This window comes from Dermacentor andersoni, chromosome 10 (genome assembly GCF_023375885.2).
Source record: "Dermacentor andersoni chromosome 10, qqDerAnde1_hic_scaffold, whole genome shotgun sequence".
Classification (NCBI taxonomy): Eukaryota; Metazoa; Arthropoda; class Arachnida; order Ixodida; family Ixodidae; genus Dermacentor; species Dermacentor andersoni.
In genome coordinates, this window is record NC_092823.1 from 15,940,387 (window position 1) to 15,996,032 (window position 55,646).

A 55,646-nucleotide genomic window follows, 5' to 3' on the forward strand; every position below is an offset into this window, starting at 1 on the left:
CGCTAGGCTACTCACAAGTATGCGGTTACCGAGCAGACAGATAGAAAGCCTTATAAATAGTCTAAAGTTGTGTGCATATTGTCACGTGGCAGTGACTTTAAAGAACACAGTAGCAATACTGTGAAAGACAAAACTAACTTTTATTGGGAGAACCTGTGCCCACAAAACCGGCTACACTTAAAGCACAACGAGAACGGCGAACACAGTAGGCGATCGTCGAAAATCTGATGAGCGAGTCAAGCGCGTCGGCTTTTTAGATCAGTCGTCGAACGTTCCAGAGTAATCGCTGGGACCCGCGTGCCTTCCACAAAGTTATACCATAGAATAACATTGTATACGACAAGAGCGCACACTAACATAGGCGCCTGCGGCAGACTTTGGCTCTCAGAGCACCTAGCGGAATCGGCGAAACGCACCAGCCTCGAAGATGGTCGCGCACGCTGCCGAATCTCGGAGGCTCCAATTTCAGTTTCGTCTCGTGCGTTTTTTTTGTGACCCATACCCTTGCTTAAATCGCGCGATTTTATGCAGGCGCTTGTGCCGCTGATTATATATTGTGACGACGAGCGCGCAAAGGTGTTTGACTCATGTTAGTTTCATTTAAATTCATGTTTGCTGCTTCAAGCTGTAACTTCGCGCAACAATCATGCCAACTATTGGGGAAGTAGAACTTTATCGCTTATGATATTGTACGTCTAGTAACTCACGCCAAAAGATGTGTTTAAAGAAATGTGCCATGTTCCTTAAATATAAATGAACTTGCTGCAGAGTCAAGAACACGAAAATTGCAGAGAACAATTTATTGCAGCAAGATTGTAAGAGGCAGATACATGAAAACGGGAAGAAACAGCGAAATGCAAATAATACGGGTGTCACACGGCGCACTTTTAAACGCTATCAAGCCCAATCCGATTTGAATTTCACAGTCACGATTGCTTCTTTTACGCAAGCTGCGCGATGGCGCCAATATCAGTCGCGAATTTCAATCCGGATCGCATTTGTTCGCGATCGCAAGTGGTCGTGTGACACCGGTATAATGGAGAATAGTTGAAAATCAATGGCGTGATGGCAATAACTTTGCACAAGCAAAACACATAGAAGACGTGTTGCAACTATCCAGATAATGAAAAAGAAAACTGCAAATGCGCGACAGCAATTAATTTGCTTAAAATGGGGTTGTTCTAGAAGGAAAAAAATATGACGTTTTTCTTGTACTTCTGCGAAGGAAGGTGAATTAGGGCAGCAAAAATATGTGAATCGTAGCATGCCAAAAAAAATGGCTGCAAAAATAATTGAGCTCGCGCCAACATCTTCATCTCGAATGTCTAAGCCAGTGTCCGTCATTAAAGAGCTGCAATTAAGCACTTTGTGTTGGCGGTCTGCACCTGCTGTCTTCGAAGCCTTCCAATCGTCTTTTCATACTTGGAATTTTGCCCTTGAGTTTGCGTGATGTCCTTTGGCTGTGCAGTGTATTTTGAGGGAATGGTGGAGATTCCTGCAGACAGACAGAAGGTAAGCAATACTGGAGGCTTCAAAGCTATGAATGTAGACGCTACGTTCCTTCGTATAAGCAATATTAGAGCCTGCAAAGCTTTATAATGGAGATGCTGCGTTCGTTCATACAACGCGTATGTTATTTTATTTTATTTTCGTTAAGGAAGCACTGTTATAAATGCTAAGAAACAAGGAACTTCATACGGTAACGCCTCCATACATAATCAAAACATGAGAACACGTATTTTCAGCCCAATGCAGAACAGCTAACAATGCTCGAGTGCACATAGCCTGCTACAGAGGTTGGGAGAGAGCCAATTATTACCATACTCTAAATATTGCACGTACACCGCTTAAAAATAACTACAATTCTTTTGCAGAAGTAGAGCACCATACTTTTTCAGCAGTCGCCGCGCGTATCGTAACGCTCTCTGCCCCGAACGGCATGTGTTCATAGGCCACATTTCTTAACGAACCATTTAATTTTATTTTATAACTGCGTCATTGTATCGAACGTGCATCGCAGCTCGGACGCTGCCGCATCGCTGTTTTCGGTAGCATCACCGCTCATTGCTGCGCATAAAAAAAAGAACACGAAATGAAAGTCAGCGTAGCAAATGGGCAGCAGCTGTTCACGGCTGCAAGGCCGTCGTCACTCGTTCATGCGGCTAACAGTGACATAACGAAATGAGAAGAGAATAAATCCTTAAGAACGCGCAAAAGAACTTGCTGTGGCTTTACCATGAAACGGCGACGAAGCAGTCGCTGGCACAAGAACCCAACAACGATGCGCAGGTGCATTTTACAGAAAGAGCCCGGCAGAGTGGTCTGACAAGGCTTCGCACATGTTGGGTCGTGTCCAGTGGTCGTGCCGCCTGTCAAGCTGCTAGCCGCAGCCGCAGCCACAGCTGCATTTTTCTTGATAGGCTCTGCCACCTAGCGGAATCGGTGAAGCTGCATAGCTCGGCCGCAACACGGCTCGAGTGTCCGCTCTTGTCGTATACTATGTTACTCTATGGTTCTGCGCCATTCGTGCCGCACATGCATGCAATCAGATTACACGAGTTTCGGCGGCAACAGACAGCGGATAGAAGCATCGATAACGTTCTAGAAACTTCCGATACATGTAGGCGCGTCCTGCGCTGTGCGATAACATTTGTTAGGCGGTGAAACGTGTCGCCCGATAAGGACCAACAAGTACACGTGTCAATACCCACCCTCTCAAAAGGCATCATCCCGATGCTCCAAACCTAACAGGAGAGTAAAACACAAAATAACACTTGTTAAACAAAGTAACAACAAAGAAACAAAGCCCAAGGTGACACAGTCCAAAAAAAGGGAATCAGAAGTTCAGCTATGCGACGTCCCTAAAGTTCATTAGCGCTGGTGAAACGGCTTAAGACGCACAACCTGACCTACTTCAGGTCGTGAGCGGCGCCGCTGTGAATGCGAAATGCCGTCTGTCACGACCTCATAGTCCAGTTCGCCAACACGTCGGGTGACCTTGTAGGGTCCGAAACAGCGTCACAATAGTTTCTCACTGAGTACCCGTCGGCGTATTGGGGTCCAAACCCGAACACGGTCGCCAGGCTGGAACTGGACGTAGCGTCGCCGGAGGTTGTAGTGTCGGCTGTCGGTACGCTACTGGTTTTGATCCGTAGGCGGGCGAGCTGTCAGGCTTCTTCGGCGCGCTGGAGATAGGCAGCGACGTCAAGATTCTCTTCGTCGATCACGTGCGGCTGCATGGAGTCGAGAGTCGTCGTCGGGTTCCTGCAGTAAACCAGCTTGAACGGCGTGATCTGTGTTGTTTCTTGCACCGCCGTGTTGTAAGCGAAGGTCGCGTACGGTGGGACGGCATCCCACGTCTTGTGCTCGACGTCGACGTACATTGCTAGCATGTCGGCGACGGTCTTGCTCATGCGCTCCGTGAGACCATTCGTCTGCAGGTGGTAGGCAGTTGGCCTCCTGTGGCTTCTCTGGCTGTATTGCAGAATGGCTTGGGTGAGCTCTGCTGTAAAAGCCCTTCCTCTGTCGGTAATCAGGACTTCTGGAGCACCATGTCGCAGCTGAATGTTTTCGACGAAAGATTTCGCCGCTTCGGCTGCGCTGCCTTTCGGCAGTGCTTTATTTTCAGCGAAGCGGGTGAGGTAGTCCGTCGCCACGACGATTCACTTATTTCCGGTTGTTGACGTCGGAAAGGGTTCTAACAAGTCCATCTCGATTTGCTGGAATGGTCGGCAAGGAGGATCGATTGGCTGTAGTAATGCGGCTGGCCTTGTCGGCGGTGTCTTGCGTCGCTGACAGTCTCGGCATGTTCTGACATAACGGGCGACGTCGGCGGTCAGGCGCGGCCAATAATACCTTTCCTGTATCCTCCATAGTCTCCGGGTAAATCTGAGGTGTCCAGCGGTCGGATCGTCATGTAGGGCGTGCAATGCTTTTGGACGCAGTCCTGACGGGACAACAAGAAGGTAGTTGGCGTGCACTGGTGAGAAGTTCTTCTTTACGAGTAGGTTGTTTTGAAGCGAGAACGAAGACAATCCTCGCTTAAATGCCCTAGGGACAACGTCGGTGTGCCCTTCCAAATACTCCATGAGGTTTTTCAACTCCGGGTCTACTCGCTGCTGTTCAGCGAAGTCTTCCGCTCTTAAAACGCTAAGGAAGGCGTCGTCATCTTCGTCATCTTGCGGCGGCGAGTCAATGGGGGCGCGTGATAGGCAATCGGCATCAGAGTGCTTTCGCGTGGACTTACAGGTTGCAGTGATATCATATCTTTGCAGTTTTAGGCGCCACCGCGCCAGCCCTCCTGAAGGATCCTTTAAATTCACTAGCCAACACAAGGCGTGATGGTCGCTGACGACTTTGAATGGCCTGCCTATAGGTAAGGGCGAAATTTCGCTGTAGCCCAAACGATGGCGCGGCATTCCTTTTCGGTTGTAGAATAGTTGCCTTCCGCTTTTGACGACAGGCTAGCGTAAGCTATCACGTGTTCATGTCCACCATTTCTCTGGACTAGGACGGCACCGAGGCCTAGGCTACTGGCGTCACTGTGGATTTCGGTATCGGCGTGCTCGTCGAAGTGCGCAAGTACGGGCGGCGACTGCAGGCGTCGCTTGAGTTCTGAAATGCGTCGGCCTGCGGCGTTTCCCACTTGAACTAGACGTCACATTTAGTTAGCTGTGTCAGCGGCTCAGCGATGCGTCAAAAGTCCTTGACAAATCGCCTGTAGTAGGCACCCATGCCAAGAAATCTACGCACTGCCTTCTTGTCGAAGGGCTGCGGGAACTTTGCGATGGCAGCCGTCTTCTGCGGATCAGGGCGGACTCCAGACTTGCTGATGACGTGGCCTAGGAACAGAAGCTCATGGCAAGCGAAGCGGCACTTTTCTGGCTTCAGAGTGAGCCCTGATGACTTGATGGCCTCTAGTATTGTCGCAAGCCACCTAAGGTGATCGTCGAAATCTTCGGCGCAGACGACGACGTCATCCAAGTAAACAAGACAGGTCTGCCACTTCAACCCTGCTAACACCGTGTCCATGACGCACTGGAACGTTGCACGCGCCGAGCAGAGTCCGAATGGCATGACCTTGAACTCGTAGAGGCCGTCTGGCGTGATGAAGGCAGTCTTTTCGCGATCTATTTCATGGACTTCTATTTGCCAGTAGCCAGACTTGAGATCCATCGACGAGAAGTATTTTGCGTTGCAGAGCCGATCTAATGCGTCGTCTATCCGTGGTAGGGGGTATACATCCTTTTTTGTTATTTTGTTCAGTCGACGATAATCGACGCAGAAACGTAAGGTACCGTCGTTTTTATTCACCAAGACAATAGGGGATGCCCACGGGCTTTTCGACGGCTGGATGATGTCGTCGCGCAGCATTTCGTCGACTTGTTGTCTTATAGCTTCACGTTCTCGCGGCGAAACTCGGTAAGGGCCCTGGCGGAGTGGTCGAGCGCAGTCCTCGGTGATTATGCGATGCTTGGCGACTGGTGTTTGTCGAATCCTCGATGACGTCGAAAAGCAGCCTTTGTATCGTTGCAGCAGACTTCTGAGCTGATTTTGCTTAATAACGGGGAGACTAGGATTATTGTCGTAATCTGGTTCGGGAATCATGGTCTTCGGGGTAGATGCGGCGGAATCCGAGAGGACAAACGCATTACTGGTTTCCAGAATTTCCTCGATGTACGCGATCCTCGTGCCCTTGTTGATGTGCTTGAACTCCTTGCTGAAGTTTGTCAGCAACAGTTCAGTTTTCCCTCCATGCAGTCGAGCGATCCGTCTTGCGACGCAAATTTGACGGCCTAGCAGTAGACTTTGGTCACTCTAAATGACGCCTTCTACGTCGGCAGGTGTTTTGGTGCCGACGGAAATGACAATGCTGGAGCGAGGCGGGATGTTGACTTGACTTTCGAGCACGCTTAAGGCATGGCGACTACGAGAGCTCTCCGACGGTATCACTTGATCTTCCGACAGCGTTATCGACTTCGACTTCAGGTCGATGATTGCTCCGTGTTGGTTCAGGAAGTCCATGCCGAGAATGACGTCTCGCGAACACGGTTGGAGGATAACGAAGGTGGCAGGGTAAGTCAGGTCATGAACGCTAATTCTTGCCGTGCAGATTCCAGTCGACGTGATGAGGTGTCTTCCAGCGGTCCGAATTTGAGCGCCTTCCCATGCAGTTTTAACTTTCTTCAACTGGGCAGCGATGTGTCCACTCATTACGGAGTAATCGGCCTCTGTGTCCACTAAGGCGGTAACTGCGTGGCCGTCGAGAAGCACGTCGAGGTCGGTGGTTCTTTGTCTGGCGTTGCAGTTAGGTCTTGGCGTCGGTTCACAGCTGCGTCGTGTTGAACTGAAGCTGGAACACCGCGTCGTCAAGTCGTCTTTCCTCGGTGTAGTCTTGGCTTCCTGACTTCGTCGAGACGGTGGCGTGTCGTTATATGTCGTCAGTGGGGGAGGATCTTCGTCAGTTCGACGAACAGCAACCGCACCTCCATCGGTTGCTGCTTTTAGTTTTCCGGATATGGGCTCGCAGACCGGCCCCGGCCTGGGCCAGTGTATGGTCGACGCTGCAGCGACCGGTAGCGGCCTGGTGACGGCAAACGGGACGGTCGTCGAGCGCTCCACTCAGTGGCGGCGAGGTAGTCGGCGATATGCGAGGTCGTTCACCAAGCTGTGGTCGCGGCGCATTAACGGCGAACCGTCGCTGTCCCATTTCCCGGTATGGGCATCGGCGGTAGACATGACCCGCTTCTCCGCAGTGGTAGCAGAGTGGACGGTGGTCAGGAGCGCGCCAAATGTCCGTCTTCCTCGCGTAGTGGCGCTGGGCGACGGGCGGGCGTGCTGGCGGCGGCGGCGGTGAACGGCGGAATTGTGGCGTTAAAGGTCCCTGGCGCGGTTTTGCAGAGGGGCCTTGGCGGTGGGCGACGGCAGCGTAGGTCATCGCTTCCGGCTGGGGCTGCGGTGATTCTGGTTGCATCTCAGGAACTCCAAGGGATCGCTCAAGCTCATCTTGGACGATTTCGGCGATTGAGGCTAGAGGCTGCGACCTAGGGTACAACTTCTGCAGCTCTTCCCGTACGACCGCTCTGGTAGTCTCGCGCTGATCGTCGGTGGCCAGCGATTGAATTTCTGTGTAGGTGGTAAAGTTCGTGCGGCGGTTGAATTGCCGGTTCCGCAAGTCGAGTGTCTTCTCGATGCTGGTAGCCTCGCGAAGAAACTCTTCTACGGTCTTCGGTGGGCTTCGTATTATTGTGCTGAAAACTCGTTCCTTTACACCACGCATGAGAAGGCGGATTTTCTTCTCCTCGGGTATATCCGGGTCGGCGTGGCGGAACAGACGGTTCATTTCTTCCATGAATATGGCAACGTTCTCCTTAGGTAGCTGCACTCGGGCGTCCAGCATGGCTTCGGCCCTTTCCTTGCGCACGACGCTCCTAAAGGTGCGTAAGAATCCGCTACGGAATAGGTCCGATGTTGTCATGGTCGACTCCCGGTTCTCAAACCATGTTCTGGCGGCGTCTTCTAAGGCGATGTATACATGCTGCAGCTTGTCGTCGGAGTCCCAGTTGCTGAAAGTCGCGATTCGTTCGTAAGTCTCCAGCCAGGATTCCGGGTCTTCAGTAGCTGCTTCGTGGAAGGTCGGTGGGTCCCGAGGTTGTTGCAGGATAACGGGGGACGCTGGAGCAGCCATTGGGGTTGTCTTGGCCACGATCTTTGTCGTCTCAGGTAGAAGTCCGCGCTCTGGGGGCAGTCCTTGCAGTCTGCGGCTAGCACGCGGGTCTTGGGCAATGTCGGTTTTGTCCTCGGGCTTCGGGCTTGGATTGCGGCTTTGCGGGGGCGTTCGGTACATGAACGCACAAGCACCTCCACCAGATGTCACGTGGTAGTGACTGTGAAGAAAGCATCCATACTGAGAAAGACGAAACTAGCGTTTTATTGGGCGAACTTGTGCCCTCAGAAACAGGCTACACTCAAAGGACGGTTACGGCGGCGAAGACAGTCGGCGATCGTTGAAAACGTGATCAGCGGGTCAAGCGCGTCGGCTTTTGTAGATCAGTCGTCGAATTTTCCAGATTAACCGCTGGGACCCGCGTGTCTTCCACAAAGTTCTACACTATTCACGTCGCGCATACATGCAATCAAATTACACAAGTTGCGGTGAAAGATAATGGACGGAACCATCGATAACATTCCAGAAACTTCTTTTACATGCAGGCGCGTCCTGCGCTGCGCGATAACATTTCTTAGGCAGCCAAACGGGGTCGCCCGATAAAGGTAAGTACACGTGTCAATATGTTCGTAAACTGTTAGAACTAATTTTTTAAAGGTTCTACTGGACTACGTGAGCGTGCCGTCACGTCAGCACACTTCGAGAAAATTTGCTTGCGCAACACCAGCTGACCGGTGTGATATCGGAGTACTGTGCAGGCCGCGCACCAGTTGCACCGCTTTATCCCGGCCTTAGGGCTGGCTGATTAAATGCCGATTTACGCTGGAGCCGTGACGCGTGCGGTCGTGCAGAAAACTGCACATTTCACGCACTGGTTCACAAATTTTGGTATACACTGGGCTCGCACATGCAGTGTAAACCGAAATGTGTGTACCAGTCTGCGAAATGTGCAAATTTTCACCGGACCACATGCTTGCGGGCAGGCGGGTGGTGTGGGGCTCGAGAGTAAATCGGCCCTTACCACGCACTGCTAGTGCAAGGCCACCAATTAGCTTTGGAACGAGATAATCAGGTCAGTGCACTCCGCGATGTAAATAGTACGCCCTAAGCTTGTACGTGTCAGCATAGTAGCGTCACCATATTTCTTAAAAAGAAAAAAAGGAGCCGAACTCAGGGTAACACGGCGCTGGAACGTTGGTGCTCAAATGTCCAAAAGGCTGCAAAATACAGCTGCTGCTGAGTGAGAGCGAGTCTTGACCTGAGAAGCGCACAGGTGGAATAGAAAGAAAAGCTGAACTCTTTGCAAGTAACACCTTTCTGTGAAAAAGGAATGAAATTACCCTTACTGTATAAAAATGTAGCTTTGTACGTGTCCCTATTCGCACGCTTTCATCCCTGCCTCATACCGACGGCTTCTGCACATTGAAGGAAACTAATAGGACGTTGCATCAAAGTGAAGGCGAAGTAGCTATGTCAACTGATCTGCTTTACGGCTATGGTAGCTTGCTGTATGTGGAAGCAGATTGAGAAGAAATAATTATGCACTCTTAATATTCAGTGATTTCGCTTCATAACACGGCGACAAAAGTTTGAGCTCCGACAAGGGGTCATCATGATATCCGTAATTATGGTATTCCGGATTCCAAGAGCCAGGATATCAAAGGCAATGCTTTTGCCGTGCCTCGGGCGTCTGAAAACCGCTAACTTCATAGCCGCCACGCTTTGTACGTGTATTTGACTATAAAAATACTATTACAATAGGCTTCAGTATTATTTTGCGTGGAGCGCCATGGATCAAATTTTTGTATTTGAAAGTGGCAAGTGCTAAAGGATGTTCTCGCGCAAAATATAACCACATAATTTACCCAGTATTATTTTATTTTTCTATGTTTATTACATTTGGTGAAAAAAGCCGGTTTTCAGAACAATAATTGTCTCGCAAGAGAAAACTATACAGCCCCTAAAGGCATAACAAAATTGAGCTGGCTGTCTTGTCAGTTTTTTTTTTTTTTCCCAACCTCGGCCATGAGGTACATTCCTCCCTCTAAGTGCAGTTCTCATAAAGGGGTGCGCACACCACAGCTTTCACCGAGAGGCGATGAATATCTAGGTGTCAGTAAACCATAGCAAGGTAGGGGGTGTGGAGGGGGTAGAGCATGTTTCAGCGTAAAGAGAGGCTTTAGTTCTGCGGCGGTCAAGGCGAAGCAGGTGGATGGAAAGAATGTCATTTGCCTATCTCGCGCATTCTCACAAATTTGACAATGGTCCGAGTCGAGGCAAAGAAGGAGACCATCCGAATCGCCATTAGTTCCTTTGTGACGCCGGCATGGTAAGGTCGGAGCGATGTAGGTGTTTAGTCGCGTATTGTAGCAGTAACCTAGCTATTTTTGCTGCTGTTTATGCTTATGTTGTGTTGTCGCTAATTCATCGATGCAAGCCAACCAGCAACGTGTTTGCGAAGCCCACGGCGCTTTCTTCGTTCCGTGATGTGAACGTTTCTGCAACTTCTCTGCCAGGTGCGATGCAGTGTCGTGTGAAGTGATTTAGTATTGGCACTTTCCGTGTTTGAAACTGCACAATAGCGAGAAGCTGTTCCTCAAGACAGCACTGCGCCGAAGCTTTGTCTGTCTCCAAATTATAATAAAAGGTATGTTCTTTTGCATCATTATTCATAAACATATTATTTTGATATTATTTTATTTCCGTTTCTTATGCCACATTTTGGCAGGTTATTATAGCGCGATCTGTAACGACGTGAAATGTTTTAAGAACGATTTTCTTACATTCTTGAACTATGCCATGTCATGTGGCTCGCTTGAAGTTGCTATAAAATGAAGTGTACAAATACTTCGTTTTCACAGCGTTCGCAATGACTTAATTTCTGGTAAATATTGCCTGAGCATGAACTCATTCGTTGCTCTTTCTTACTCTGGCTGTACAGGATGTGAGATAGTAAAATATCGCGCGTATAGTTTCATGGTTCACAATGACATATGTTTCACCGAACCGGTTCACAATGACATAGGTTGCACTGGTTAGGAAAGTGCGAATGCGGAAGAAAATCATTCGCACTTGTCTAACCACTGCAACCTATGTCATTGTGAACCAGTAGTTTTTGACACTTACCTTTTGTTTTCGAGCAAAAATTAACGGACACGTCAAATTACAGAAGCGTTCCATATAATAAGGCGTGCTCAAAAATGCATCAGTCAGCCATTGGTTGCTATCACTGACCACGGCCGGTCTCGAGGGGTGCGCACGCTTCTCTTCTTACGGCCTTCGCAATGGGGTCTGTTTCCGCCTCCCACCGCACAGCGGTGGGGTCGCCACTGTCCACTGCTCCGCCGCTGCGACCGCCGTTCACGCGGAAGGAGAACGCGCGCCGGCCCCAAGTCCGTCCCGCGTGATCTCAAGCGCTGCCGTTTTTGTTTTGCATGAAAGCGGATTTAGCATCAATTCATGACGCTGGACGGATTCGGAGAAACGAAAACAAATTTATTCACAGCTAAATTCAAGGTGTCCAATGCGGTGCGCTCAGATCCATAACTTCAATATGTTTTACGTTCACAACATATCAGTTGGCTGAAACACTACATATCTATAGCATCGCGACTGACGCACATCTATTGCAGATTCAGTCGCTTTAGTACATGAGTGATGTTTAGTACATGAGCGAGGCTTTTTCACACTGGGGACCAGGTAGCACGGGTACTCATCGAACACGGTTGGCACAGCACCATGCAAAAGTTTTCTGATGCAGCACCCTGAAACGTAGTCACTCGCGAGGAAATGCCGACTTATCGTTGAAGACGAAATTTTCTCTGGAGATGTTTTTGAGCCACTTTTCAAACAGTTCTGAATCACTCGGGAATTGATGAAAAGAAACGCCCTGAGTCTTACCCAACTGCGACTTGCAAAGCGGTACGCAGCAGTACACCATCGCCGCGTTGGATGATCAACGGCGGGCAATAAACACCGTCGCACAGCAAATAACTTAATCCGTGGAAGAAACGGGTAGAAACGTGCACCAGCGCTCACAACACTAAAGGCCACGCTGCCTGCCAGCACACCGTGCGATGAGAGCACTCCCCGTCCAAGAGAGAAATATGCGAGGCTCGGAAAAAAAAAAGCAAGCGCAGACCAACAGTGACGTTTGCGCTTCGCACATAAGAGGGAAGTCAAGTTGGCAGGCTTTTCTGCACATTGTTAAGATCGGCGAATTCGGACCTTGCGAGGATTCTTAGCAAACCACCGTAAAGGCGGATGAGTCGGAATGCGAGACATAATTCGACGCGCAGCTGCGAGGAATGCCGTTCGCGGAAGCAGCGGCGACAATGGTGTCGTCAGGTGGCCGAGTCAGGAGACGATACCCCCTATTCCTGACAATGTGGCGAGAAAAAGAAAGCAATAAATATGGCGGCATTGAAACTTATATGAATCCGCCGCGATGGCTCAGTGGTTGGAGTGCTAAGCTACTGAGCCATTTCTATGAAGGCGAAATTCTAGAGGCTCGTGTACTGTGCAGTGTCTGTGCAGTACACGGGCCTCTAGCAGTGTCTGTGCAGTAAAACTCCGTTCACGTGTGAACTTATTGGCTGACATGTAGATAAATCATTTGCTTTTTGTTTTCTTTCGTTTCGGTGAATCGTTGAACAAGAAGCAGCGGAAAAACAGCACGAAACCAGGCGATCACCGCCCGCCGCCGCAGAAGCAGGCGGGCAGAGAGCGGTCCCTATAGCAGTAGGGTCGTCGCGCCCCTGGCGGCGGCGAAAGGCGTAACTCTTGGAGAAAAACTCCCATTGCTTCCGCGACGAATGCGAAGGCCGTAAGAAGGAAAGCGCGCGCTCCCCTAGAGACCGGCCGTGTCGCAATGTACGGTGCTGCCCCGACACGTGGCGCGCCCCTCGCCCCATGATTACCCATGATTACCCATGATCGCGTCCGCCTTCTGGCGCGTCGGGGCCCAGTTATCTGTGCCGATCGCGACGTTTGGCTGGCGTAGCGCGTTTGGGGTGCGATAACGCTATCGCGTTCCACTCTTGATAGCGAAGCTTAAGCGTCCACAATTTTTTTTTATTTCTTTTCCCCAAACAGTATAGTTAAGATCAGTTGTTTGTGTACATTTTTTTACTGTGTCACTTGGCATTATTTTTTTTGTCTTGTTATGCGATTAAGCGGTCAATTATGGCCTCCCGGATTGGCACCCGCCAGCTTCGCACGCGAATCTTAGAGGCTATGGGACAACGCGTTAGGAAATTCCGTTCTTGTCGTTGTTAACGTTTCATCATCGCTTCTTCAACTGAGATAGAGGCGTAGTGTCCCTTTTCCAGGGGGTGGGGAGGGGGCGACCAAGACGGCATCAACAGCGAGGGCGGGGGAGTAGGTTGGTGTTGGTTGTTCTCGCGAAATTCGCAAACCCTGCGATTTTTTTATAACGTAAACATTTCTATACTTACCCAACAAGAAAAACCATCCGTCCGTTAGTCCGTACCGCACGATATCTTTCAAAATAGAACCCACAGCGGTGAGTGAATTCACCTTCGTGCTAGCTTTCGCTTTAACGCGACCGAAGCGGCGACAACATAGCGCTCACGAAGCTCTCAGCTCATGCCGCCCTATGCGCTTTTCGCAGATCACTTTCAAGATAGGTGTACGCGCGTCTGTTTTCGAAGCGAAGTAAACGGTGAGAACACAGCGCGTGAAGTTTTCAGCAGTGGGCACACGGTCCGCATTGCAGTTCGCTTTCAAGGTACGGTTCGCGCGGCCGTGCCACAAGCAGCCGCCGCCGGAGAACGGTTGATAATGGTTCGACGCGGATAAGAAGGGCTAAAGAGCGATAACGGCTCAACATGAACGGAACGCCACTAGCGCACCTGGCCTCGCCACCTGCAGTACTTTGCTTGCGCCATTCACTTGGCGCCGCCGACCACAACAGCTCGTGTCGCCGCAGCGCTGTCGCTTAAACACGTCGGATGAAGTTTCATAACATTGATAACGACATGGACTGCGTGTAGATGAGGAAGAGTCACAATGCTTACGCATACTCCGACAAATCCCAGAGGAGCTCGTGTGTGATTTTTTTTACCGGATATGTGCAGTCGGCGGTGACCCACAGTTGACGATGCATATAAGAAGGGTGCGAAGCTTTTCTTTTTATGAGAGTCTTGCCCAGCTCCCAAAGATCTGCTCAAGCTAAGACTTGCTGATGGCTGTATGTGGTTTTTTTATTGTCGCATGCCCTCGAACCGCCATGAATCCTTCTGTGTAATGACATTAAAGCAGTATTAACGTCCGAAAGTAAATGCAGCCGGTAATTGGGCTGCCTAAGCTCTGCGGCTTGGCGGCAGCTCCCCTCCCCCGTTTCCGTTAACAAGTTAGGGGGAGGGGTCTAGAGCAATCCTCACACCCCTCCCTACGGTGGCGTAGGCAGCAAATTTTTCGTGTGAGGGGAGAGGTCCCACTTGACTGTGGAGGGGGAAGGAGCGGGGCCATTGCCATAGTAACAAAATATTTACTTTTAGTGAGCGTTACAAGTGCCCGGCGTGCCCCCCTTGGCTACGCCGCTACTCACCCCCTCCCCTCCGCAATCGACGCAAATCGAGCTATCAGAACGTGCATGACGCGCATGCATGACATAACATGAATGACATGCCGCGACGCTGGCATGGATATCGTGACATCGTCATCACCATCATCAGCCTATTTTGATGTCCATCACAGGACGAAAGCTTCTCCAGCGATCTCCAATACCCCTGTCTTGTGCTAACTGGTTCCACGTGTCTTCAAATTTCCCAATTCCATCACGTCCACCTTATTCTCTGCCGTCCTCGACTGTGCTTCCCTTCCCTTAGCACCCATTCTGCAACTCCAATAGACCAGCAGTTCTTTCCCTTAGGAAAAAGAAGAAGGCGCTGACTAGTGCGGACGATGAAAGATCGGCTCCCGCTTTCGTAAATATTTTCGGTCTGCTTTTTTTGTCACCTACCGCTGTAATACACGCCATTCGACACGGTTTCTTCTGAGGACTTCCTTCGGTGAGTGGCCCTCGCGCGGAAATTGTGGAACTTTTTGTGTCGACCACGCCGCGGCGACGCTAGGCGCGGGTAGGCTTAGGCCTAACCCGACGAAGAGGGGCATTATGCCCGAAGTAGAAACGGTGGTAGGAGAGGAAATCTCCTCCGAAGAAGCCAACAGCCCAGGTTGGACGACAGCGTTGGGCAAGAACAAGAAAGCTCGGCAAGAAACACCAGTTTCAACGAGCAAGAAAACCCACGTGGGCTCGAAGGGTGGCTGCCGCACGGCTGCCCCGCAAGGCGGGCTGCAACGCCTCGTAGCCTCGTCGAGGCTCCCCAGACTACCTAGGGAGCACATACGAATTATGGTCCGCCGAAGCGGCGGGCTGGACGTCAGGAAGATAAGCCAAATCAAGCTGGCTCAAGCCTTGGCCATGGCGGCTCACTAGCCCCCACAGAAACTGAGGGCCACGTAATCTGCCCTAATTTTACTCAGAACGTTCTCGTCGTCTCCACCCCGGAGAAGAAGAACACCACCGCTTATGCAGGGATCCAGCAAATCCGCATAAGCGAAGGACTGTACAAAGTGGCCGCATACATCGCGGCGCCAGACAACACCTGCAAAGGGGTCATACGAGGTGTCGACGCCGACATCAGCGAGGCCCAACTCCAGCGCATGATCGTCAACCATCGTAACCCGAAGGCTCTGGAAGTCAAATAAATTAAGAACACCACCACAGTGGTCGTCTTCTTCGACGGCACGAAAGTGCCTAACTATGTCATGTGCGGTGTCAGCCTTCTGCGCTGCATGCACTACAAACGCCAAACTGAGGTGTGCTACGCGTGTGGCGGCTTGGGACATCGTGCGGACGTCTGCCCCGACCCCACCAATCAGAATTGCCGGGGCTGCGGACTAACCTCCCCGCCCGATGACCACCAGTGTTCGCCGAAGTGCGCCCTTTGCGGAGGCCCGCATCTTACGGCGGACAAAACGTGTAAGCAGCGCTTTCAAGTCCCGTGCGTCGTACGCATACGCCGACGGCGCCGTAAGCGCGCCAAGAACAAGCACCAGCAGCAACAGCTGGCCAAGGGGAACCGACGACGTGGCTCCAGCGCTGCGAGAGCCCCCAGGAAGGAACGCTCCGTCACGCCCTCTGGTCGACAACGCAGCCTCTCCACAGGGCGCTCTCGTTCCCGAGGGCGCTCTACCTCCCGGGTTCGGATCCAGGAAACGCCAACCTGGGGCGATCGTGTCAAGCCGAAGCAGACGACGCCGGCTTCAATGACAACGCAGGTAGCACTGCCGAAGCATAAAGTTGATCCCAGAGTCGCTCAACTCATGCAAGAGAACGCTCGACTCAAAGCAGAAATGCAGCAGATGAGGGCCGACTTTGAGTCGATCCGTAAGTCGTACCCCTCGCAAGTCGAGAAGCAACAGGTGCCCCCCTCAGGGGAGCACCTGAAGCCGCCGGTTACGTTGGCTGCGCCGGTGCGCCCGACTATAGAGCGGTCGTTTTCGCCGACGTGACGTAGCGTGGGCGTGCGCGTGCGTTACGTCGGACTTTAGACGGCCCTTTAGAGGCTAATGTGTAGGCTTCCCAACGTTAGTCAGTGGGTGATTGCTTCGCGCAACGATACAGTCGTCTTTTTTGTTGTTGAATAGTCGCTTTAAATGATTATTGTACTAAGCCGCACGCGGGTTGGATGTAATAGCACGGGTTGGGATGTGTGTATTGATTGAGCGATTTGCCTCTGCCGAAAACATATTCCAGTTTGACTGCACACTGAGATTTTGAAAATCACTCAAGAATATGTTAAGAAATAGACTCAGCTTATTATTTATTGCTTCAAAGTTAGCTCTCTTTTAGTCTCAAATTATTTGTCTGCTCTTCAGATGTTTCAGAGACGGAGTATTAAAGTGAATATCTAGCAATAAGTGGTCACTAATGCCGGTTAAGTAATGGATGGCAGAGGCATAATCGGGACGATTGGTTAGGATCAAACCAAGAATGTTTACGGAATTGCATGTTGTTCTTGTGGCTTGTGTAACTAATTGATTTAACGTAAGTGTAGTACAAATACCCAAGAAATCTTTTGAATCAGAAGAAGATGACAATAAGTTAGGTATATCGCTGTTCCAAACTATATTATAAAAATTGAAGTCACCAAATAAGATGTGTAGAAGAAAACTTTGTGTAATGCAATTCATTGGTAATTGCGGGTAACGAGGAAGGTGGACGATAGCAAACGCCTAAAATTGCCTTTTGATGGTTCAGAGTTGCTGTAGATCACACTGATTCCAGATTGGTGCTTATGTAAATGGGTGACGATGAGATGCGTTTCGAAATGGCAAGAAGTACGCCACCACCACGGCGCTGTGTTCGGTCACAGCGGTATGTCGAGAATTATTTGCTATCATCAAACAGTCCTAAGTCATGAATGCCATTCGAGAGCCATGTTTCAGTTAGAGCTATTATATTGGCTGAACACGTGCTAATTGCGGATGATAATGAGTCGCGGTTGTTCAGAACACTTCTGATGTTTGTATAAAGGATGCTGACTTGATTAGTTTGCGCATGCCCACCGGCCCTCATGTGTACCTAAGTAGGAACGTGTTGCGAGGCAGCCAAAACATGATTGAAGCCGACGTTGCCTCCTGGCGTCTCCTGAACACTATTTGAGTTAGAATCGTACATGTAGCATTAACTGTTTAGTAGCAGTTTCTTGTAGCTGAGTTTAAACTGCGGCGAGTCTGATTGTGATTTTACGTTTTTTACGTTGTGAATTAGTTTTTTACGGCTACGTCGAGTTGCGGGTGAAGAGCCCTCATTAACTGCGATGTTGCTAGGTCTTAACTGTGTGCTTTATGAAAGTACTGATCCTTTGGCTTTGTAGTTAATAGTCAGTTCTGAATCTGCCGAGCCCCTTGGCTCGCTGAATGGAATTGCTGGGAAAAGAGCCAAGAGCGGCGTTAAGAGCTGAGGTTAGTTTTTCTTCTGTCGGTTGCCAGGTTTCTTTGAGTCAGGTAGGCCATGGAATATTAATATATCGCAACGAGACCTGTCTTCCAGATCATCCAGATGCGATAATAAGGACCTGTTCTGAGCAGTGAGGCTGTCTACGTTGTCTTTCATGCGTGTTAGGTTAGTGTCGAAACGGTCATGGGACTTTGCTTTTTCTTCTATATCGGTAAGCCTTTTCCTGATACCTGCTAGCTCAGTCTGCGTATTTTTCTGTCTGTCTTTATGGTTTTGACATCCGATACAAGTTCAGTTTGACACTTCGAAGACTGTAGTGAACAAGAGCGTACGTCTTTAAACAGCTTAAACATGACCTTCATTTGGTCTGCGCGATCATCAGGCAAATCATCCAGTTCAGATAAAGCGACAGCACGTGAATTAGGTCCAGGATTAGATTCAATGTCACCAGCACATAACAATAAAACAGCCGTTGCGTAGCACTGTGACAACGACTCGTACAACGCCCGTGAACGCGGAAAGGCCATCAGGCAGAGTTCATTCGTTTTTTCAATGTATAGCGAGAACCGTGTAAGCAACTGCGTTGCAAAAGCGTGCCGTTTAAGCCCAACACCGCCAACTCTGGTCCCGTGGCCACGAACGAGTGTGTCGGAGTGCCAGCTGTTTAAATTCGCAGGCAGAAGTGATGCCATTGACGATGGCGCTGGGTAGCCTGGCGGGAGCTGTGCGACGGAAGTTGAATCCAGGAATGGCACATCGGTGTAGAAGCCATGACTGTTTTTGAAGCTCGGCGACGGTGAAGGAAGGTCGGTGCGGAATTCGGGAGCTGACGAGAGCCAAGCAAGGGCTAGCGTTAACACCGCCTGCATTGCAAAAGCGTGACGATTAAGCAGAACGTTGCCAACGCTGGTCCTGTGCCCACTGAAGAGCGTGTCGGAGTGCCAGCTGTTTAAATTCGTAGGAACAAGCGATGACGTTGCCAATGGCGCTGGGTAGCCTGGCGGGAGCTGTGCGATGAAGTTAAATTGAGTTATGGGGTTTTACGTGCCAAACCCAACTTTCTGATTATGACGCACGCCGTAGTGGGGGACTCCGGAAATTTAGACCACCTGTGGTTCTTTACAGTACACCTAAATCTAAGTACACGGGCGTTTTTTGCATTTCGACCCCATCGAAATGCAGCCGCCTTGGCCGGGATTCGATCCCGCGACCTCATGCTTAGCAGCCCAACACCATAGCCACTAAGCAACCACGGCGGGGTGCGACGGAAGTTGAATCCAGGAATGGTGTATCGGTGTAGAAGCCATGGCTGTATTTGTAGCTCGGCGACGGTGAGGCAAGGCCAGTCCGGATTTCGTGAGCTGACGAGAGCCAAGCAAGAGCTAGTGATAATACCGCATGCATTGCCGAGGCATGCCGATTAAGCACAACGCTGCGAACGCTGGTCCCGTGCCCACTGAAGAGCGTGTCGGAGTGCCAGCTGTCCAAATTCGCAGGCAGTGATGGCGCTGACGAGAAACGTGCCCACTTACACGATAGCACGGCTCCTCCCTGATTTGCACCCTTGCGCACGCGAGGTTTAGCCGTGATCGTCGGCTCACCCTGGCATATTTTCACTCGCGCAAGCATACCGCTCGTGGCAACGGTGTTATCGCCCTTAGATTTTATGCGGAAAATCATGGCGACGACGACGCCAAAATGCGTCTGCAGTGTCCATATAGTTGCTGTCGCAATAAGATGTTTTCGCAGCCGGTGTTATAGACATTATACGGCCAAGGCAAAGAATATCTTGGCCAAATAGAGAGAGATAAGGCTTTCGACACATAGGTTCAGGAAAAAGGTTATTGACAAGGGTTTTATTTAGGGACGTTCGATCAACGCGAAACAGATCTTCTATAGTGAATATGGATTTGGAAAATGAAATGTCAACAAGTTCTTTTAGGAAGATGCATAACTGTAATTCTTGAGCGAAGCTTGTACCGGTGGTACAAAACAAATGACAAAAAAAGAACAGTTGCTATTCAGGCTTTGTTGAAAGATTTGGTGATGGTGGAATAAAAGCCGCCTTATGACCACATGTAGAGCGGACTTGGAGCATTGTAGACATTAGGAAAGGTCCGACTTCGCGAAAACATATTGCCATACACGCCACATCCCTGATTCGTTTCGGTGGTAACGGGATGCGGCTTCCGTTGGGGCGTTCTTTCACCAACCGAAATGCCCCCGATCTCTGAGGGCTTACGGGCGTCGCGTCGCGCAACACAGACAGATAAGCACTCAAAGAACTTATAAGGATGATAAGGAGCAACGAGAGGTTATAGGAGTCTAACCACTGTTGATAATGGTTCGACACGGATGATTGAGTTGCTAAAGAGTTGTAAGGTTAATAATGATAAGGTTACCAAGAACCGATAAAGGTTGATAAGAGTGAGATCAAGCCCGATAAGGTTAAGGACAGGTCATGGTTTATAAGTATCGGATTGATTGCGACGAGGTTGACACCGACTGACAAATATTACAAGGTTCGGATGGAGTTCGATAAGGTGAATAACCGATAATGGTTGGATCTATTCCGAAAGGGTTGATAGCAACCGATAAGGTTTAATAAGAGTTTATAATTGTTGGGTCGTGTTTCATAACATAGACAATGAGATTACACCGAGCTGAGTGGATATGAGCAAGTGGAGCAGTGCTTACGCATATTTAGGCAACTACCACAAGAGTTCCTGCGCAAATGTTGTTTTGACGCCATTTTTCAAGCACATTTTTATCCCCACCTGTTAAGCGTCATCTGTATACTGGACAGCGTGCGATAATATATGGCGGGTTTTTTTGAAATCCCAGAGGGCACGTGAAGGATACAATAGATTTGCCATGCCCTTTCTGGCCTCCATATTTGTGTTGTAGTCTAGTAGGTCAAGCTTTTTCTTGCTAAGTCTAATCATTTCTGGCAGTTAAAAGTCGCTGTTCTTTATCATCATCGTCATAATCATCACCACCACCAGCAGTAACCTATTCTTTTTTACCACTGCAGGACGAAAGCATCCGTCAGCGAGCTAGCTGACTCCAAGTTATGCCTGTTTATTCACTCTATGCGCAATTAAAGCTTGCAATTCACAGTAGTTTGCGCATCTTCAGAAGCCTAGAATATCTAGAGTGTGCTTTATACTTACCATAGTAGCTGTATACTTGCTTTAAGGTAGATACTGAAACTGCTGGCATTAAGTAAACTGAAATGTTATAAATTAGCGAAGTCTACTTTAGTCTAAATACAAACTTTGTGGGTGGCGTAGGCTCGCTCGAAATCAAACTCTAGCGCGCGAGGACTGTGCGTCCCTTCGAATATAACGTGATTCCATCCTCAAGCTTTCATTCCATTCCCATTTCATCTGTTGGATTGGCACCATCATTCCGTTCCCATTCCACTCCGGGAATTTAATACGTACAATAATTCCGGAATGATTCCAACTCCGCAGTTGCCACTCCGCAAGTCTGCTCTTGACCACGTAGCAAGATAGACAGGAGCGGTGACTCACCTAAGCCGTTCGAAGAAGTGTCTCGACGAGGCAGATGGTTCGTGGTGAAAATAATAGGTATTGACGTAATGTGTTGTTCATACGCAGAGCGACGTCACCTGCAGCGGCTTATGCAGCGCGAAGCGTGAAGCGAGGCTAGGTGGACTTTCTCTTCGTTGGCGAATTCGCGTCCCGCAGAAGTGCGCGCCCTTTCCAGCTGTGGCCCGCATGGCTCTCACTGCACTTGCTTGCTAGCTAGTTCTGCTTCTCGCTTGCGAAAGCTTGCGGGATATTTCGTAATTTTTCAATAAATAACGATTATCGAGATGAAGCGACACAGTGGGTCTCGATTTTTGTTAATCACGACCATATACAGCGAGCAGGCAATGGAGCCAAGGAGAGCATTGGGGTAATTAGCTTTAGTTGAAATTGAAATGTAGCAAATAATGAGAAAAATGAAAGTGGACGAAAAAACAAGGAATCTAAGGACACTTAAGCACTTCTTGTGAGTTGCGAATGCGAAAGCATTACAGTCCACTAAAACGCCGCTGAGCGGTCCAACGAGTTGTGAACCCCTCGCGGGCATGCAAGCGCATTGAGACACCTCCTGCAGATAACAGACGGCCAGTATACTTAGACCCGTGACGCCTGGGTACCTGGCCAGACTGCCATATAATTTAATAAGGACGCTCCCGAGTAAGCAGCGGTGATTGTGACGTCACCACTTTCATCAAACTGGGCTTGGCAATGAATAGTTATGCGGAAGTAACATGATGTCCTAAAGCTGAGTACACAGGCCTGCTATCTACGAGGCGCTTGTTTAGCCGAGTGGGTAAGACACTCGGCTTCTCGGCGTGGGGCATAGGCTCGAAACTGACTGCCGCCAACGTGTTTCCGCTGGAATTGATTCCATTTTTATACCTTCATTTCTTTATAGCGATTACCGAAACGAAGTTAGAAAGCGGGCGATAGTTTGCGTGGGCAAGGAACGCGCTGATGTGATATGGGGTCGCGGCGATGCCCTCTCCCCGCCACATCTGGTGCGCCAGCAGGTGTTTCGCCCTCTCTCCTCTGCCGAAGCGCGCACCTTAAAGGGACACTAAAGCGAAACAATAAATCAGTTTAGACTAATGAAGCATTGTTCGAGAACCCTGCAGGCAGTCATTTGAAAAAAATAATTTGATTATTAGATGAGAAAATGAAGGTCCAAGTAGCAATATTGAATTTCCCGCCGAAACCTCAGCGTCGGTACGTTAGCGTTACGTCAGGGATTCCAGAGTATGTTTTCGCATTTGGGCCGCGTTGGCTGAATAAAGGTTGCCGAAACTTGCCATGTTTAATATTTGGTTTCTTTAGAACACAATGTAGTCGATCTGTACCGCTATATATAATTTGTAGGCCCTAGAAGATGCCATCAAAATTCAAGACGTCACAGCCCCCAGGTGCGGGAACTTAAGTAGGTGTCGCCACCCGTATTTCGTTCTTGCGCCTTTTTTGGCTAACCAAACGTCTTATCGTTGTAAGAGTGGTGTTTTTGGTGTTGTAGAACGGTAATTTACTGATGCAGAAGAAATCATTTTTCCCTTTAGTGTCCCTTTAAGTGGCATCGCCGCCAATGGGAATTTAGATGGTGTTTGAGCCATTTCATGTTTTCGCATCAAAACCTTGACGGCCGTGACAGCCACCGCGTTACGCATGTGTTGCATTACCAGTTGTGCTACGGCGACGGTAATCAATCCGCACCAACATCTTGGGTATTTGTGTGCACTTATATAGTCCTGGGAGGGTTATGCTCGAATTTTAGTCCACACTGTAACTTTGCTCAGATGATTACCACGCATGTTGTCTCCAGACGGGCACAAAGAATCTTTTACTTTCCACTGCCCGCAAGCATCATCAAGAACCAATATGCCGCAATTGCTCAGCCGAGACAGCGCGCTGTTATCGCCATTATCTCCGCTACAGGAGCTGCGATGGCTGCGAGCAGCGACAAGTACGCCACAAGTCACGTAATCGTTTATAAGCTGTAAGCGTTCTTTAAATGTTCATTTTGGAACTCAACAATGAGGTTGACCATATTGCTGCTTGGTGTTCGTCCAATCAATTAATTATCAATCCTTCAAAAACTGAATTCACGATTTTTCGATCCAGCCAAAGAATACTACCTGGCTTACCTGAGATAACTCTAGATGGTCATCACATTCCCGTCTCCGACTGTGTCTCATTTTTGGCATCAAATTACATTCCAACCTTAAGTTTTATCAACACATTGCCTTCATTAAGCAAAAGTGTACCTTCGGTATTAGAGCATTAATCAAATCAAGACCATACTTCTCTAAAGACACATTATTAGCATTATACTTTGCCTTCATTCACAGTCACAATAATTATGGCATTGTTTCCTGGGGAAACACCAATAACTGTCATATCTCATCTATGCAGCACTTACAAAACCAAGCAATACGCTTTATCACTAACAGTGGGTTTTTCACGATTGCTACTCCTCTATTTCTTGAAAATAACATCCTTGTTGTACCGAACTTGTTCAAATATCATCTAATAGTTATGTTTTATAAATTACTTACTAAAGAGCTCTCATACCAATTCATTGATTCCAGGCACCTCATCAATAACAATAATACCAGGTTTGCGCGTAACTCTAATTTTCTATACCTATGGTGCATTCTAACTATGTAAAAATGACATCAGCCTTCGCTGCTATAAAACTGTGGAACGGTTTACCAGTTAACATTAAATCTTCATCCTTTCATACATTTAGTCATGCTCTTAAGCTGTTTTATATGTGTAACTATGTTTACGTCATTCATTACACTATATTTGTCATTTGTATGTATTGACATTTTTTTATGCACTACAGGCTTATATAAATACAATTTGTTTTCATTTATATTATTTTTCTGTGTTGTATTTTCGCGATTGTGTTTGTTTGTTTTAGTTAGCTTGGGCTTCTTCAATACATCTGTACATTGTTATTATTAACCGAGGGTCGCATTGCAGTCTTTGACTTTGGGACCCTGGTCTGTATATTGTATCTTACCAATGCATTGTATTTAAATAATAATAAACTGAAACTGAAACTGAATCCTCGGATTTTACGTGCCAAAACCACGATTTCATTATGAGACAAGCCGTAGTGGGGGACTCCAGTTTCGTTTTGATCACCGGACAATATTTAATGTGCCCGCAATTGACGGTATATAGCCGTTTTTGCATTTCGCCCCCATGAAATGCCGCCGGGATTTCATACCGTGAGCTCGTGTATATAAACGCCACCCCATAGCCCCTAAACCACCGCGGCGGGTAATTCTCAACTTAACCACTGCCCTGCGAGACCATTTGATGCCAACAGCTGGGGAGGGAACAAAGGGATGAGGGCGCCTTGGAAAGCTTCGAATACCACGAGAGCCGAGGCCGTGGGCACGGCGAACTGGGCGCCTTTTATTACATTACTTGACCTCGCGAAAAGCATGGCAAGATAGGAGAGTCGGCACTCCTGTCTTACTCCGTGCCATTGACTAACGTGTTACACTAAACATTGAAACGCACTGTACGGTCGGAGAGGCTGGCGATTGCGAGCTCTTTTGCATTTTGTGACCAGTAGAGTTGACGTGTGAAAGAAAGATGGGGACCAGCGGAACGAGAATAAGCCCGATCCCAAGCGTTGTCCTTTAATTTTATTGCGCCATTTCATTCACATCTGAGAGTACGTTCTTTTTTCTGTATTCACTCGCTGCCGAGCAGCCTTGTCGTGGCAGCCGTGCGAGACCCTCTCGCGTGCGAATACAGCGTTCGCACCGTCACTGCAGGCCGTGTATGTTCCTCTCGTGCCTCGTGGCGCTGCTCCGTTGAGTGAATGCGCTGCCACAAACCCGGCACACGTAAGGCCGCAGCCCCATGTGGGTGAGCATGTGCCTCTGAAGAGCGTCCTTCCTGGCGAAGGACAGCAAGCAGTCGGAGCACACGAACTCGTCCAAGCTCCCTAGGTGCGTCCTTCGGTGACGCGCTAGGTGCGAGGAATTGGCGAAGCGACGGCCGCACACGTCGCAGGCGCGCTCCGAGTTGGCCGGCGAACTCTGGCGGCCAGAGCTTCCTTGGCGGACGGCCGCCTCACCCTCGTCGCCGGGTCTCGCCCTGCGAGATCGCAGCCATTTAAGAAAGGCAAGTGAATATTTACCGCTCCCGCAACACTCACAGTAGGAAATGAACACAACGCGACAATCATACCGCCGCACTCAATGCTCACGGTTGACCGTGCGCATTGAGGAGCTAAAGTTGACCATGCTCACGTAGCATGCACGAATTCTTATCTACGTTGCTGACAGTGAGCATAGTGCGACGAGCTGCCAAACCTGCCTTCCTCCATTGGTCATATGGTTATTCGTACCGAAGGCAGCCTTAATACATGCGTTTGAAATGATTGTTTACGTCCTTGAGCATTTCACGTTTAGCAGGCCGATGCTAATACTCGGAATCTCGAATTCAATTTGAATACTGCTTGCTATTCTGGCAGATCGAAGTTTCTGACTCGTTCTGAAAGTGGGGGGACAGAAAAACACACACACACACACACACACACACACACACACACACACACACACACACATATATATATGTATATATATATATATATTTAGAGACGAAAGTGCACACTTACGAAAATTGCATCTTTAATGCTTTTAAAAACATTAAAGATGCAATTTTCGTAAGTGTGCACCTTCGTTTCTAAAACTACCTATGCACGGGACCCACAGAACTTCTCATTGAACTATCTATATATATATATATATATATATATATATATATATATATATATATATATATATATATATATATATATATATATATATAGTTCTTTATCGTCGCTTCCACGTGACAGTAATATATATATATATATATATATATATATATATATATATAATACTGTCACGTGGAAGCAACGATAAAGACCGCAGTAGTACCACTGTGAAATACGAAACTTACTTTTGCTGGCTGAACCTGTGGCCAAAAAGTAGGCTACACTTAAGAACGGCGACAGCGGCACACATTCGGCGATCGTCGAAATCTAATCTACCGATCAAGCGAGTCGGCTTTTATACACGAGCCACCGAACGTTCTAGAGCAATTGCTGGTGCCCGCGTGTCTTCCAGAAAGGTCTACACCATTCGAGTCGGGTATACATGCAATCACATTACACAAGGTTCGGTGAAAACAGAAAGTGCATAGAACAATAGATAACATTCCAAAAACTTCTGAAACATGCACGCGCGTCCCTCGCTGAGCGATAACATTGGTTAGACGGTGAAAAGCGCTGACCCGAAAAAGATAAACAATTCCACGGTGCGGTGATTATGGTTCCACCTCAGAAACTTCAACCGGTCGCAGAACCTCATCTCTGACAATTTCGGCAACTTAGGCCACTTCACGCTGCGACCTTGGGTACAACTTCTGCAGCTCTTCGCGTACGACCGCTCTGATATTCTCGCGCAGATTGTGGGTGGCCAGTGATTGAACTCTTGCGTAGTTTGTAGAGTTCGTGCGGCGATTGAATTGCCGGTTCCACAATTCGAGTGTCCTCTCGATGATGGTGGCCTCGCGAAGAAACTCGTCGACGTTTTTCGTATCACTCCGCCGAAAAGTTCTTCCTTCGCACTACGCATGAGAAGACGGACTTTCTTCTTCTCAGACATTTCCGGGTCGGCATGGGAGAATAGACAGCTCATGCCCTCCGTTAAGATCGCGATGTTCTCATTAGGCAGCTGCATTCAGCTTTCTAGTAGAGCTTGAGCTCATTCTTGGCGTACGACGCCTCTTAATGTCTGCAGAAACCCGCCTCGGAACACGTCCCACGTCGTTAAGGTGGTTCCGCACTTCTCGAACCACGTCATGGCAGCGTCTTCCAATGCGAAACAGACATGTCGTAGTTTGTCGTCGCTGTTTCAGATGTTACATGTAGAGACCCTCTCATGCCTCTCAAGTCAGCTTTCCTGATCCTCAAATGTTGAACCGCGGAACGTCGGAGGCTCCCTGGGCTGCTACAGCACGATGGGGGACGCTGGGGCTGCCATTGTGGTTGGCTTGGCGACGATCTTCCTAGTCGTCTCAGGCAAAAGTACGTGCTCCGGGGGCAGACCTTGGAGCCCCCTGCTCCCTCGCTGGTTCTTGGCGAAGTTATTGTTGTCATCCGCGTTCGGGCTTTGGTCACGGCTTTGTGGGGGCGTACGGTACATGAACGCAAAACGCCTCCACCAGACATCACGTGGTAGTGACGCTAAAGAATACAGTAGTAATACTGTTACGGAAGGATGAATGAAGAGAGAGGAAGATCGCGAGACGGTGGCTACTGTGTGTTGGTGGTGGTCAGCCATCTTAACTGCTCTGACTGATCATGTATATATATATTGCAAATACAGTATTTCTCTACTCCCAACATCCCCGTAACATCAACATGTTACGGGGCGATACGGGTACCACGGCTGGAAACAGAGCTGCGTAGTGGACGTCGCATCACTGTCCGCACCATGAATGACGGTGAGCACGCTGGATCAACGTCGTTGCCCCCTCCAACGTTACCGTCACCAGCTACGTCGCTGTCACCTTCGGTTTTGGTTGTGCAACCCAAGGATCTTGGAACTTTCTGCGGGACCGATGGCGCCGACGTTGAAGAGTTGATGGCTATGTACGAACGCGCAAGTGGAATCAACAGATGGGACCCTAAGCTTATACTAGCTAACTTGTTGTTCTACCTACGAGGCACAGCAAAGCTGTGGTACGAAAACCACGAAGACGAGCCAACCAGCTGGGACCAATGCAAAGAGAAGTTGACAGAGTTGTTTGGCAAATCAGCCGGCCGTAAGATTGCCGAAAAGCAGGAACTGGCCTCCCGTACCCAATCCCCCACGGAGTCCTTTGTCTCGTACATCCAGGAAGTGCTGACACTTTGTCATAGAGCCGATCACGACATGACAGAAGCTGAGAAGGTCGGGCACGAGCTTTAAGGCATTGCTGACGAATCCTTTAATCTGCGTATGTGCAAAAGCTGCTTTACAGTTGATGCTATCATTCAGAGTGCCGACAATTCGAGCAGGCCAAAAGCCGACGCGTGTTGCAACCATTGGCCAGACTTCCCAATACTTCCGCAACGCCGACGTGTGAAGATCAACCCGCACAGGAGCATGCGTCGCCATCAGAGGACGTGGCGCGAATCGTTCGACGTGAACTGGATGCGATGGCACCCGCAGCTTTCTGTTCCCGTAGCCCTGATGCTAACACTTTTTCAGTTCCCCTCGTACAAGCTATCGTTGGTTTGCATTGTGTTTGTGCTGTCGCCAATCCCAGGGCTAACGAACGCCGTTCTACTATTTTCGCTCCACTCCGACGCTTCTCCGCGTTATCGCAACCCGACTGGGTGGAGAACTACGAAAGACCAAACGATGTGTTTCGCCTGTCGACGCATTGGTCATGTCGCCCTATACTGTCGCAACTCGTGGCTCCCAACACCTAGAACGCCGACCAACCTGAGCCGTTTTGATGGAAATGTCCGCAATGTTTCACCCAATGCCGAGCCTAACAGCGCCGACAACTCTGCTATGAACCCGTGGTACAGTCACTCACCATCGCCGCGCGGACACCAGCCTCGTTCACCGCAGACACGTCGCCTATCTTCCCGTTCGCAGCAGCCACGTCGCCTTTCGTCCCCTGTGGTTTTTGGCCGCACCCTTTAGGAAAACTGAGAAATGTAACCCTCGGAGGTGGTGCTGCATTGCCTACCACTGCAGTGGGTCTTCTGTCTGTGTCCACAAGGAGAAGTGTAATCGACGTTGAAATAGATGGCATACCTGTCCAAGCACTCGTCAAGACTGGAGCCCATGTCTTTGTGATGAGTGCCGGCCTACGTAGACGTTTAAAGAAGGTCCTCACTCCAGCAGCCGCCTGAGTGCTTCGTGTGGCCGATGGCGGCGTGCTGGATGTTCTTGGAATGTGTACTGCGCGTTTAAGTATAGCCGGGCGCCCTATTTCTGTTCTCTTTGCTGTGGTCGACAATTGCCCTCACGACGTTATCTTTGAATTGGACTTTTTATCCACTCATTCTGCGCTAATATACTGCGCGAGCGCTGTTCTTCAGTTAGAACTGCCTCAACTCATTGATGCTCCAAGCACCGCCCCATCGCACTTGTGCTCGCTTCACGATGTGCTTCTGTCCCCCGAGGTAGTTACCTACGTCACGTTGACCGCCCAGCCACAGGCTTCTGAAGGTGAATATATCCTTCGCTCCATTATCGAAGTTCTTTTGAACCGGAACGTTGCTTTTCCGCATGCGCTGGTCACGGTTACTAATAACGACGTCCTTCTACCGCTTCTGAATTTCAGCCTGTGCCCTCAAGTGATTCCGGCCGGCATGTTCTTGGAAAGCGTTTCTAGTGGCTCCGAATTTGACATTGAGAGTCTGAATGCCGAGAGTGGTTTATTAGCGCCAATTGCAGCTCACAGCACTGGTTCCTTAACGGATGACTTCGCGAAAATGGTTGCACCTAACCTCACCCGCACACAGGCCACGGACATACGTTTCCAGCTTGAATCGTGCAGTGACATCTGTGATTTCGGTGACAGGCCTTTAGGTCAAACATCTCTTGTTCACCACCGTATAAATATTCGAGACACGAATCCTATTTGTCCAATCAGAAGAGGACAAAATGTTCCGCCAAGGGGCCATCAAGCCATCAGCCCCCTTTGGACTTCGCCTGTCGTACTTGTGGAAAAGTAGGATGCCACCTGGCATTTTTCCATCGATTTTCGCCGCTTAAACAAGATCACGTGAAAAGACGTCTACCCACTACCACGCATCGATTACGCCTTGGACTGCTTGCACGGAGCTAAATACATCTCGTCCATCGATCTTCCATCCGGCTACTGACAAATTTCAGTTGATGAAATGGACCGCGAGAAGACGGCCTTCATCACGCCGGATGGCTCATATCAGTTCAAACTCATGCCTTTTGGCCTATGCAATGCTCCTGCGATATTTGAACGTATGATGGACTCTCTTCTGTGAGGCTACAAAGGAACCACCTGTCTTTGTTACCTTGACGACATTATTGTTTATTCTCCCAAGTTCGGCAGCCACCTTACCCGACTCGCTGCCATTCTTGCGGTCTTCCGTAAAGCTGGCCTCCAACTGAACTCGACGAAAAGTCGATTCCGGCGCCGTCGGATTAACGTGTTGGGAAGCCTCGTTGAAGCATCTGGTGTCCGACCAGATCCAGAAGAAGCTCTCACCGTACGCTGTTTCCATGTGCCACGTTCTGCTTCTGACTTGCGCTGCTTCGTCGGTCTGGGTTTTAATTTCGCCGTTTTGTCAAAAACTTCGCCAACGTTCCTCGGCCTTTGACAGATATTCTAAAGAAGAATACGCCATTCTCGTGGGGCTCGGAGGAGGCCCACGCGTTCGTCGCTATCATCGGGTTTCTGACCACCCCTCCCACACTTGCCCACTTTGAACCATCGGCACAGACCAAAGTCCACACTGACGCAAGCGGCCACGGCATCGGCGCTGTTCTCGCCCAACAGCAGAATGGTACTGAGTGCGTGATAGATTACGCCAGCCGCCTCCAGAGAGAAATTCCTTTATCACCGAGCGGGAGTGCTTGGCTTTAGTTTGGGCTGTCGCTAAGTTCCGGGCATACTTGTACGGCCAGACCACCACGCACTCTACTGGCTCTCTTCCCTCCGGGACCCGACAGGACGGCTTGGTCGCTGGCCTTTGCGGCTCCTGGAATTTTCATTTATGGTGAATTACAAGACCTCACGCCTCCACAATGACGCTGACTGCCTCTCTCGTCACCACGTGGATGCCCTGATCCTGCTGCGCATGATCCGGTGACCTGCTTGATGGCTTTTACTGACCTGACAGACGTGCACGCTCAACAACAATGCGACGAATCCTTACACTGCATCATCGCCGGAGTGCAAACTGGCAGCACTGACGGCACATACCCAATTTTGGTGCTACACAACGGCATCCTCTGCCGCCGAGATAACAACCATGACGGCTTTGAGTTGCGCCTTCTCCTTCCGCGTCATCAGTGATCTGTGGCTCTCGAGAAACTTCACGGAGCACCGCCGGCAGGTCACCTTGGAGTTTCGCGTACACACGGCCGCGTACAACGCCGGTTCTTCTGGACGGGTCTCCACAGTTTTGTGCGTCATTAGGTTGCAACTTGGGAATTGTGTCAGCGCCGGGAGAAACCTGCCCTCCTACCTGTCGGAGGACTCTACCCAATTGAAGTTCTCTGGCATTTTTGCATCGATTATCGCCACTTAAACAAAATCACTCGAAAAGACGTCTACCCACTACCACGCATCGATTACGCCTTGGACTGCTTGCACGAAGCTAAATGCATCTCGTCCATCGATCTTCGATCCGGCTACTGACAGACTTCAGTTGATGTAATGGACCGGGAGAAGACGGCCAAGCAGGTCAAGCAGGCCTTGACCTGCTTGACCCGTTTTCGACAACGACTAGACGGGATAAGTGGATCGCCGTCGCTACTAATTACGCGACACGCTACAGGATAACAAAGGTGCTGCCGACAAGTTGCGCAACAGACGTCGCCAATTTTCTCCAACACGACGTCATTCTCCACCACGGTGCACATCGACAGTTACTTACAGACCGCCGCCGCTCGTTCTTGTGTCGAGTTGTCGACCACCTCCTCCGCTCTTGTGCCACTGAGCACCCAAGCTGTTTACCGCCTACCACCCACAAACGAACGGTCTTACAGAACGTCTCAACCAAACAATCACAAAATGCTGTAGATGTACGTCTCCAACGACCACCGCGACTGGGACGCCACGCTGGCCTATGTGACGTTCGCGTATACCTCTTCCCGACACGACACCGCAGGGTATTCAACCTTTTATCTTTCGTTTGGTCGCGACCCCACATTGCCGTTTGACACCATCCTCCCTTATGTGCTACGTGTTACAACTGAGTACGCTCGAGAAGTCATTGATCGCGCTCACATGGCACGTCTGGTCCCCCGATTTCGTTTTTCAGCCTCCCAGCATATACAAAAAGAGCATTATGACAGAGGCCATCGCGATATTAAGTTCGCGCCAGGTGCTTGGATGCTCATTTGGCCAGCATGTCGTCGAGTTGGCCTCTCCCAGAACCTTCTCTCTCGCTACACACGGCCTTATGAAGTGCTACGTCAAGTTAACGACGTAAATTACGAGATTGCGCCGCTGCAGTTTGATGCACCCTCAATTCCGACACCTGTTGACGTCGTGGACGTTTCGTGGCTGAAGCCATACTTCGCTCGCAATTCTTCACCTGCCACGCACAGACACGGCGCTTCACCACCCGGCGGTCCGGTTACGCAAGGATATTTGGAGAGAGGAAGAAGAAGATCGCGAGACGCTGGCTGCTGCGTGTTATTGGTGCTCAGCCATCTTAACAACTGTGACACATATTGTGTATATATATATATATATATATATATATATATATATATATATATATATATATATATATATTGTAAATAAAGTCTTTCTGTACTTCCAACATCCCGCAACAATACTCTGAAATACGAAACCAACTTTTACTGGGCAAGCTTGTGCCCACAAAAACAGGTTACACTTAAAGAACGGTGACTGCGGCCAACACAGTCAGCGATCGTCGAAATCTGATCTACCGGTCAAGCGAGTCGCTCTTTATACTGGAACCATCGAACGTTCTAGAGTAATCGCTGATGCCCACGTGTATTCCAGGACGTCCTACACCATTCGCGTCGCGCACATATGCAATCATATTACACAAGGTTTGGTGAAAACAGACAGCGGCTAGAACAATCGATAACATTTCAGAAATTTCCGATACATGCACGCGCGTCCCGCTCTGAGCGATAACATTTGTTAGACGGTGAATAAGCGCTTACCCGAAAAACATAAGCAAATCCATGTGTCAATATGCAAGGGCGTCGATATTGGCCTGAGCTATAGCTTACTCTGGCCTGCTACTCTACACTTAACTGGGAAAAAAGGGACAGGGAGGTAAAAGACTGATGATGACGACAGGAGACGCAGTTGAAGCTAAATATGCATGGCAGGGCAGGCGCACAATATGCAAGAATGTGCTTACTGAAGCACGCAAGGAAGTGCAAGAGCGGTACCGTACTTTTACTTTCTTGAGTGTTTTTGTGAGCATTCCCTTGTAGAAGGCACATTTTTGCTGTCTTTCCGCGTCACTTCGTCCTACATGACCTCACCGTTTGCAGAAAAAATTGATACAAAATCGCAGAGCTGACGCCTATTCCTAAGTTTATTTTACAATAGCCTTTTCCTGAATATTTTGCGCTTCGGCTATTAAATATTGCTAGCTCTCCGGCAATCGAGAGCAGCAAAGTGGTTGGAGATGATACAAGCCACAATCTTAAAATGAGTATGGTGCATTCTCGCCACGGCACACTCCACCGCACCGCACCACGCCATACTGTACACTGGTTTATATGGACAGGGCCCAGTTAGAAGGAAACCGCCGGACGACGGCACAATAGGCAGCGAAAGACGCTAAGGAGAATGAGCGCACTGCCTAGGTAGAAGAAAATTGCCTCGAGGAGGTGCCACACAGCGTAGCGCCATCACTCGAGGCGACGCCAAACCCCGGACGCGGAACTGATGGACCGCTGGCGTTCAAAAAAAAAAACAGGCAACCCTTTCTCAGCGCCAAACGATGACAATGAAGTGTGTGGTGCCTTGGACGACTGTCTTTTGGACGTCGCCTATTGGAAATGAAGAATCAAACTTCAGTGTACTAGAAGCTACCGCATGAGTGATATTGTTAACAAACATCAACAAGAACTCGGAAGTCACTTGGTAGTAACTAGAGTATGGAATGCGGTCCTGCACAAAGGATTGGGGACCAGAGTCCGCATTTTCCTAAGTTTTGACTGGTTACCCGGTTAATCTCGTTTTGTTCTCCCAACTTACCCCATTCTCGTTTGAGTGCCCGGATAACGGCTCTGGCTCTTGGCTCAAGGTCATTCGAAGGCCGCCGACAATGGGAGCTAAAAGCATTTCATGTGTAAAAACGCAATGTATTCATCTTCAGTTCCATTGCACCCGTTATTACAGTCAAGTAGAAAAGGATTTTTCACTCCCTTTTATTTAATTGTATCTCGCTACAGGAAACAGGGAACGAGAGTTTGGGATTACACTGCTGAACGTGAGGCCGCGGATTCGATCCCGGCCTCGGCAAACGCATTTGGACGGGGGCGAAGTCTATAGGTTCAAACAATCCCTTGCTCCCCAGTATGGCGTGCCTTACAATCAAGATCCTGGTTACTGCACTTAGAATTTCAGATTTCCATCTGTCAATGCCACCACAAGTATTCGAACAGGACGCAATATTTAAAGGCATCAAATACAAGATTTTAATTCATTTCTTGCTTCTAATATAATTAGTTTCTGTTTATACTTGGGCAGGGAAGTCAAAAAATGCTTGAAAGTGCAGCTGGACAACTTTCTAAGCAAATACAGGGCTTAACAGCAGTCGACAGCAGCGTACGATAAGTATCGCACGTAAGTATAGGAGAGAAACGGTTAAAGTGGCACAAATAAGGAGGTAAGCATGTAGTCAATCACAACGCGGAGGAGAGCGCAAGCGTACGCTCGTAACAGGCACAAACTAAAAGGGACATGCTACGGCAGGGCGCTCGTTGAAGAGCAATAAAGTTTTGAAATAGACACAAAATAGATGCTTTGAGTTCGCCTCTATGGGGCCCCATACTCTTTCAATGAATCCACGTGGGATTACATATGAAATGGCAGAGAAATGGCTCGTTCTAAGAACTTTAGGGAATTTGTGAAGATAAAAACTCAACTAGTTGCAACCTATCTCAAGCTCAAGTATTATTTGCACTCAGCTGCGGAACAGTTGCGGAACTCCCGTTCATAGCTTTGCTGTAAAACACACCACCTCCAAATCGCGAAAGCAACTGGTGCTAGCAGCGCTGTTTTTCAGGCAAATCCCAACGATTAAAACGGCCTCCTAGCCCAGCTTTCATCCGACTATTTGGCACCTGGGCACTGTGGATTAAATAGAGTGCCTCCATGGGGAATACGTTACAATATTTCACCGGGTGTCGAGAACAGAAGCCAGAGAGGGTAAATGCAGCCGTAGCTGAACAAAGAAGGGCAGCATTGAAGGGGGAACAACAGAAGAAAGATTCACTGACATCCCTCCGCTACTTCCCGCTTTCTGGTAGAATCCATTGTGCAACATTACCATTGCGCCTAAAGTTCAAACTGAAGTGATCGGACGTCAGCACTCCTGATGCCAACAAGGAAAAAGCCAGCTTTATTGTCTATAGGGTGTCGCTTTTATGCACCCCCCCCCCCCCCCTAGATCACAGGATTAGGAGAAGACAAAACGGGAAGGGAAACTGATAGCCACCAGATACTCCGTGATAGCTGCCGCGCGCGCTGCATGCGCGCTGACTCCGAAACAATCTTCTCCCCAGTGATTCCCCCCTTAGAAGGGGGAACCGCTGGGGAGGCCTTCGGATCCGAGTGACCTCCGCAGAAGGGGAAAGGCATTATAGGCGTTGGCGTCTCGTAGATGGAGGCGACCCTAATGCAGGTGGGTCATCTAGTTTTGACTGACCCGTGGTGATTTCCGACTGGATGTTCATCGGACACTGGACTGGTGAATTGGCCAATGAACTGTCCAGAAGTCGCACCTTGACTTGGTCCAAGTGACGGCGCACGATCTTCCCCGTAGTGCCATCTGTCATTGCCATCCGGGCGCCTTGTGTTTCCTGTATCGCGGCCGGCGTCTTGGGCTCTTCTTGTAGGAAGGTACCCACACTGGATCGCCTGTCTGCAAGAAGCCGGGTGCATGAGTATGGCAGGGGTTACGTTCGACCGGAGCAAGAGGTACCATAGAGGTGTCCAGTCTAGAACGCGGCAGGAACGCCATCAATTGCAGGCCAACGAGGTCCTTCGGTAACTATGCAGGATCCTTGCCATACGAGTTTATAAGGACCCGTGCCAGTTTTTCTTCAATCCCTGCTTTACGTTTCGCACAGGCCGTTTTGCTAGTCCGTCTGACTGCGAGTGATACGGTACGGTGCACGAGTGCACGATCTTATTCGACCGCAGGTAGTCGGCGAACTCTTTCGCTCTGAATTGAGGACCGTTCTCCGCACGATTGTTTCCGGTATACCAATTGTGCTGAACGTGGTGCGGATGGCCTTGATGGTTGAGCACGCTGTGGCTGCTTTCAGGGGCACAACCTTAAACTGCTTAGTATGTGCATCTACCAATATCAGCAACATCCACCATTCAACAGGACCGGCGAAATCTACATGAGGCCTCGACCAACGCCGACCCATTTTCGGCCAGGGCACCGTCTTCTGTCTAGGTAGCATAGGAGCTGCTTGCACGCAAACATGACAACTTTTTACAAGCCGCTCTATGTCAGCATCGATCCGTGGGTACCAAAAGAGTGAGGGGGCTAGTGCTTTGATCGCCCCGATTCCTTGATATGTGTCGTGCAACAGGTGTAGCATCGCTGTTCTTGCCTCGGTAGGCCCCACCACGCAATGGCCCCAGTACATGAGTCCGTGACTAACAGTCAGCTCATCTCTTCTGTTAAAGAATAAGTTTAAAGGCTCGTCCTTACCCACCAGGTGCTGCGGCCAAACTTCCTCTACCCATTTCCGCACCTTGCTTAACTCTATGGCCTTCGAACTCAAGGCTGCTAGCTGTATGGCTGAAATCACCCCATCGTTGAGGCTGTCCGTGGGGAGGACGCAGTCACCACCGTCGCAACCTTCAGATTTATTCGGAAGTGTCGATGTGTTACTGGAATCCGGCTGAGTGTCGGCTGGAATGTTGGCCTTGCCGTCCTTGTGCTGAGTGTTGTAGCTGCAGGCACCCGAAATCACGGCTCAGCGCTGGATCCGGCCCGCAGCCATGACAGGCAGAGGCTTGTGAGGATGAAATAGGCCCACGAGCGGTTTGGAGTCAGTTATCAAGGTGAAAACTCTGCCGAGCAGATATGCACGAAATTTGAGCACACCAAATACCAATACCAGAGCTTCCCACTCTAACTGTGAATAGTTACACTCCGCTTGGTTGAGTATGCGGAAGCGGAAGCCAACCGGGCGTAACACACGCTGGCCCACATCGTATGACAGCACCGCGCCGATTCCGACTGGCAATGCGTCACACTCTAGCATTAGTGGATTGTCACCGTCAAAATTAGCTAGCCACTTTGCTTCCTTGAGCCTCGTCTTTACTTCGTCAAAGGCTTCCTGCAGTGTGCGGCCCCAGCGCCATTTGACATTTGTGCGGAGAAGCTCGTACAGGGGTGCCATCACCGAGGACGCGTTCTTAAAGAACTTGTGGTAATAAGTGACCAATCCCAACAATGACCGCAGCTCCAGTGCGCTTTGCGACTCCTTGACTTCGAGGATTGTATCATTGTTTTTCGTCGTTGGCTGCACCCCGTGAGCGCTTGCTCTGTGGCCCAGGAAGTCAACTTCCGGTTGGCGAAATTTGGACTTGTCTGGGTGCGAACGCGCTCCCGACTCTCGCAACCGCTCCAGTACTTTGCGAAGTGTAGTGCAATCATCGTTTTGTTGTGCAACAATGACATTATCGAGATAGGCTTACACCCCTGACAAGCCTTGGAGTATCGCCTCCATGCGGCTCTGAAACAACGCCGGTGCCGACGAAACCCCGAATGGTAGTCGAGTGAAACAAAAGAGCCCCTTCTGAGTGTTTACGCTCGCAAGTAGCTGGAGATTCTTCACCCAAAGGCAGCTGGTTTCACGCGTTGCGGAGGTCAATCGTAGTAAAAACTTCCCCTCCATTTAAAGTAGCAAGCATGTCATCAACGCGAGGAAGAGGATAGAGCGCCGTAAGACAGGCTTGGTTCACTCTGACCTTGAAATCCCCGCAACACCTTATGCTGCCGTTGCCTTTCACCACTTTAACTATGGGCGCAGCCCATTCGGAATATGGCACAGGTTTGAGAATGCCGCCTTCTACTAGGCGATTAATTTCTTCGGCTACTTGGGTACGTAACGCGTACGGCTCAAGACGAGCTGTGCAAAACCTTGGAATGGCGGTTTCTTTTAGGCGAAAGTGGGCAGGAGGACCCTTGATAAGGCCCAGATCTAGTTCAAACACCTTAGGAAATTCTTTTAACAGGTCTTGGACATCAACCTACTTTCTGAATCTATGATGAACAACTCACCATTGGCCAACACACTGAAAACCGGTACATCCAGTAGGTTGACCATCTTGATGAGGTCTCAGCAGCACAGGTTGGGCCCTCTGCATCCGAGGACGGTCAAGGTGCCTGCCACGGAACACCCTCCTCTAGAAACGCTGAGCTTCAACGGTCCGCGCACCGCAAGTTTCATGAGGAAACAAGTTCAACGGGCCGTATTGGAGCTTAGGCCAGGCAGCCCGATGTTTTATATGCGTTGTCCACGTGATGATTGAAACAGGCGACCCCGTGTCTAGCTGCATGATGACCGGAACTCCGGCCCACTCCAATGTGCGCACCAGCGGCTTGACTGTCCCGAGGGACCCGGCGTAGTCATCAGCAGCCGCCAGCATGAGTAGGCCCTCAGCCTCGGTGTCGTCATCCCTCGGCCCCAGCATACTGATGTCCCGATGTGACGCTCTTGGCGCGGTAGGCAATTTATTCTTGCGACGGAAGCACACCCTAGCCAGGTGCCCACGTTGACGGCACTTGCAGCATACATCTGAGCGGAAACGGCATGTTTCTGCGCTGTGTCCCTGACCCCCCTGACCTTCCCATCTGAAGCATGACATTCTGCGTCCCTTCCTTTAGAGATTCTGAAGGAAGAGACGGGCTAAGGAGAAGGGAAGACGGGGGAAGGGAAAGCGATAGCCACCAGATACTCCGTGATAGTTGCCGCGCGCTGCGTGCGTGCTGACGTTAGAACAGAGACGCAGGTCGGTTACCTTACAGCATAGTCCAGGTATATTATGGCTGGTACTTAGACGAGGCACAAGGAAAATCGCAAAGTTTGTTTTTCTTTTTTCCTATGCTCAGATTAAATGATACATGCAATGCTACACAATCTAAACTAAATATTCTGCCTACTTGTTCGTATAAGAGCCGTTATATCCTACCTGCTGCGGGGACACTGCTGCTGACTGTGTGATCTTCCCGTGTGCCCATAGCGACGATGCCTCACCAAGAATTCGGGCGAAGAGAAGCAGGCACCGCAGGTTTCACAAGTGGACACTGAAGAGACGGTGCCGGCCTCGACAAGGTCATCTGAAATGTGATCGCAGCCAAGCTGGTATATATCCCTCTGCTGTTGTCAAACTTAGGCCCTGCACGGATTCCCGTTTTGCCCACTGACATTACCCGCTAAATGTAGTAAGCTAGAAAGGCAAAAGATAGGCGCATAATATCCGAAGACCAATACTTCTGATGTTTCCTATAATTTGCGGCAAACATGAAATGCAAAATTGTGGTTACGCACAGGACAACAACACCCAGGCTTTTTTTAACGCACTCCTGCTACTCGCCAGTCTTAGTGCATGCAGAATTTATCGGGCTTCTTCAGCGGGCCGCAAATTCCTGTTTGTGAACAGCGAAGGAGTCTTATTTGTCTTATTTGTATTTGTGTGTCAGTCGGGCACACGTGCCGGTCTACGTGAGAGATAACTGTTAAGGCACTTAATCTCTTCCTTATGCAAAGTAATCGAAGGCTGACACGCCCATGCACTTTCACCATTATAGATATGCCATGCCTCTACCATAAGACGCGTAACTTCATTCTTACGCCTGTACATTATCGCGCATTCATCTAACTCTGGCGCGCAGTTACAATCTTGGCAATGTAGGGAAAGATTAGAAGGCAATCCACCGGTTAACGACCTTTTATGTTCCATTAGCATCTGATTGATACACCATCCCGTTTGCCCTACGTAGAACTGGCCAGAGATCTGGGGAAACTTATAAACCACACCCATACGAAAGTCAGTAAAACTGTAGTCCTTATTGTGCTTCACTGGACAAATATCTCTTCATTCTTGCCTTTTATACCTCATCCTTTTTCCATTGTACGGCAGCGCATATCTTACCTAGCTTATTGGGAGCAGTGAAAGCAACATTAACATCATATCTACTTGCAACTTTTTTAAGCCTTTGCGACACTGAATGAATGTACGGAATAGCCACTACTACTCTTTTTTTGCTATTACTCCTTTCTGTAATCACATCCGTCCACCTTGAAACCGACTTCTTTAGGCGCTCAGCCAATGTGGCCACTGCTACACTAGGATAACCTGCTTCTAATAGGCGCCGGGCCTGCGCAATAAAACTGGCGCTCATTTTGTACCTGCAGGATCTGGTGAGAGAAGACTTAAGGCACGACATGGCACGATGTGTCTAAAGGTCCGTTGCGCGGCCCTGGGAGACGGTCACCATTGGGACCACCCCTACGCCGATTGGAATAGGGTAGCCGTGCAACACGCGGACTTCCTGTGGAGGATGAAACTTCCGGAGCTTCAACAAAGTAAGAGGAAACACCTTCCTAATATTCACCGTCAAATAACGTATTGGTTATTGCAGACACCATCGTAAGTGATACCCATAGAAAAACCCTTGCTTTAGGTCCTAAGCACTGTTTTAAGCCTTACGTAACGCCCGTTGACGCTTTAAGCATACCGCGCTGCATAACCAGGTTTGTCCCGGAAGAAGAACGCTTGCGCTGTATTTCAGATTGCATTGCTAGCATTAAACAATCAAAATCTCATTTTAAGACGTCTACACCCAGTGCGACCGTTAGTTAATAACATTGTGGAGCATAAACTTAGACCAGTAATATGTGACAAGGAAGGTTATTTCGTAATTATGCCAGATGACATGTTTTCAGAAAAAGCGATTTCAGCCATAGAAAATAATTTACCGCTAGTAAAACTCAAGCTGTCAGCAGTTAAGCAACGTGCGGTTTACCTCCTGTCAAGACATAATTTTGATAGGGTTGTCTCTAATGTCAAGAAAGCAAAATGCCTCACCTTAGAACTGTTTTTCTCGGCGAAGACCCATAAGCAAGAAATTGTTTTTCGTGCTATTGGCCTCGAGCTCCACCACTGGAAAAGCTGGCGCCACCGTCGGCGTGACGTGGCATGAGGGATCACGTGGACACAGCGGCCGCGTCGGCTGCTTCGGAAGCGCCGAAGCGAGCTGAAAACGAATGTTTAAAGTCGCACCTGCGCCGCGGTTCTGATTAAGTGGTGCGGCTTTACCGCCTTGGGTGTCTGCTTGACAACATCTGAAACTACTATAATAGGTAGTGGCTGCCTTTGGAGGCGTGCAGCATGGTAGGTTACTGCTTGGTGCCGCAGTGCCGGACGTACGCAACAGAGCCCGCTGTCAGCCTTATTCACACGCAGCCGCACGGCAAGGAGCTGCGTGAAGCTTGGCTGGCGAAACTTTGAACCGGCAGACAGCCATCGGCTACAGCTCGCGTATGCTCCAAGCACACACGCGAGGAAGATTTCTGCTACGGCGCCGGGACTGCGCGATGTTCGGTGAGTAGAAGAAAACGCGCACTGAGACGCTCGCCCGCGCCCGCTGCCCGGCTAATATCAGGACGGTTTGGTCTATGAACTTGTTGATTCTAGATACTGGCAAGTTCTCTGGAACGAAAAGGGAGCGGTAAGACGCATATTAAAGAAAGGCATGACATATGGTCATGTTGTGTTATGAATTAATGCACTGGATTACAAAAAGAAGCAGAGGGAAATCGCACGTTGAGAAGACTGATAAACATACAGTGCGACGCAACTTGAGAAATAATATTGAAATGTCCAAGAATTTAGAAGACAAAAAAAGATTGAATAGTCGCGACGGCACATCACAGTCGCCGTAGGCGTCGAAGTCTCTATAACGAAATTATTTTTGAACAGTTCTGATAGCGTCCACGCAACAATAGTGGCTAGTGTACTGGAAAATGCTCATATGCTGCGGCCTAAAGCTCACGGTACGGTGGGAAAATGCGCTCACAGCGAAAGCAAAACATTGTGCGCGGACATGCATGCAGATTGGCAGTCGGTTGCCGTGAACACGGGTGATGGCTGCACGCATTGAGGCTTTGTTCTGTTATGCGCCATTAGGTTATACAGACCACTCTCTATAAGAACATTTATCACATAGTTTACTCTCAGCGTTTGGCTACCTTTCACGCAAGAAGCCGGTTCGGGAGACTCCATCGCGGCGACAGCGCGTAGTGGCGTTTACTGTACGTATTCGGTAAAGAGATAGCGTCTGTAAACGATTCTGTGCTTTCAGTTTGCCCAAGCTTATTATATCGACAGTCAAAAACTTCCCTTGTTTTGAGAATACCTACATAAATGTCCAGGGGCTGGCTGCCGCGTGGTGTTCTTATTGAGCACCGTAAGCAAAACCTACGGGGAGCGCGCCGCGTGATCCCTCATACTACGCAAGGGAGGCGCTTCCGACAGATGGCGACTCCGTAACTCCTCGCCGCCAATAGTGTCAGAGAAAGCGACGTGGCAGAGAAAGCGACATGGCAGGTCTGTGTCACTAGGTACCTACAGAACTGCTTAGCTTCACTAGTTTTTTCAGACCCCTTTTGCTTGCAGAATTCTCAAGCACTAGTTCAGTATTTGAGAGAGGAAAATGCTGGTGATTATACAGCTTTTAGTATGGATATCGAAGACCTGTATTATTCCTTGCCGCATGACGGGTTGCTAAATTCCACAAATGAGTGCGTTAAAGAACAAGTGCAAGAGTAGGCTTTTACTGACATATGCGGTGTTCCCACAGGAGCTTTTCTAGAAATTCTTTCAATGTACTTGAAGTCGACGCTGATTGGGTGGCAAGATGGCGTTTTTCTCCAGAAAGCAATCATTTGTATTGGCTCAAAGGTTGCCCCTATTCTTGGCAATATTTACCTGAGTAAGGTTGACAGCTGCTTAGAGAAAGCCTTAGGTGATAGCGTTATCAAGATATTTCGTTACGTTGACAATTACCTGATTTTCTGCAATAGGCGAGAATTCCATTCCGCTGCTACCTCAGTAAGTGAGCAATTTAATCTTTATAGAGGTGTATTGGAGTTTACCAAGGAATTTCCTCAGTGACGCGTAACTAAGTTTTTTTGACATTTCCTTGGTCTTCGAACAAAACCACGTCTGTTGGCAGTACTCCCCAACATCTTCCAAGCCGTTGCTAAACATTCAATCCAAGCATTCCAAATTAGTAAAAAACGGAATTGCCATGTCGTACCTTAAGTCTTCTCTCACCCGATCCGGCATGCAGAAAATGAGCGCCAGTTTTAACGCGGAGGTCCGGCGCCTATTAGAAGCAGGTTATCCTAGTGTAGCAGTGGCCACTGTGGTTGAGCGCCTAGAGAAGTCGGTTTCGAGGGAGACGGACATGATTACAGGAAGCAGTAATTGCAAAAAAAGAGTAGTGGCTATTCCGTATATTCATTCAGTGTCGCACAGGCTTAAAAAAGTTGCAAGTAGATATGATGTTAATGCTGCTTTCACTGCTCCCATTAAGCTAGGTAAGATATGCGCTGCCGTACAGGCGAAAAAGGAGCTGGTAAAACGCAAAAAAGAACAGATATTGGTCCAGTGAAGCACAATAAGGACAACAGTTTTACTGACTGTCGTATGGGTGGGGATTATAAAATTCCCCTTATCTGTGGCCTTCTACGTAGGGCAAACGGGACGGTGTATCAATCAGAGGCTAATGGAACATAAAAGGTCGTTAACCGGTGGATCGCCTTCTAAGCTTTCCCTACATTGCCAAGATTGTAATTACGCGCCAGAGTTAGATGAATGCGCGATAATGTACAGGCATAAGAATGAAGATACGCGTCTTATGGTAGAGGCGTGGCATATCTATAATGGTGGGAGTGCATGCATGAGTCAGCCTTCGAACACTTTACATAAGGAAGACATTAAGTGCCTTAACAGTTATCTCTCACGTAGACCGGCACGTGTACCCGACTGACACGTGGTGATACCATTCCTGAGCTTGTGCAGATAAGTTTTGTGTCTTCCTTCTTTTTTCGCCGCAGTGCTCCCTTCAGTTGATAGTCGGCGTTCGTGTTGTCCACTTCTCTACTCTTGTGTCCTGTCTGCACGCCTCACCTCTTTTTTGCATAATGAACGGTGGTGAAGCTGTTGGTGAGGCGAGGGAGGTGGAGCGGGGCAGGTCTTCTCCAGCGGTGCTGCTTACGGCTCGACCGTGCGGGTGCCGTATTTTGAAAGCGATCTGCAACGCGGACAAAGTTCGCGCCCGCGGAGGCCTCATCTTCAACGCGATCTTCGATGTTTGCACAGTGCGCGTATAGTGCCAGTAGCTTCGCAGGCGCTGTGATTTCGACGTTTCGTTCGTGCTGAAGCGAGATGCACCAAGGTCAATTCTATAGCTGCTGCTGCCGGGATTCCTCACTCCAGCATTTTGACAGCGAGCTTCCGCGGTCATCGAGGAATATATGTTCATGTTTACCTGTGCGAGCATGACCCGGTGCTTCTCAATTTAGTTAAAACACTTTGGCGGGCTAGTTGAATTGAACTCGTCATAGAATGTGTAAGCGCGACAGAACGAGAACGTAGAAATAAATAGACACACAAAGACAGCGCTGTCTCTGTGTGCCTGTTTTCTTCTACATCCTCGTTCAGTCGCACTTACAGGTTACAACATTGTTAATTTACTTAGTAAGCAAACGTTTACAAGTTTATATGGCCGATAAAACTAATTTCCTTAGTTAGCATGGCTATCTACTAACTTGCTATAGCGATCAGTCTTTCGCCCTTCGGGCGAAACTGCGACTTCTTTCATAATTCAACTATCACTAATTAGATTACTTAACAAACTTCGTAATTACTGAGCTGAGGGCACGAATCTTTATATAAAAGTAATAATTGTGTTTTGGAAGACCCAGTTCAGTTTTGAGGGTCGTATGTCTGGCGTTATTATTTTTTCCACGCTTTGAAGAAAACGTGTGAAACACTAAAATAGCCGCATGATCTTGCGTCAGTGCGCCGCGACACCAGCGTTCCCAGGCGTTACTCGAGGGAATTAACTCTGCTCACTGCCTTTGTTCTCGTCCTCCTCAATGCCGCCGGGCACTGCACTGGCTTGGCACCTTATGCGGAAAAAGCAGCTCGCCCTTCGCGGTGACCAATGCCAATACCGACGCGTCGCCACTTTCGCTTGGCCACCGAGCCAGACATTGAACATAGTGAATGAATGAATCAGTGAATGAACGCTTATTTCATCCTGAGTACAATTTCAAGAGAGGTGCAGGGGGCAAAAGGCGCACAGCGCCTGGTAGGGGCCTCTGTACCCACAAAATACGCGCGTACTATACATTATTTAGTGAACGAGAAGAAAGGGGGAACCAAGAGGCCCGATTTTTATTAGTCATATCATAAGAAGCCAACAAACACTGACACCAAGGAGAACATAGGGGAAATTACTTGTGCTTAGTAAATGAAATAGAGAAACGATAAATTAATGGAAATTAAAGTGGATGAAAAAACAACTTTCCGAAGGTGGGAACCGAACCCACAACCTTCGCATTTTAGTGGTTTATTTAGTGGTAGTTCATTGGCATTGAATGCACACACATATCCTTACATATTTTCACACATTGCACACGAGTTGGCATAGAACAGAATTGACAAATTATTGGGTTACAGTTTGTTTACTAATATAGACGGTGAAGTAACAAAATGTTCCCCTTTTTCCCCCTCTACCCCTTTCCTCTCCCGGTCCACAAGCAATAAAGTTAGTTAATTGTTAACCTAAAGCGCCTACCCGCGTCGGCCATGTCTACGTTCGCACCTCACTCTCTTTTGTCGGCGTGCCAAGCGCTTGCGTATCTAGTTCCCTTCCGGTGGTGGCGGTGCCGTCGAAACGTCACGCGTGTCTAGTTTCCTCCGGCTACTCGGGTCGGATTCTCGTCTGTGTTCCTGCCGTCGCACTTCGTAGGCGCGTTGCTCCTCGGGAGTCGGCACAATACACGAATATGATGGAATTTACATAATAATTACAGGTAATACGGGAATGTGTGTGCGTAGCTATCATCATGATGTCCACCATCCGGAAAACAAGTGTGTTCGTACCTTTGTTCCAAATTCTGCGTCACCTCTGTGCCGTGTGCTCAACAGCTTCGCTGCTGTTCCACCTTCGCAGAGTGCCGCTTCGCAGAAACGCCGCTCATGATTTTTTAGGAGGAACCTTGAGGTACTAATTTTTCAACCAAGGTTTACGTTGCTTTCAAGACTTCAAGATTTGAAACATTATTATCTTCCGCAAGAAAGATGTTGAACCCCTACGAGAAGCACACAGTAAACAACGCTAGACTTCAACTGGACATTGACACGTGGACTAGTTTAGGTTTTACGAGTGAGTGCTTTTCACTGTATAACAAATGTGAACGCTCAGTGCGGCACGCGTCTGCACGTATCGGAAGTTTCTCGAACGTTATCGATGGTTCTATCCGCTTTCAGTGGTCACCGAATATTGTTTAAACTGGCTGCATGCACGACGCGAAGGATGTAGAACCATCTGGAAAACACGCAGGACACCTGCGATTACTCTGAAATGTTCGATGGCTCGTGTAGGCGACGCGCATGACCGGCACATAAGGTTTCTACAATCGCTGACTGTGTTCGCCGCTATCGTTATGGGTTAATTGTAGCATATATTTGTAGGCACATGTACGCACAATAAAAGTCAGTTTCGTCATTCACAGTAGCGCTATTGTGTTCTTTACCGTCACTACTAAGTGACAAATGGTGAACGTGCTTTGCGTTCATCTACCGGACGCCCCCACAAAGCCGTGACCTAAGCCCGAACGCGGAAGACGACACCAACATCGCAAAGAACCAGCAAGGTAACCGCAGACTGAGAACTGCCCCCGGAGCATGCACCTTTGCCTGAGACCACAAGGAAGATAGTCAGCAAGTCAATCACAATGGCAGCCCCAGCGTCTCCCATCGTGCTGCAGGGAGCCACCGACCCATCTTGGATCATCATTTGAAGACCCGAATATCTGACTGGAAACACATAAAAGAGCCGCTGCATTCAACAGCTGGAACTACGAAGACAAGCTGCGGCATGTGTATTTTGCCTTAGAAGACGCCGCCAGGACGTGGTTTCAGAACCGAGAATCAACCCTTACTACATGGGGTCTGTTCCGCAACTGCATCCTGCAGATGTTCCCGATAGTCCTACGCAACCAGCGAGCCCAAGCTTTAGTGGAAACCCGCATGCAGCTACCGAACGAGAACATCGCGATCTTTACGGAGGAGATGACTCGCCTCTTCCGGCAAGCCGGCCCCGACATGTCGAGAGAGAAGTTCGCTCCCTGATGCGCGGTTTGAAGCAAGAGCTTTTCGCCGGATTGATACGCAACCCGCCTAGATCGTTGCCGAATTTATTTCTAATTACAACTAGTAAGAAGACGCTCGATATGCGGATAAAGCAATATAACCGCCGACCGCTCACCGCAAACTACCCTAACATTCTAGCACTCGGCAGCGAGGACCTGCCAGAGACCATCAGAGCGGTCGTTCGCGAGGAACTGCAGAAGCTATTTCCAAGGTCGCAGTTTCAAGGGGCATCAGTCACCGCCATCGTCAAACAAGAGGTTCAGCGATCGCTTGGAGTACCCGAGGTGCAACCACAATCACCGCAGCCCCAGCCGGAAGTGATGACCTACGCCGCCGTCGACTGCACTCAAGGTCCCCCTCCACGACCGCTCCAGGGCTTGTAACGCCGCACTTCTGTCGTCCACCGCTGCCGCCGCCAGCGTGCCCACCTGTCGCTGAGTACAGCTACGCAAGGACGACGGACATTTGGCTAGCCCCCGACCACCGTCCGCTCTGCTACCATTGCGGGGAAGCCGGCCATGTGTACCCCCGATGCCGATACCGCGACTTGGGACTGCGAGGGTTCCCCATCAACGCACCGGGCCCTCGGGAAAGTCAATGCCCTCGTGACATCGCCGACTACCTCGCCGCCACTCTGTGGAACCCTCGATAACCGTCCCATTCGCGATGGCCAGGCAGCTACCTGTCGCCTGAGCGCCGTCCATACACTCCCTCAGCCCCGGGCCGGTCCGTCAGACCATATCCGGAAAACTAAAAGCAGCAACCGATGGAGTTACGATTGCTGTTCGTCGAACTGCCGGAAGTCCCACCGCACGAAGACGCCGAAGAGAATATCTCGACGACATCACAAAGACACGCCGCTACCACGAGGATGCCTGGAAGAAAAGAATGCACCGATCAAAGACCTGACAACGCGACGTACCAGCCACATGTCAGTACGACGCACCAGTGATCCTGCGCCGAGACCTAACTGCAACACAAGACAAAGAACAACCGGCCTGGACGTGCTTCTCGATGGCCACGCAGTCACTGCGTTAGTGGACACCAAGAGCCGATTACTCCCTTACGAATAGACCCATCACCGTCCAGTTGAACAAAGTTAATACATTCTTGCACAAAAAGGGAAATAACGCCTTAGGAGGGAGACTAAGAAACGACAGGTCGAATGCTCGACCTGTTGTTTCTTACTCTCCCTCCGAAGTCTTTATGTTCCTTTTAGCGCAACTGTATTCATTCGCTTTCAACCAACTCGCCCTGGCAACAAGTTCTACTCAGCTACATTTATAGTACAGTGGACCTCTTCTTTACCATGTCTGTTTCAATCAGCGCTAGACCTGTGATTTCTTATTCTCCCTCCTGAGTCTTTATTTCTCCTTTGGCGCAAGAATATATTCATTAGATTTGAACCAACTCGTCCAGCAGCAAGTTCTCCTCGAAGAAAGTTAAGACCCCATGAGAAAGCCCTCACATTCGGACCGCTGGAGGACACCTCATCACGCCGAATGGAATCTGCATGGCAAGAACTACCGTTCATGACAGTACTAACCCTATCACCTTCGTTATCATCCAACAGCGTTCACGGGACGTCATTCTCGGCACGGACTTCCTGAACCAATACGGCGCAGTCACCTACCTCAACTCCAAGTCGATAACGCTGTCAGAGACCAAGCGATACCGCCAGAGAACTCTTGTAGTCACCCCGCCTTGAGTGTGCTCGAAGATCAAGTGAGCATCCCGCCTAGCTTCAGCATTGTTAGTTACGTCGGAACCGAAACACCCGCAGACGTAAAAGGCGGAATCGAGGGCGACCAGCGTCTACTGCTCAACAGTGAAATTTGCGTCGCAAGAGGGATCGCTCGACTGCACGGAGGAGGAGCGGAAGTGATGCTAACCAACTTCAGGCAAGACTTGAAGCACATCAACAAGGGCACGACATTTGCGTACATCGAGGAAATTACGGAAACCAGCAACCAGAACCCACTTGGATTCTGCTGTATCTACCCCGAAGACCATAGTTCCCGAATCAGACTACCACATCAATCCAAGTCTCCTTGGATGTCTTTTCCGACGATACAGACTGCTTTACTACGTCATCGAGAATTCGACAAACACCAGTCACAAAGCATCGCCTAATAACCGAAGAGTGCACTCCACCAGAGCCCTTACTGACTTTCGACGCGAGAACGTGAAGCTGTAAGCAAACAAGTCGACAAAATGCTCCGCCACGACATCATCCAGGCGCCGAAAACCCGGTGGCCATCTCCTGTTGCCTAGGTGACGAAAAAGGACGGAACCCTACATTTCTGCGTCGATTATCGCCGACTGAACAAGATCACTAGGAAGGGTGTATACCCCCATCCACGGATATACGATGCATTGGATCGGCTGTGCAACGCTAAATACTTCTCGTCAATGGATCTCAAGTCTGGCTACTGGCAAATACAGGTCGACGAGAGAGATCGCGAGACGAACGCCTTCATCACGCCAGACGGCCGCTACGAATTCAAGGCCATGCGATACGGAATGTGCTCGGCGCCTGCGACGTTCTAGCGCGTCGTGGACACGCTGTTAGCAGGATTCAAGCGGCAGACATGTCTTGTTTACTTGGATAACGTCGTCGTCTTCGCCGGAAATTTCGGCGATGACCTTAGGTGGCTTTCGACACTACTAGAGGCCACGGATTCATCAGGCCTCACTCCGAAACCGGAAAAACGCCGCTTCGCTTAAGATGAGCTTCTGTTCCTGGGCCGCGTCATCAGCAGATCTGGAGTCCGCCCCGACCCGCAGAAGACAGCCATTGACCCATCGCCGTAACTGGACGAGGATGAAGACGCCTTCCATGGAATAATAAGTGCGGAAGACTTCCCTGAACAGCAACGAGCCGAGCCGGAGCTGAAAAGCGTCGTCGAGTATTTGGAAGGGAACACCGACGTTCTGCTCAGGGCATTTAAGAGAGCATTGTCTTCGTACTCGTTTAAAAACAACCTCCTCGTAAAGAAGAACTCGCCAGTTCGCGCCAAATACATTCTTGTTGTTTCCGCCGTGCTGCGTCTAGAAGTACTACACGCCCTACATGACTATCCGACCGCTTGACATCTCGGGTTCTCCTAGACGCCCTCAAGGATACAGGAAAGGTATTGCTGGCTGCGGCTTACCGCCGACGTCGCTTGTTATGTCAAGTCATGCCGAGAGTGTCAGCGACGCAAGACACCACCGACAAGTCCAGCAGAATTACTACAGCCGATCTTGCCGATCATTTCAGCAGATCGGGATGGATTTGTTGTGACCCTTACCGACGTCAATATCTGGAAATAAGTGGATCGTCGTGGCGACGGACTATCTCACCCGCTTCGCAGTAATGAAATCTTCGCCGAAAGGTTGCGCAGCCGAAGTGGTGAAATTCTTTGTCGAGACATCGTGCTGGGACATGGCGCCCCAGAAATCCTCATCACTGACAGAGGAACGGCCTTTACAGCGGAGCTCACCCTAGCCATTCTGCTATACAGCCAGGGAAGCCACAGGAGTACAACTGCCTACCATCCGCAGACAATGGTCTTACTTAGCGCCTGAATAAGACCCTCGCTGGCATGCTAGCAATTTTACGTCGACGTCGAACACAAGACGTGGGATGGCTTCCTGGCGTACGTAAACTTCGCTTAAAATACCGCGGCCAAGAAAGAGCGTAAATGACACCCTTCAAGCTGGTTTACGACAGGAACCCTACGACGACTCTCGACGCCATGCTACCACACGTCACCGACGAAGATAATACTGGCGCCGCCACCTATCTGCAGCTCGCCGAAGAAGCCCGACAACTCTCCCACCTGCGGATCATGAACCAGCAAAAGACCGACAGTCGACAATACAACCTTCGATGACGTTACGTCGAGTACTAGCCCGGCGACCATGTTTCAGTTTGGACCCCAGGACGCCGACGAGTACTTAGCGAGAAGCTGCTACGCCGCTATTTCGGACCCTACAAGATCATCCGATGCATTGGCGCACTCGACTATGATGTCGTACCAGACAACATTTCGCTATCACAGCGGCGCCTCTCACTACCTGAAATAGTCCACGTTGTGCGACTTAAGCCGTTATACAAGCGCTAATGATGTTTGGGTCATTGCGTAGCTTACATAGCGTAGCTTACTATGTTACTTTGGACTTTGTTTCTTTGATAAGTGTCCTGCTGTGTTTCGCTCTCCTGTTATATTTGTAGCATCGGGAAGATTCTTTTTGAGAGGGGGGCATTGACACGTGGACTAGCTATGTTTCTTGTGTGAACGCATTTCATCGTCTAACAAATATCGGCCAGCGCTGGACGCGCCTGCACGTATTGGAAGTTTCGAGAATGTTACCGATGGTTCTATCCGGTGTCAATTTTCGCCGAACCCTGTGTAATCTGATTGCATGTAAAAGCGACGCGAATGGTGCAGAACTTTCTGGAAGACACGCGGGCACCAGCGATTGCTCTGGAACGTTGGATGGCTCGTGTCTAAAAGCCGACGCGTTTGACAGGCAGATCAGGGGTGCGATCTTGTACGCGTTCCAAAATAGAACGGAGGCGGTTCGTTCTTTACGCCACGATATAGGCGGTATGTTCCGTTCCGTTCGTCCGATAGCAGACGACACGGAATGATTGACAGCAGATATCACGTCACAATTGACGTCATGGCGTTCGGCACGGTTCAAATTGACGAATCGTATTTGGCTCGGTGGAACGAACCACCTCCGTTCTATTTTGGAACGCGTACAAGATCGCACCCCAGATTTCGTCGATCGCCGACTGTGTTTGCCGCTATGGATGTGCTTTAGTGTAGCCTGTTATGTAGGCACAGGTTCGCCCAATAAAATTTAGTTTCGTCATTCACAGTGCTGCTACTGTGTTCTTTACCGTCACTGCTACCTGACAGTATTAATGAAAAGAAACATAGGTATGCGCAGAACACCGACGCAGAATCTCGACGGCGTCTTTTATTGCCATGGCAGTTATATGGACACTCCAGGAGAATTTCCACGACGTTCCGTGTAGAAGCCAAGAGCGATAAGATCCCGGCGGCAAGCACCGTTTGCATTGGGTGCGAGGGAATACCATGCCACGGTGACAAGAGATGGATGGTGGCTTGGTACGCAAGGCGAGGCCGAGGGAGGTCGCGCGCGTCCGTTCTTGCAGTTATTCTCTGAGGTGGGTTCGACGTCTGCGACAGCTGATGTGCTTCGTGTACGCTGCGCTGCCGCCCGCTTAGTTTGCGCTGAAGGAAGAAGCCGCGGGGAGAATTCGCTCGCCGCTGCTGCCGTTCTTCATGACGTCGGCATTTTGAGAGCGAGTGTCCGTGGTAGCCGAGTGAGATGAGTTCGTGTTCGATCGTGCGCGAGTGGTAGCGTGCTTGCTGATTTAGTTAGCAAGCGAATGTTTATAGCAGTTTAAACAGCTAATAAGACTACTAACGTTACTGCGTATATCTAAAATACAACATCTAATAACCTGCTACCGCAATCAATGCTGCACGTTTCAGGCGAAATTGCTACATTTTTCCAACGCATGGATGGTTAGAACATCTCTAGAAACGCGCAAAGCCATAGGCTCTGCGCGTCTGTAGAAATATTCTAAACATTAAGGCGCAGAGCCATTGGCTCTGCGCGTCCGCGAGCCTTGTGTACACTCCGCCACGCTGACTTCAATCGGATACGCCTTGTTCTGGCTTCAGTTGCTGCGACACGTGTCGTGAAAACAGTGCAGCGCTGATTCTAGGCAGAGAGGTACACCGCGGTGCGTACGCTGGTCTGAGTAGAACGAACAGTAAGCGTCTAGATAAATCTTCTATAATCATTTAGATCCCGGAAGTAACTTACCTACGTTAACAAGTATGCCCAAAGCGCTTCATTTCATACGCGGCAAGCAGCCAAAGATCCTCGGTTTCTACGCTCACAGTGCCCGTGCGGAGTCTAGACCAAACGTCGCAATCTTAACGCACACAAATCTGACAAATCCGTTACACACTGACCACATCCTACAGCTATGACGAATAACAAGAACGGAGCTTACCTTCGTAAGTGCCCGTCACATCGGTGCACCCAACGTTTGGGCTGACGAGCTGGCTGTCGCATTCCTCCTCCGAAATATATCGGCACATCTTATGCAAGCCTTCTCCGGCAGACATAATCAGGCGCAGTAAAGCCGACAATCCGACGCACAGCAGTGGGTTTACCTCTTCTTCCTCTACTTCTTTGCCACTACATAATATGGCACGTACCCACTGTCGAACATTGGCGTTATGTCTAATTTCTGATGTAAATTTTGGCTAAAGATCCTTGGCAAAAAACAATATTTCTTAACAACACTCTGGTACTGTTGAATATTCAGCATAGAATCGAAATTGTTCGTCTGCTTAAAGTGGACGCGCGCCACGCGCTGTGCAGTTACGCTATGCTAGCGATATGTGCAAGTCACGTTGCAGTCAGCGTTAGGCGCGAGAGTAGCCCATATCGTCTCTCACGCCGGAACCGCTAGACCGCAGTGCATCGCGCGCTAGCTTGGCAGGAATGCTGGCTTACACTCTGGGTGCAATGACACGAGGAGCGTGCGCACGCTTAGTCGAGCGTCTATGGTCGAACGAGACAGCGTTCGCACGCCGCGTACTAGTGCGCACGCGCTCCGGCAGCTGCTGATCGCCGCGCTGCTGCGGGCCACGTTAAATGTACCCGAACTCTACCAGGGAAAAATTTGCGCTGATCCTGGCATCGCCCGTGTGACGTATTGTCCGTTATAGTGACCACGCCAGACAATATCTGCGGCTTAAGCGGCTGCACACCGGGCTAGTTAGGCTGCTCCTCTATGCGCGGCACAATTTATAGCACTGAAGTGCCTTGCACGCACGTGTATTTCTCACATGCTTTTAGAGCGCAGCTCTCAGACGCCCGTTCCTGCGCTCAGTGTCGGTGTGCCTCGGCGTTGTGCTTGGGCGTGACCGGGTATAAGCCGTTCATATGAGGGATCGCCAGCCGTTTGTGCGCAGGCGCGAGTAAGAGTCGAAGAGAAAATCTGGGGGCTTTTGTACCCTGAATATATGACTCTGCCAAGGCACTACCCAGGAGGTTTCCTAGCGCCTGTTGTAGGCCTTTGTCCCTAGGCGTGCCGGCATGGCGTAGTGGGGCACTATAGTAGTATGGTCGAGTTCACGCTCGGGCGCTGGCTACTGGCGCGGTAAATTAGGTGAAGCAGCGGGCACTGACGCTCAATTTCGCGACCGCCGTGTCCGACAGACTGTCTCGCACCTGCGGCGCTCGTTCTAAGTCAGTCGTACCAGATCATAGCTTTCTCAGGCCTTATGGCGATGTACCTTGTAAATAATATCGCAGCAGCTTCTGTAGGAGCAACAGCGACCGTACTAGAGCCCGGGCCGCATGTATTGAAAATATAGAAGGAAGAGCGCCCTAGCAACCGCAGTTGAACGCAAGTGGCGGGAAGGCCGCCGGTCACAATGACTGATTCAGCACCAGCACCACAGGTGCGAGAAAGTCTGTCCAGCGTACGTTCATAGGCAAAGTTCTGACTGTTGTTGCAGAAGTCGCATGGCGCGGTAGTGCTCAACTTAGCGTCGCAAGTTGGCGGCTGGGCGTAATTATATTTATTCAAGCCTGTTTTTTACTAATTGTAACAACGTGTCATCATTTCGCGTTATTGGCGGCGCCTCCAGGACACCAAAGCGGAAACGGCGACTCGAAAGCTAGAATCCGGGCTGATCCGTGGGTTGGGGCTCGCCGAGGTGTGCGCGTGCCAGCGATGTATAAGATTGGACACCTCCAAGATTCTTGCCCTTGGCTGCCCTGGAGATCCTGCGCCTCCTGCTTTATTATAACCTCAGGTGCTCTCCTAAGGCCTTCGTTTGCCGTGTACATGTGCCCCCCTGGAGCAGTGCTTCTAGAAAATCCGATCTATTGTCGCGACGAAGAAAGCGACCCGCGCCTTATACAACACCAGTCAGAACCGTGTCCCTTGACACATAGCGATCACCAAATT

At 49.6% G+C, this 55,646-nt stretch overlaps 1 protein-coding gene across 1 annotated transcript; it reads right to left on the reverse strand.

Moving 5' to 3' along the window:
• Positions 1-24,830: 24,830 nt before the first annotated feature.
• LOC126519238 (uncharacterized) lies at positions 24,831-54,246 on the reverse strand. The gene is made up of 3 exons (XM_055065098.2): positions 53,673-54,246; positions 39,365-39,512; positions 24,831-25,324 (listed from the first exon to the last, which is right to left on the reverse strand). The coding sequence occupies exons 1-3, from the start codon at positions 53,785-53,787 to the stop codon at positions 24,991-24,993; spliced, it is 597 nt and encodes a 198-aa protein (XP_054921073.2). The 5' UTR covers positions 53,788-54,246; the 3' UTR covers positions 24,831-24,990.
• Positions 54,247-55,646: the final 1,400 nt, after the last annotated feature.

Bases quoted from the DNA above. Each gene is read 5' to 3' on its own strand.
- LOC126519238 (XM_055065098.2), bottom strand. From the start codon at position 53,787: ATGTCTGCCGGAGAAGGCTTGCATAAGATGTGCCGATATATTTCGGAG. The intron at 39,513-53,672 runs GTAAGCTCCGTT...ATCACATTTCAG, and splicing joins TGTGACGGGCACTTACGAAG to ATGACCTTGTCGAGGCCGGC. The intron at 25,325-39,364 runs GTAGGATATAAC...GCGATCTCGCAG, and splicing joins CAGCAGTGTCCCCGCAGCAG to GGCGAGACCCGGCGACGAGG.